The 71,185-nt window shown below is 51.5% G+C and overlaps 1 protein-coding gene across 1 annotated transcript; it reads right to left on the reverse strand.

Moving 5' to 3' along the window:
* Positions 1-14,304: 14,304 nt before the first annotated feature.
* On the reverse strand, positions 14,305-53,552 carry WSCD1 (WSC domain containing 1). Its single transcript, XM_081161882.1, has 9 exons — positions 53,448-53,552; positions 42,723-43,425; positions 37,636-37,750; positions 35,604-35,788; positions 31,489-31,610; positions 18,608-18,767; positions 17,453-17,617; positions 16,779-16,979; positions 14,305-15,413 (listed from the first exon to the last, which is right to left on the reverse strand). The coding sequence occupies exons 2-9, from the start codon at positions 43,147-43,149 to the stop codon at positions 15,061-15,063; spliced, it is 1,728 nt and encodes a 575-aa protein (XP_081018008.1). The 5' UTR covers positions 43,150-43,425; positions 53,448-53,552; the 3' UTR covers positions 14,305-15,060.
* Between the last annotated feature and the right edge of the window lie 17,633 nt (positions 53,553-71,185).

A 71,185-nucleotide genomic window follows, 5' to 3' on the forward strand; every position in this document is an offset into this window, starting at 1 on the left:
AAACCCTCCATAAATGTTAGTTTCTATTATTTCTGTCGATGTTGTCATTGTTACTATTACACTGAGCCCAGTGCCAAGTGGGGGGCTGGAGAAACAGAGGTAAATAGTGCGGCCTCTGTCCTGCAGAAGCTCACTGTCCGGCTGCACAGGCAGAGATGAGAAGCATCGGTGCCAGTTAGAAGCAGCAGAGTGAAAGGGGAACTGGGCATGCCAGGGGAGAGGGCCCTTCGTTCCGCCCCAGGGAATTCCCTTGGAGGAGGCAGGTCCATCCGGGGTGGGCCTTGAAGGATATTTAAGACTTTAATAGAGAGAGGGAAGAAAGGCATTCCCAGAAGGTGAAAGAGCATCATGGGCAAAAGACAGAGTGGCTGAGCCTAAATGGAAGGCGACAGCCATGAAGAGGATGGCTCTGTGGCCAGACTGCAGAGGGCCTTGACTGCCGAGCCAAGTGGGGCATTTGGGTTTTATCCTGTTGGCCATGGGGAGTGATTCCAGCATCTTAAACAAGGGAGCAATGGGATCTGGTCATTGCCAGGGGTACGACTTGCTATTATAAAAATAAATAGGTTTACCCAAGACTCAGAGAAAATTGGCAGGAATAAGCGACCAGATTCTCAATGCTTTGCCTGGGTGAGTTTGCTTCCTGCCACAGGCAAAGGGGCCAAGAATGAGGATGTCATGGGGGCCGTGGGGTGCCTCCTGTCCAGAGCAGGCAGCCCACGTGCTCTTACGAGGACTGCGAGGCAGGGGAAGTGAAGAAGGCATTTCCCCCACGCCGAACTCCCTCCAATCCGTGCAGCCTCAGTGGGCTTCCAGAGAGGTGGGGAAACTAGGGATGAGACACTGAGGCAGGCGGGGCCAATAACAAGGCAAACTGGAGCCCAGCGGACCTGAGCCTGAATCTTCAGTCTACCATTGGACTAGCTCTGTGACCTTGAAGACAAATTGTACAGCTTTTCTGGGCATCAGTTTTCCTCATATGTGTAATGGGTATAGTGGGGCTATTTCACAGGGTTGTGGTGAGGACTCAGGGAGAGAATGATGACTATTTGGGGCATATTGCCAGGTATGCAGTAAGTGCTCACCAGATGGTAGCTGTTAGGAGGGACTTCGGAGGCTTTGAAAAGGCTCAGCACACCCCTTTCCTCCCTCCCACCCACCTCCCTTCCTCAGTCCGTGCCAGTTGCCCTCTGCCCAGGCTGCAATCCATCCCAGGTCTGACTAGAGAAGGGCAGGAATGGAAAGAGCAGCAACCTGCCTTATAGGCTTTAGAGTCAGAGGCAACCAAACCATATCATGCATTTTTTACCACTTCTCTCCCAATAGGGTAAAATACACATCATACATCATTTTTTCCAGGACCTTTGAAATTTTTGCTATAAACGATATAACACCTCAATGAATTTCCCCATGAATATTTATTGAAGCAGCACTTTTAATACAAAGCCATTTGAAAAGTGAAACTCCACGGAATATGCATTTTGTGCAGTCATTCATCTTAAAATATTTACTATGAATATGCTCATCCTAGAAGCCCTGCACACTGCTTCTCATGATTTGTTCTGGGTGAAGTGCAGGGATTTGGCCTGGGTGGCTCTTACGGGCTGAACAGCTTTGGCAAGATGACCTGGACCACATTTCGCTTCCCTTCTCTCCAGCCCTTGATTTGCTGGTTTCTGGCAACTGTCCTATAGATGTCTCTGGGAGTCACAGCAGCTGGTGAAGGAGCCTAAAGACACACCTGTAACAGGTGAGCTCACAAACGAGAATCGCGGACAGGAGCTGGCAGGAGCTTAGGGCCACCTTGCCCACGGCCCTCACTGACATATGAAGGTGCTCTTAGAGGCTGGATGCCACTTCTCAGCCCACCCATTAGATGGGCGAAAGTGGAAGGGTGGTAACTCCCAAGGTCCAGGGAGATGCAGGGTAAAAAGCTCTTCCCTCATTGCTGGTGGGAATATGAATTGTTACAGGCTTGCTGGAGAGCAGGCCACCAATATTGACTGAAATTAACATGTCACATGTCCTCTAAAGCAGCAATTTTGCTTTTGGGACTCTGTCCTAGAAAACGAAGAGCCCCCGTGCACAGATGTACGTGTGGAGCGATGCTTGTTCCAGCACAGTGTGTAGTGGCCTCAGCTGGAAACAGCCCGGGCCTCTGCCAAAAAGGAAATGTGTGACTAAATCGTCCCCTGGTTCCGTAGACTAGCGGTGTTGGAGTTGTTTGTTTTTAATCCCCAGCTGAGGATGTGCTTCTATTGATTTTTAGAGAGAGAGGAAGGGAAGGAGAGAGAGAGAAGCAAACATCAGTGTAAGAGAGAAACATCGATCGGTTGCCTCCTGTATGTGCCCCGGCTGGGGATCAAACCCACAACCTAGGTATATGCCCTGACCGGGAATCGAACCCACAACCTTTCAGCTCATGGGACGACACCTCAACCAACTGAGTCACAGGGCCAGGGCCCTTTCAGTAACTTTGATTTCTTGTTTAATGGTAACGTGCACCTCCAAACGATGGGCATTTATTTGCACCTATGAATATCGTAAGTGTAGGATTAGCAAACACAAAGTAGAAATTTTAAAGATAAAAATCAAAGTTAGGGGGCCCCTGTGAACTCTGGCCTGGAAGACAAGGCCATGAGTCAAACCCCGATGCCAGCCCCCCACCGTCCTTGAGTGACAGAGAGGGTCAGGTCGAGTTTTCCACAGATGCGTGGACAGTTAGTGGCGGTGGCCGCTCTAGAGCCCAGGTCCCCCAGGATCCTGGCTCTGGTGACCTCTCCACTTCTCAGAGTTGTCTCATTCCCCACATCTACACACTGATGACCCTACACAAGACATGCTCAGTGGTTGGTGGGGTTAGGACAGGCAAGGGGTGTCAAAAAGGGGTGCTTCTGTGGGGAAATGGCAGAGCAGCTCACAGAGCGGGATGTGGCTTCTTAAAGGGGTGAGAATAGGTGAGGGTGGCTCTGGATTGTTTTCGTTTGTTGTTCGCCTGCAACAAAAAATCTGCCTGTCCCTGGCCAGTGAGGCTCAGTTGGTTGAGTGTCTCCCAGGCACCAAAAGGTCCCTTGTTCAATTCCTGGTCAGGGCACACACCCAGGTTTCGGGTTTGATCCCTGGTCAGGGTGCACAGGAGAGGCAACCAATCGATGTTTCTCTCTCACATCTATGTTTCTCTCCCTCTCCCTTCCTCTCTCTCCAAAAACCAAAAAAATCATATTTTTAAAAGCCTGCCTAAAACAGTTCACTTGTGGAATTCACTGTCCGGTGCAGCTCTGAGATCTGAAGGCTCGCTGGCGTCCTTGGCAGCAAACACCCTCCTCCTGGCCCAGGGACTTGGCCTCACCCTGAGCAGTGTAACAAAGCTGAGCCCACTGATTGGGGGAGGGGGGCATGTGTCCTGGCAGAGGGTCTTCCTGGGGCCTGGGGACTATGGTTGGGGTGAGCCCTGCTCACTGCTCTGAGGGCAGGAGACAGAACCAGATCCAGGAAACTTTTTGATCAGAGCTCGATGGCGTCAGAGATGGTCCTACTGCCTTGGCTCCTGGGCTATTTGAGGGGAAAATTAAATTATAATCCTAACATCTTTTGTACATCTAGAAATTTCTCATGGTAATTAAATGCTAATAAGGCAAGGGAGAGTAAATGGGTAGTTTCCTTAAAGATTACACTCCAGCACCCAAGGTCAGGTGGAAATTATAAGTAATGTAGTGGTACAGTCAGATCACTCCGGCTGAATAAATGTCACGACGAAAGCAAGGAGTCATTCTGTTCTCTATATTTGAACATCTCATTAGAGTCTGTGTCATTCAGAGATGTATTGGGTGGCAGAAAGGTGACATTTAAGGCCCCTCACGGAAAGCCAAGCCTTTAATTATCTGATGGAGGTTAATGTGCCTATGGAACAAGGGAAGCCTGGGCTAACGGAATAATGCATTATGCCAAGAGCAGGTTTCGGGGGTGAGCCCATGGGGCGGGTCATTGCACCAGGATGTCTGGCCAGAGTTTTCCTGCTTTGTTGTTTCCCTGCCAGGGTGAATGTGGGGAACAGGACAGTTCTTGGTAGAAAAAGTGATGGCCACAGTTGTAAAGGAGAAAACTGCAGAAAATGAGCCCCTACCCTCAACAATAATGTAGGCAGGAGCCCAGCCAGCCTGGGGGGCTGGAGCAGCATTGCTGAGGATGCTGAAGGCTGTGAGGCGGCTCCGTGCAGGGGACAGGCCCAGGGGAAGCGCCCACAGGGTGGATTGTGAGGCCCTCAGCTGGGCTGCCGTAGGCAGCTACAACAATGGCTCCAGGTGATCCCACCTTCTGGTATAACCCCCTCCCCTGGATATGGGCTGGACCCAGTGACTTGTTTCTAACAAATAAAATACAGTAATACGTGACTTCTAAGATTAGATTACAAAAAACTATAACTTCTGTCTTGTTCCCACTTTCTTTAGCTCGTCTCCCTTTCTCACTCTGATGAAGCACACTACCATATTGGGAGATGCCTCATGGAGAGGCCCACATGGCCAAGAACTGAGGTCCTCAGTCCAGCAGCCCACAAGGACCTAGATGCTGTCAATGACAACGGAGTGAGCTTGGATGTGAGTCCTCTCCCAGTTGCACCTTCAGATGAGAATGCAGCCTGGTCAACTTCTTGATTGTAGCCTCATGAGAGTCCTTGAGCTGGGGGACCCAGTTAATCTGTGCCTGGTTTTCTGATGCACATAAATTCTGAGTTAATGAATATTTGGTTTAAATTTTGGCTTTAAGTCATGTCCACGTTTTGGGGTGATTTCTCACACAATGATAGACAACTAATGCAGTGAGCGTTAGATTCTGTGATGATGCTGGGGTGGGCGGCTCTAGGCTGCCCAGCAGGTGGACCCTCTCTTGTCCATCTCTGCATTTCTCACCCTCTCTCCTCCCATGGAGAAAAAAGATCCACTTACACTAACCTCAGGAGTGGGGCTGGGAGAGAAACCTTTATTCTTTCCTGCTGAGTCAGGGTATGAGAGTTGGAAGATATCCTTCAACCTTCCTCTCTTTGCCACGTATCTAAATATACTATCCCTCCTCTTGCTCTCAGGAAAGGAAGGAGTGGAGGTCTCTGTGTTATACTTTGGGACATAAAATAGAAGTTTTTATTTAGAAGAAAACACATTTTCCTATAGTAAGGATTGCCTTTAGGGAATGAGCTGCAGAACTGAGAGGTAGAGAAGGCTCCCTACCCCAAAGCAAACAAGCATGGAGCCCACCCTCATGGAGGCTCCCATGGGAGCAAAGGTGGGGCTTACACCATTATCTTCCTGAACGTTCATGAACAGGGCTTTGGAGGAAAATCCTGCTGATTTATTTCCTGTTCTTCTCCAAGGGTCAGGAACAGATGGTTGACCAGGAACTTGTACAGTAGCTCAGAACAACTCCCCAGGGGCATGTGGTGGCTGCCACAGGTCTTCTCTTTTTCTTTTTCCACCTGTAACACTAAACAGTTACAAATGATCTCAGATCCTAAACTTCTCAGTAAGCAGCTGACGGAAAAGTTCAACCAAGTGTCCTCAGCAACATCCTCTCAGTTCACAGATAAGAAAAGCTAGACATTATTTTTGAGGAGGATGTTATTTTCCTGAAATACTTTAAAAGCCAGGTGATTTAGGATTGTCGTGCAGCCTTCCTTCCTGAGTCTCCTGCATGCCCGTCCTGTGCTAGAAGTGGATGTTGCAAAGATAAATACAAAATACAACATTGTCCCTGCCTCCAATGGTTTAAAATCTAGTGAAGGACATATGTAAATAGTTTTGAAGTTAATGACTGATGTTGGTGAATTGTTTATCAAAATTTTAAAAATGAAGAATGGAAAGAAGAAACAAAAATTATCCTAAGGGCATTTTACTTTTTTCCCAGGGCACTATCCATCTGGGGAAAACCTGGACAAAAATTGGCTTCTCAAGTGAAGTTCAGTCTATTGTGACATATTGGTGAAGGCCTGTGCTTTGAGCAGGGACAGAGATTTTTTTTTTCACCAGGTTGTGTAGATGAGACAAAGAGAATTTTAGAATGTTGAATGACACCTTAAACAACTTTTACTCCAAACTTTTTGTTGTTTTAATGAAGAAATTGAGATTGATTCAGAGAGAGGAAGACACTTGTCCAAAGTCACACAGAGAGTAAACTATGCTTCTAGAATAAAACTCAGGTGTCTCACTCCAAACCAAGATTTTTTTGTGATTCTTTTAAGTCACCAGAAGACATCAAAGATAGAGCTGGTGTTCATGATTAAGTACCTGGTGTTCATGGTCAAGGAGCTGGTGATCATGATCAAGGAGCTGGTGTTCTTCATGATCAAGGGTCCGGTGCTCATGATCAAGGGACTGGTGTTCATGATCAAGGAGCTGGTGTTCATGATCAAGAGGCTGGTGATCATGATCAAGGAGCTGGTGATCATGATCAAGGGGCTGGTGTTCATGATCAAGGGACTGGTGTTCATGATCAAGGAGCTGGTGATCATGATCAAGGGACTGGTGTTCATGATCAAGGAGCTGGTGATCATGATCAAGGGGCTGGTGTTCATGATCAAGGGGCTGGTGTTCATGATCAAGGGGCTGGTGTTCATGATCCAGGGGCTGGTGATCATGATCAAGGGGCTGGTGTTCATGATCAAGGGGCTGGTGATCATGATCAAGGGGCTGGTGTTCATGATCAAGGAGCTGGTGATCATGATCAAGGGGCTGGTGTTCATGATCCAGGGGCTGGTGTTCATGATAAAAGGGCTGGTGTTCATGATCAAGGAGCTGGTGTTCATGATCCAGGGGCTGGTGTTCATGATAAAAGAGCTGGTGTTCATGATCAAGGAGCTGGTGTTCATGATCAAGGGGCTGGTGTTCATGATCAAGGAACTGGTGTTCATGATCAAGGAACTGGTGTTCATGATCTTGGTAGATTAAACAAGCACTTGCTCTGTTGTTTTCTACCCTGAATCAAATGTAGTGATAACCTCGCTAAGCTTAAAAACAAAAAAAGAACGAGAGTGGACCCAAAACTGAACAAACTCTGAAAGACAGAAAACGGAAAGATCAGAAAATCAGCACCCAAGACATTGCTGGGAGCTGTGCCTCAGAAAGGTGGGCTCTCCCCACCAAACACTGGAATTGGAGGGCAGGTGGTGGTCTGGGGTAATTAACAGAGCCAGTAGTTGAAGTATCAAACCTGGGACAGCCAGGATGGCTGACACTTGCACAGCCAGGATGGTTGAATCTTCCCCTTTTGTGATTACAAAGTCACTAAAATTTTGATGAAAACTAAAACCATGAAAAGGACAGCAAAATCAACCAATGGAAAAACGCACACCCAAGGAAACAGAATTAATTGAGCAATCAGTAGAGAACGCTTACATATGTATATTTAATACCTCAGAGATCTATGAAGTGGCATCACCTGTGAAACAAGTTCTAATCACTTAGAGGTCTGGGGAATAAAAAACATAATTATAGAAATCAACAGGTTGGTTGAATAGAAGAAAGTAAACAGTGAAGAGCAAATTATAAATTTTGACTATCCAAGTGAAGAATTGAGGGACAGGAAATATGTAAAAAGAGAGGAGATGTGGAAACTAGACTTTCGAGTTCCAGTGTCAGTGTAAAGGAATGCCAGAATGAGGGCTTAGAGAAGGGAAGAGGTGGCAATATTCAAGTCAGTAATAGCTAATAATGTCCTAAAATTAAAGAAAGAAGTCCAGAAATTGAAAGGCCCACTATGCATTGAGCAAGATGAATAAAAAGTGAGTATAGAGGTGGCTGATATGAACTGGGGACGTTCCTAATGATTGATTCTGTTAATGTCAAGGCAGTGGACTGGGGACATTAGACCTAAACTCATTATAACATGGATATAACCGATCCTCCTGGATGATTCTTCAGAACATCCACTACATCCAATGTAACCCAGTGGTCAGCAGTGCTCTACAGACCATAGGGAATGTACTGATTTCTGGACTTTTTCCATATTGGTGTTGTGATGAATAGACCCAAAGATGGTCCCCAGTGGTCCCCAACTCCTGGCATTCATGTCCTTATATAATCTCCTTGAGTATGGGTAGGGTCTGTGATTTGCTTCTATCCAGAATATAGCAAAGGTGAAGAGATGGCATTCCTGTGACTATATAACATAAGTCAGACTCTCTCACTTTGCAGCCAACCTTGAAGAGGCCAACAACAGTGCTGTGAACTGCCTATGAGAGGCCCACTTATTGAGAACTGTGGGTGGGTTGGAAAGACTGAGAGCCTTGATCCTATAACCACAAGTGACTTAATTTTGCCAATAATCTGAGTGAGTTGGATGTGGACCCTTTTCCAGTCAAACCTTCAGATGAGAACACAACCTGGCTAACACCTAGACTGCAGCCCAGTGAGATCCTGAAGCAGAAGATCCATCTAGCTGTGCCCAGATTCCTTGCCTACAGAAGCGGTGGGTTTAAATATGTGCTGTTTTAAGCTGCTCAGTTTGTGGTAATTTGTTATGCAGCAACAGAAAACTAATCCAGGTGATTCTGGCGAGTTGTGATCTCAACCTTTGGCAATGCCTGGTGGTACAAAAATGTAGATGGCTGAAGGCTGGGTAGAGAGGGAAGCATCTGTGCCTGATGCCACGGCTCAGCATTCCCCGGCATTCTCCCAGACACACTAAGTGTGTGCCCTGCCTTCCAAAATGGGACTGGATTACTGTGTCTTCTGGATGTGGTAGCTCTGCTTGTGGGAAGAAGTTATCCGATTGAGTTGATGCCAAAGACAGGTGACCAGGCTCTTGTCACTTGTAATGCTCAGGTAGACTGGCATGGGATTCAAAGGAGCAGTTGCCTGTCAGCAGCTGGAGCTCACACCTGCATGCACATGTATTCTGAAACACATGCACACTGCTGGGCTCAGGTTCACCAAAGATGCTTGTCTATTAATATATTTAGGGAACAGGGCTTTCCTGCTGCCTGGGATATTTGTGATTCAGGATGAAAACCCTAGACTCCTTTCTTATGGCAAGTTATGGTCCATCTCCCTGACCTCTCTCCTGTGGAAAGACCTGCATCATCTGAGCAAGTTTTCAAGTACTGGGGATGCTTGATAAATGGCTCTTAAAATTGAACTCAGGTGCCCACCAAAAAATACTAGCAGTGAAATTAATGGAGTCACTTCCAAATGAGCTTAATGGCACACTTGCCTTATTTCCAGGAATTTCTTGAAGTTACAGGAATGCAGTACAAGAGTAATCAGGTGGTTTCATGGAAGAGCCCTCTTTCCAGCCCTATCTCCACCACTCATTCTCACAGAATGACCTCGTAGGAAACCCTTTCCCATTCTGAGTCTCATTTTTCTTATCTGTACGATAAAGGATTTGAACTTTCTCATAAACTAACCCCCCCCCCATGGAAATTACAATGTCCACCTCACTGATGGCACATGTGGAATGATGTTTGTAGAGCTTCGTGACTTATAAGAGCACTGTTTACTATTATAGATCATCATTGGCCGCACCAACAAGCCATGTATCTGTCACTGTTGATGTCTGAATTTTAAAAAATTTCTCAAGTACTGAAGACACCTTGGAAAGTTAATTCATTCAGCTCATGCTTATGCTTATAGCACCAACTGGAATTGTTTTTATTTTTGTTTGATATCAAGATTTCTTATTTTATATAAGCAACTGTGCTTGTTACTTAGGATGGACCTGGTTATATTTCCCATGCCAGTGGACCAGATTTCTGCAATGTTTTAGCACATAAGAGTTCTGAGGAGGGACACAAATCTATCTTCAGTAAAAAAAAAAAAAAAAAAAGAGCGCACTGGGGGCAAATATACTCACATGGATTCCTGGGATTCTTGGCTTTCTCTACCCATTGTATAGACCTCCATTCTGGCACACTGTATTAGAGTCAGACATTCCAAGGATAGCTTGAAGGTAGGGGCCCTAACTCCCTCTGTCCCTCTAATTCCTATCACATAGCAGGATTAAAGAGAGGACAGAGGAGGGGAACTCAGTTTCATCACCCAGCCTCTCCTCTAGTGGCAGCGATTCTGCTCTGCCCCTGAGCTTGCATATCCCACTCAGCAAAACAAAAGCTGTAGGAATAACCATACCTACCCTCCTTAGATGGCATCTTACTGCCCATCAACTGTTACTCAAAAATGTCTCTTCAAGGAGGTCTCATTTTCAACCCAAAGAGCTTATCAAAGCATTCCTGTCAAGACCACATCATATTCTTCACGAGAAGAGTTATGGTAAATGCAACAGGGCCATCTTTTACATTAATTAAAGATCAGTGTCCTAGTCCTCTCATCTGTTAAGTGGAGATAATAACAAAGTATCAGTTAAGGATTAAATAAGACAATTGATGGGTTGGGCTGGACAATCAAGGAGTAATTTTCTAAGGATATATAGGTGACTTCACTGTGTACTGACTTAAAAATGCTTCTTGTCCTGCCTAAGCACAGCCTCCTATTGAGTATTTCACAACCAGGCCCATTCTTGTAAAAAGAAACTTTCTAGTTCTACCAGCTCATACAGGTCTGAGTTTTGGTCTTTATCTACATCAGACAGAGACAGAGAATGTGGAGACCTCAGTGCCTTTCAATCCAAGCCCTTTGGACCCTGCTCTGGGCTGTAAGTAACAAAAACCCAACTTAAACAATAAAGGGAATTTATTGGCTCATGGAACAAAACTGTCCAGAGTGGGGCCAGTTGCAGGCGAAGCTTGATCCTGTACTTAAACAATGTCACCAAGGACCTGGCTTCTTTCTACCTCTTGACTTTCCCTTCAGTAGCATCGACTTCAGGCTGAGAGTGGTTCTTCTTCATGGTCCCAAGACGGCCACCATCAAGACTCAAGACTACCTACTTCCTCTTTCACATCCAGCACTGTGGATAAAAAGAGCCTCTACCCAACATTCCCAGAAAAACTCTTGAAATTCCCTCTGGCTGCATTGCCTTAGGGCACATGGCTGTACCTGAACCAATCACTGCAGCCAGGGAGCTGGAATGTGCGGTTGGCTTAGTTTAGGTCATGAGTTCACCCCTGGAAGTGATGACTGAGTCAGCTCAGCCAGATTGTAAAGTCCCCAAACAGAAACCAGGGGCTACTGGGAAAGGAAACGGGGGAATGAACGAACATGGGGATGCAATAACAACATCCATCACATCTTTCATTTTATGGATGGAAAACTGAGATTAGAGAGGGAAAAGGCCTTCCCAAGATCATAGCAGGGCGGAGCTGGGACCACATCCCAGCCCTTCAATCTGTAGACCCTGTATTATTTCTACTTGACTCTACTTCCACTTGCTCAGGCCAACTTGCCCACTACTGGGTGGTGATCAATGTGGGTTCCAACCTGTCGATTTCTCCCTAAGAGAAATGAGTGAACCAAAGGCATCACATTTCAAACGCCTCCAAGTTTCCCGTCAGAAGAACACGAACCTATGCTCCAAGGATTCTTGCGGCCACGAAGATCAACTGCAGCACTTCCATCTCCCCTCTTGGGGCCCCCTAACTACCAAGTAGCTCCTGCTACTTTTAAGGGAAAAATGCATTCTGGTGTGCAAACACTGTTGCATATTCAGGCACTCAAAATCTAATTTTAGCTGCAAGAGACTTCATTGCAAGATGCTCACGTAATTAAGCAGCTTTCTTCCCAGAGTTTGGAAGCCTATCTATTCTTTTCTCTCATTTTCACGTCGCTGGGATTATCAGAATGTGTTTTAGCTTCTTAAAATTATATATTTTGGTTTTTCCAAATTGATCCACAACAGGAGATGAAATCCATGAAAATTACATGTTTTAGCACAGGTTTATGTAACTCTATAGTCTTGCTATTAAAGTTAGAATCTGTAGACAGCCAGAGTTTCACTGTTCAAAGGCTCCCAATACGTTTCCCACACTTCTCCCCCAAATACTCCTTGGCTGGTTGGGACAGTTAACCCTTTATGGAGAAGCCATGAGCTATAGACAAGACCTAACTGGGACACAAACAGACTTTCCCCAAAGGACTGGTGGATCCCCCTTACCGTGCTCTGCTCTCCCACGGAGGCAGGCCTGGGGCTGTGGCTGCTGAGAGCCAGCAGCAGCAGGTGGGGCCTTTACACCTCCTTGCTCACCCAACGTCCAGAAGCACTTGCCAAGTGTCAGGTCCTTACCATGGGCAGCAACTCAGCGTAGCCCGGATGCAACCTGACCCCGTCATCCTACTCATATGCATGCCTGGCCAAGGTGCAAGTAAGCTGCAGGACCCAAGAGGTCTCTGGGGACTTGGTGACAAGGAATGCACCCAGCCAGCTACCAGGAGGAACGGCTGTGCTGCTGCTCCCCTGACTCCTGGTGGGGAGGGGGAGCTCAGGGAGCCGCCTCGGCTGTGGTCCTGGTCAACTCTCCAGCCACACCTCTGCCTTCTCCAGCCCCCACGGCTTCTCGGTTTCCTACCTGAAGATTGCCTGGGTGGCAGGGAGTGAGGGCCATAGCCGTGGAGCCGGCCTCGGGAGGATGCCAGCTTCCCTCTTCTCCACCGGTTTGTGCTGCCGTCTCCTTTGAGACTGTGTTTGCTCTGGGATGCAGGTGTCCCCGGCCCCTTCCAAGACAGTGTGGAAACTCCTAGTGGGTCTCAACTAGAACTCGGGAGACACAGCCTCATCAGAGGCCTTCACAGGCTTGACTGTGGAGCCCATGCTGAACAATAAACATTTAAAAAGAAGCTGGTGTTTCCAGCTTTGAGCTGAGCCAGGTGATGCTGTGGGGTGGTCTAGAACAGCCTCAGCACCAGTGTAGGTTTGGGGGACTCAGCAGGAACTTGGAGGCCGCCAGGAGCACAGATGTTCACCCCACTCACTGGTAAAACTGAAGGCTGGGAAGACTTCCCTCTGAGGAAAGGTGGCTCCACTGAGCCCTCCTGCCCTGCCTGCCTTCACTAGGGGTGGCTCTTGGCTCCCCACCACCAGTCAGGGAGTAGAGGTTCAAGCCATCCCTATGCCCAGCTTTCCCAAACCCCTCACCCCATTTTCTCCTCATGATGTAGCTTGGCTCAGGCTGAGGGGATGTCAGATGAAGGGGCCAGCTGGGGTTACCCCAGGTCTGGACAAGCTGTAGAGGCTCAGGGGCTGGCCCGATTCAGGCCCACTCACCCCACTCTTCGCCCTCCCACAGGACTCAGTATGTAACTAGGCTCTCCACCACCCTCCCTGCATCTCTCACTGTCCTGGGCCATGCTCCCAGGTCATTCCAACCTCTAGACCCAAACCCCCGTCTCCACAGCCTCATTCCTGAGCCCCAGACATGTAGCAAAGGGTGACCCAGGGAGGAAATTAGCATCAGCACCCAGGCCCCTTCCAGGCTAAACACTAAGTGGCCATCAGGACAGAGTCTTTTTCTGTGCCCCCATCTCTGTCCCCACCCACCCACTCCCCTCCTTCTGCTGCAGACTCGGAGAGACACACACGCCCCACACTCCATTCACCTGTTTTGCAAAACACACCAAGGTTTTCCAAGCCTCTAAGCACACGCTGTTCTTTTGCCTTAATTACCCTTCCCCTCTGCTTTGCTGGGATGATTCCTACAGATTTCTCAAGACCAGATCAAAGTTGCTTTGGTGCACTCCCTGAAGACCCCAGGCACGTGGGCCGACCATTGTGAGCCTGCACAGCATTCATGCTCCTGTTACTGGGTTTCTCACTCCGAGGGTGACGACCCCTCCCCTGGGCCCGTGGACTGAGCTAGGGTGGGGAAGGCTGCCTTTCATACGGGTCTTCCCCGTCTCCGGAGGCCAGCACTCGGCAGGTGTCAGCATCTGTGAGCGCCAGCCCCTTTCTGCTGAGGAAATGCATGAACAAGTGGGAAGGATGACAGCGTAGCAGAAATAAAGACAGATGGTGTGGCAAAGAGGCTGGGGACAGGAAGTGGTGAGGTGAGTAACAGAGGGACAGAGAGGGCTCGGCCATGGCCACTGGGGGTCGGCAGAAGCTGCAGCTATGGCCTCTCCCCCAAGGGTGCAGGGTTGTGTTGTTAATGGTCATGACCCAAACGTGAGACCCCTTGGAGAGTGGAGACCTGTCAAGATGGGTAGGGCAACCAGTCACAGTGATCCCTAAGATCACGTCCTTCCTTGGTTTCCCCATGCCCACCCCAAGCCCCTCCTGATGACATATGGGGCCCTCAGGTCCAGGAATACCCTGAGGCCCAGTCCCCTCTCTGCCCCACTGTCCCCTCGCTCTAACACCCTGTATCTGAGGCATAGGGTGAAAGCCCACTCTCCTGGGGACAGTTGGAGAAAGAAGCCAGGCAAGGAAGCCTCACTCCAAGGAGCACTCATGTTAGAAGGGGGTGCACAGAACTTGGGATGGGTCCTGAGGTTGGTGTGAGTTACAGGTGCTCCACTGTCCACGGTGCTGCCAACCCACCTGGGGGGGGGGGGAGGCAGGGCTGCAGAGTTCGTGGTGCCCAGTTGTCACACCACACACATTTATGGGATGTCAGGGCCGCGTGGCCCAGCAGCAACAATCCGTGAGCCCAACTCCATGCTCAAGTCCTTGCTGCTCAGAGCATGATGCCCGCCCCACCCAGCATCCCACAGTCAAGAACCTGGACCAGCAAGTCCATGCCTGGGGCTGAAAACAGGAAACCTGGGGCCTCCAGGAGCCCTGGTGCACGAGTGTGTGTGTGTGTGTGTGTGTGTGTGTGTGTGTGTGTGTGTGTGTGTGTGAGACAGACAGACTGACAGCCTCTGGGAACATGGAACCTGGCATCTGTGTGATTGTGTTTGCAAGTCTGCAAGTGTCTGGCACACCCTGCATGGTGTCAGGCTTGTCAAAACAGGCACTGTGAGCGTGGAGTGGCATGTCTAAGCATGTCTGGCTAGGAGCGTGTTTGTCCTGTGGCATGGTGTCTGCTGGGTGGGCTAAGGGCTTGCGACTAGTCTCCCTGCACAAGAGGGAGGCAGCACTGGGCAGCCTCCCTGCTGGTGGCACAGCAGCCTTGTGTCCCAGCGAGGCCACCCCCTGAGCATCTGAGCGGGCGCAGCAGGGCGGGCAGAGTGGCCGCGCCTATCATCTGGGCACATACTCCCTGGGCAGCCCAGCCCAGTTGTGATCGCGCAGGGCCTTGTCCACCGTCCGGATGTAGCCATTGATCAAGTCCTTCATCTCAGGGGTGAAGGGCTCCGGGTCGTGAGGGCGCCGGCCGTGCCGTCGGAAGCTGCCCTCCTTGTTGTTCTCCACGCACAGCAGCCGCTCCTCGCTCACGGTCACGTTAAGGAAGGCCACCATCTCCCGCAGCGTGGGCACCAGGCTGCGCCGCAGCTCCTCATAGTGCACGACCAGCAGCCGCTTGCCGTATTTGAGCCAGTCCAGGACGTGCGAGGACCACCACGATGCGTAGCTGTTGACGAAGTCAGGCCACTCTGCGGGGGACAAAGGGGTGCCGTGTCAGACCCCGGCCTGGGAGGGCTGCTGCCCCTCTGGATGCCCAGGGAAGCGGCCAGGATTTTCCATCACCCGCTGCCCACGGCCAATCTGCCAGAATCTCCGGCTGAGAAAGACCTTCCTGGTGACTTAGTGCGAATAAAGGTTAGCATCAGGCTGGGCTCTGCAGAGTCCTAAGCTGGGAAGACATGACCATGAGTCTGCCTGCCCCCCAGCAAACACATTGAGTTAAAATACGTGCAAACTGCATGCACCAAGAACTGGTTCTCTCTCTCACGTGCTATGAATTCTTGGACTTGGGCCCTGCACCTGGCCAGGGAGAGCTGGGCTGGGCCACAGTGCATGACACAGCGGTATTAAGGACAGGTGGGAAACCGAGGCAGGGCATCTCTTTGGAGATGACCCTCATTCACCTTGATCTTGTCTCTGGCAACTATGCACATGTGACGTGGGTGACAGGGACTGAGCAGCGTGTGTGTGGGCAGCCGCTGGGCCTCCCAGTAAGGAAGACGCTGCCCAGGACAGGCTTCCTCTCCCGGCCCCTCCTGTACATCTGAGTGAGCACTGCCTGACCGGTGCTCACTGTGTCGGCGGGTGTGAGGCAGCTGGACCTGTGGCACAAGGGGCGGGAAGATGTATGACGAAGCCACGGATGGGCCCAAACTTCTGCAGATGACCTACTTCATGAGATTTCTTTTCTAGCGAATTAAGAAATTAGGTGTTTTGTTTAGGGAGGGGAATGCAAATGTTAAGAATCACCCTAACAAAATAGTTTTCATAACTGGGCTATGGGAAGCATTTGTTTTCTCTCATCCTCAACATAGTCCTCTGAGATGGGGACCACCCTGCTTTTCAGATGAGGAAACTGAGGCTCGGAAGGTATGCAGCTTCCCCCGGTCATTTGGGCTGGTAAGAAGCCCAGGAGGGATCAGAGCTTAGCTGGCTTCCATCCTAAAGGGGGGCAGGGATGGCTGGGTGCTGGTCTAAGACAAGGGTGATGAGGAAAAGGAAGGCCACAGGTCAGCCTCAGCGGATCCAGAGCCACGCAGGGACAGAAGCACAGCCTGCCTGGCCTATAGTCCTACAACTCATCACGCCACCACCCTGAATTTTTTTCTGACGGCTTGATTTGATATCGCTCACCACCCTGACCTGTACCTCCGTAATTCACTGCTAAAAGGCCGACTGTGCATGCCTTGAGGGCAGAGACCATGACCCCTTTCCTGGGCCCCCGGTGCCTTGCCCAGCGCCTGGCACACAGTAGGACTTCAGTAAGTATGTGTCAGCAGGCTGCCTCCATGAGTAAAGTAGCAGTGACCCCCACCTGCCAGCCCCTTCTCTACCTTTGCTCTTCCAGTTGCGGTCAGCTGCGTAGCCCAGGTGGCCCGCACACTTCCTGTTGAATTCGGCCACCAGGGACCGGTACGGGTTCCGGATCAGCAGGATGGCCGAGTCGAACATCTCGATCTCCCTCCTGCCACTCTCGTGGGTCTTCACACAGATGGTGCGCCGGCTCCGCCAGTGGTCCTTCTCACCCTTAAACCCTGCCCGGGACAAAGCGGAGGGCTGCTTTGGAAGAAGGCATGTTGGGGCCCCGACTGCCAGGCAGCAGATAAATCCAAATGCCAGCCTGCATCCCTGAGGGAAAACTGACAATAGGGGCAAAAGAGAGGCCCGTGGATGGCAGAGCAGAGGGCTCTGGGAGGCCTATGGATGGCTGACAGGAGGGGCCTCCATGGGAGGCGACCGATTGATGTTTCTCTCTCATATCTGTTTCTTTCTCTCTTTCCCTTCCTCTCTCTAAGCATGTCCTCAGGAGCCTGTCAGAAACAGCAATTCTAGGCTCACATCGGATCAACTGAGCCGGACTCCGAGGCTCGGCCCAGGCGTCTGCTGAATTGAACACGTCCCTGGGAGGTTGTGACACACATGCATGGGAGAAGCACTGCTCCAGGGCCCCGAGGAGACGGTCTGGCCACGGGAGCTGCCTCCCCCCCTCTCCGCAGCCTTCGCCTACCTTTGTTGTAGAGAGTCCCGTCGAAGTAGTAGCTGCCGGTGTAGAAGCCGGTGGCATGCTCGATGAGGTGCCGAGCCCACGTGTTCCCCGCGCCCGGGAAGCTCGAAAGAGCCACAAACACTTTGGACTTGGTGGGCAGGAACCTCCTGTCTGTGCACCGTGTGTCTGAAAGCCATACGTTGTCTCAGGGTCACTTACCCTCGTGGTGACAGACTCACCGCCGGACCCCCCTAGATAGAAACTGCTGATCCAAGACTCCCGCTTAACACAAGTGTGAACTGAGGCCCCCAAAGGGGGAGGGGTTTACCTCCTGCACATGGCTGGCCAGAGAAAGCGTCAGTGACAACGAGGCCTCGGAAGCCCACTCAAGAGTGTGGTGCATATTGGCGCCCTGAGGACCCTCAGCCTCAGCTTTGTCTCCATGGCCACAGCCAAGCCTTGGCTACGGGCACAGCACAGATAACTGCAGGGGAGGTGGCTGGAGTCATGGCTGGGCTGACCAATGCCACACACCCAGGTACAGCCAACAATGAGCCTGCTGGACTAGTATCAGGTAAGCAACCTCTCTGAGCCTACTCTTCCTTCCCCCAGGGCTGCATGAAATCATCACGTGGAAGCCCCCAAACCCTGGACTGTGCTGGGTCACAGCAGGTGCTCCATGAAGGAGGCAGCATCCCGCCCCCTCTGCTCTTCCTCCACCAGCTCCTAAGGTCAGCCGGGCAGACTGGATGCTCACACATTACAGTCCAAAAGCCCTACTGGTCCCGAGGACCTGGGTTGGCCTGGGGAAGCCTCTGAGGCTCCTGTGGCCACTGAGCTCCCATGGACGCAGCGCCACCACCTTGCCACTGCTATCCCTCTGGCCCTGCCTCTCTGCACTTCCTTCCTTCCTCAAGCCACCCTTATCTCCAGAGAGACTCAGATAAAGGTCAGATGCTCTTCAAACTGACCCTGCGTCCTGTGTCCAGCTTCCATGGATGGTAGAGGCCTCCTCCATCCCGGATACAGGGTTTTTACACAGACGCCCTTCCTACCCCAGGACTGCAGTCAGCCATGGCCAGCATTTACAAACCCCCAGACCAAATGCCACAACCAGAGGCAGGCGCAGGGAAGAGGGCGCTTCACGCCTTGCCCACCTCTGGGGTGGGGGCTCACCTTGCACCGGGGTCTGGTAGACCTGGCAGTACTTGGCCAGCCTCTGTGCCTCAGGCTCCTGGCCACACAGCGAGCTGTTCACAGCATCCCGCAGGTTGAACTGGGGGGTGGGGTAAGCACAGTAGCACTCCCAGCCTCTGAGGATGGCCAAGGGGAACTCCTGCAGGACAAGGAGAGGAAGAGGAGCATCTCGGGTGAATGTGAGGGCCACACCTCCCACAGCTCAGGTGTGGGATGAACACGTGGACGTGCTGCCAGCTACCAGCTGCCAGCTATAGGGGATCAACAGGGATATCTGTCCATCCTTTTAGTGCTGTGCTCTGTGCCCAAGCCCAGGGAGACCAACTCAACGAGACGTGACTTCTGCCCTCCAGTAGCTCACAGCTGGCGGCTGACAAGTCAACAGTTATAGCACAGTGAGAATGGTGCTATGACAAAGGTGAGCCAGGTGTGGAAGGAGGGAGCAGAGCCTGGACCGGACTTTCAAGATGTCTAGGAGGCAGTCAGGGTGGGAATGGACAGTGGGATCCATGGGGGAAAATGAGTGTGGGGGTCAGAATGGGACAGATAAACCCACCCAGGGCAGTTAGGGCTCAATGTATCACAGGTTTAACCAGTAGACCGAGAGCCCCAAGCGACGTCTGGAATTCCTGCTAGCTCTCCCTAGAAAGACACCAACCCAACCCTTATGCCTGAAGTCTGCTGCAGGGTGGGGTGTAGGGCCAAGAACAGTTTCCCCCACACCCATCTCCCCAAGATGGGAGAGGTGAGCAAGAGTAGACTTCTATCCACCAATGTACTGACCCCCATGGGGGCATCCTGAGAGCTGGGGTGGGGTGAGGAGGGGCCCCTGCCAGGGTTCAGCTCCTGGCGGTCTCTTACACGGTTTCTTGTTCCCACTGAGAAAGCTGTACCGTATGATAGACCTGGAATGTTGGCATTGGAAGGCCTGGGTGTGACCTTGGGCAAGGTGCTGAGCCTCTCTGAATTTCACCATTGAATAAAAGTAATAGAAGCTCCCTTGCTCGTTTATTATGAGCACTGGATGAGAAGAGTCTTAATTGCCCAGCACTGGGCCCGGCACAGGCTCGGTGCTCACAGAGGAATGAGTGGTCCTCTGTCTCCTTACCCTCCCGCATCAGCCACAGCTCACTCAAAATTCCTCCACCCACTTCTCTCGCAGGTATTTTTGAGCACCTACTATGTACCGGGCACTAGATAGGACACATAGCTCCATTTCATCTCTGCCCACCCCTGCATCTGGCACGCAGGAGATGCGAGCCTCCCGGAGTGTGCAGAGAGGAGAGGCCTCTAGGAGTGTGCAAGGGAGGGGGCTGTGGGTGGAGAAAACTTCCCACTGCCGAGGGAAGGGCCGCACAAACCTCTTTCTTTTTTACCCACGGCGAAATCTCATAAATAAATAAATAAAAGGAAATCAATAGCGTTTTCTGGGCGCAGCTTGGTAAAGCGGAGGATCTCAGAGAGACAATAGAGGCGGTGTCCCAGCCCAGAGAGACAGTGCAGGGCCTGGGGGAGGGGAGAGACCTTAGGAGGGAGGGGAGCGGATGCTGCTGGATGCTGCCCCCATGCAGGGCTGTTGTTAGGCACTGGCTGAATTCTCTCCTAGATGCCCAGAGGCCCCTGAAAGCCTCTCCCTGCCTCCCTGGTCCGTCTTCGAGGCTGAGGGGCAGCTTCACCTCCGCCAGGACTTTCACCAGGGCCCAGGCCCACGTGTCTCTCAGAGCCAAGCTGCCATGTAGGGATGGGGGGGGGCGGGAGGGGGGGATGCTTTCACTATTCTCACACTACTCACGTACACCTACCCACCTACACACACACACAGACACACAATCTTGCTGCACACTCTGCTTCTAGAGCTCAGAGCTCCCTTTTGCATTGGAAAAACTCTTAAACATTCTATGGGACCATAAGCAAGTCACTCCCCTTTGGAACCTTAGTTTCGCCATCTGTAAAATGGGCATGTCCCATGAATCAGCTTGCCTGGAAGAGCTGGAGGATTTCGTTTCTCTCGGGCCCTCTCACTACTTCCCCTGGCCCACCCCGAGGGTAGTGAGCTAGGACATCTATCCATAGGCCTTTCCTGGGAGAGGCTTAAAACAGGGATGGAGGATGGGGTAGTCAGTTGCTCTGGGTATCCAGGGACTTTTATGTCTGAGAGAGGAAGCACCGCACAGTAGAGAAAGCACCAGGTTTATAATTCAAAAGACCTGGACTCAGGTTCCAGTGCCATATTCAATATCTGTGTGACCTTGGGCAAATACCTGCCCTTTCTGTACCTTGATTTTCTCATCTGTAACATGGGGGCAATAATATCCAATGCAGAGTGCTGGGAGAATGAAGGGAGGGCATGCTTGAGAAGGACCCAGCCCAGTGCCCAGCACACAGTAGGTGCTCCCCTATTTTTATCTCTTAAGGCCTTTAGCTGTACTAGAGGTGGGCCCCAGACCACCTGCCACTCAGAGTACCAAGAGTCTGTTTCCTGAAGTTCCGCACTTTGTCTCTCCCTCCAAGGCCCTGAAAGTTCAGGATCAGGCAAAGGCCAGAAGCCCCTCCCCCCATCATCACTCGTGGTCCTTTAGTCTCTACCAGGCACATACAGAAAAGGGTTGCTTTGAATACTCAGCTGCCACAATGAGGCCCTAACTTTGGAACCAGCCACACCCCCAACCACAGTTGCCCCCAATGTCAGATGCAGTGATCCATCCAGCTCTGGCATCTAGGGCCACTGTCACAGTGCAGGGCCGAGGCGACAGGATCTGGGAGTGAGAGAACAAAGGCTGGCAAACCCAGTAGCACATCCAGCTAGACTCCACCCACCGCTGCCCAGAAAGTGAAATCTGTGTCCAGATCCTCAATCAGAACACCACTGGCTTTCTGCAAGTAAGTTCTGCAGTCGGGAGTTGGTGAAAAGCCGTCGTGGGCATTGCAACCTCCCACTATCACCACCCATCCTCTCCCACAAAGCCCTCCTCCCGTCTCCTCTGGGACCAACACCTTCCCCACAGCGAGGGGAAACAGCAGCCTGGGCATGCATGGCAGCGATGGGGAGGGCACACGGCCCGCCATCTGGCCGCATCCCCTATCTGTTGGGCTGAATTGTGTCCCCTAAATTTCACATGTTGAAATCCTAACCCCCATACCTTAGAAGGTGACTGCATTTGGAGACAGGGTCTTTACAGAGGTAATTATGTTCAAATGGGACCCTGAGGGCAGGCCCCAATCCAATCTGACGGGTGCAGTTATCAGAAGGAGAGATTACAACACAAGCACACACAGGCCAAGCCACCATGTGAAGACAAAGGGACAAGGCGCCATGTGCAAGTCCAGGACAGAAGAAATGAACCCTGCCAACACCTTGATCTCAGACTTCTGGCCTCCAGAAGGACAGGAAATACATTTCCGTTGTTTAAGCCTCCATCATTCGGTAGTACTTGGTGACAGCGGCCCTGGTAAACTAATACACTAGCTTTCCTACTGGCCCGTGGCCCTTATAGTCAGTCACACACCCACCACAGGGCCTTTGCATTTGCTGTTCTCTCTGCCTAGAATGTTCTTCCCCCAGACACTCTTGTGGCTTGCTCCCTTATTTTCTTCAGCTTGCCTTCTCTGTGAGGCCTCTGGCTAACCCATTTCAAGTCGCATCACTCCTCCTGCCACCCCCTCATTCCCCTGCTGTGCTTTCTGATTTTGTTTCATTGACGTATAACAGCGATGAAGTACTCGGACCCTCTGCGTACAGTTCAGTGGTCTTGATGAATGCAGCTGAAGACACACAGCAGTTTCTTCCACCCCCTTCCCATCAGCCACCCTCCCTCAAAGCAACTGCTCTTCTGATTTCTATCACCACAGATTCATTCGGCCTATTCTAGAATGTCCTATAAATAGAGCCATCCAACGTCTATTTTTGTGGGTCTGCTTTCTTCCATTCAGAAATATATTTGTTAAACCACCCCTGTTGTTCTATCTGTTAATAGACTGCTCCTTTTGATCGCTGTTGCTGTGCATGGGAATGTACCAATTTGTTGACTCATCCACTTGTGGACACAGGGGCTGTTTCTGGTCTTTACCTATTAGGAATGAAGTTGCTATGAACGTCCGTGTACAAGACTCTCGGTCAATAAATATTTTCATTTCTCACGGGCTAAGGCTGCATGCTCCTGCTTCATTTTTCTGCACAGAACTCGTCAGCATTCAGCGTGCGCTCGGTTTCACTTCCTGGCCTGTTTACCGCTCGCTTCCTTCCCCGAGCGTGTGAGCAGGGATCCCTGGGCTGCTGGGCTTTGCTGCGTCCTCCAGAGCACGGTGGGTGCTTAACGAATGTCTGACGGACAGGCTAACGAACAAATGAACGAATGAAGAAATGTCCTCTACAGATCCCAACTCCCCCCGAAGTTACTGGCAATGGGTTTGGGCATGAGCCCCCTGTTGGTCATTTTCGCCCTGGGCGTCGGGGACCCGGGGAGGGGGCTCCGTCTCCCTCCCTGGCTGTAACAGTGCTGCCGACGTTGATGCCTCATGGTACTGTCCACCAGTGACCCGAACGTTTTTGCTTCCTTGAGTGGATTAAACTGTCAAGTTTCTGGGTGTTTGCAGAGCTGCGAGGGAGCCACAGACAGTAATGTGGTTTTATTTACAACATAACCACTTCAACGACATCACTGGATTCTGAAAACACAGACCAAATTTTCAGACCCTTGGGGATTTCTAGGACATGATTTCCATAAAAATTAAATATTGATGAATCTTATCTCTCTGCCAACTTCCCCACTCTCCCCACCCCCATTCCAGGCTCCAGAGAGAGGGAGAGAGAGAGAGAGAGAAAGGAGAAAATTATTAGAAAAAGCAAAGTGGAAAGGAGGCACAAACACAGATGTGGGATCGTTTCAATAAACTAGACAAGGGATTGAAGAGGAAGCCACTGAGCCTATGTCGGGGGGCAGGGTGGATATGCATCTTGATCCTGACACATCACCTCCAGCCTAAAGCCAGGCTGTGATGTAGCCAGGGATGGCCTCTCAGGGTGGAGGGATCCACATGCAAAGGCTTGGTGATGGCCAAGGGGTCAAGGAATGGACATTCCAACAGGCAGAGTGAGGCTCCAAGAAGGACCCCTCTATAAAGTGGCCCATGTGGGTCTCATCTTCTCCACCTTCATTCCTCCTTGAGCATGTTTCTTGGGATCTCCATGGTTACACAGAATTACAGACATTTCCAAGATCAGCACTTCAAATTTCAGAAGGTGAAACTGAGGCTTAGAGGCAGGTGGTGAGCAGCCCAAGACCTCAGGCCGTCAGGGAGACTGGAACAGAAGCCAGCTCCGGCCCAGTCCAGGGCCTTGCCACATGCCACACCCAGCTCCTTGGAGGCAAACACATGAGTGCACGGGTGTTTGATGAAATCTGCAAACTAGCACAGAGCTTAGTTCTGACCAGTCTCCCTCCAGGGCAGGTCCCTTCACTCCAGGCAAGTCTGACATTCAAGACACAAAAAAGAAACGAAGACTTCCACAAAGGTGGCTCCGAATATGGGGGGCGAGGGGCCAACTTTTGCTTTTGGTGCTTTCGGGCAAATGTCAAGTTGAATGAAAACCCATCAGCTGTTACAGGGATTGAGCCTGTGTCCTCCGACCTGATGCCTGTGGGATCTGACTGCAGAGTCACGGGTCATGTGGTTTGGAGAGGCAGCTACAGGGAGGTGGCACCGGGCTAAGGCTCAATGTCAGGTACACGGTGTTGACAAGCTACTGAGCATCTCTGAGCCTTGGTTTGATCACCTATGAAACGGGTATAGCTTAATGATTATAGGCTTTGGAGCCAGCAGGTGTGAGATTAAGATAGGATAAACCGAGTCTTGATTTCTGCATCTGTGAGGGAGCTTTGAGGGTGAAATGAAATACTTGTGAGGTGTCTGTCAGAGAGGAGACACCCGAGTCCAAGGGAGGCTACAGGCATGGGGTGGGGCAGGGGCTTCTCCGTAAGAAGAGCTGACTCACAGCCCCCTTGCATGTGTCCAGCCACAAAGGTGCTGCTTCCAGATTGTTTGGGGCAAATGTCAGTGTTTCCAGGGGCCTCTATGGGATGTCCCTTGGGCAATGGCTCTCTGCAGACACTGAGCCTCCAGACGGTAGACCCACTAACCCCTCTCCATGCTACACCCTCCCTGTCACAGCCAAAACATGGCCCAGAAAGAAGAGCTCATGGTACACTGTGTGGCTCAGAACCAATGAACCCAGTGTCTTAAGCATCCCACGCACAGCAAAGGAACCATCACCCCATTGTCTGGAATATTCACTATGCAAGAGACACGCAAACCTCAGAACTCTGTCACGTCCACAAAGTCCCCGAGTCGTCCCCACAGTCTGGCGAGGCATTTCCGCCACCACCAACCCCAGTAAGCACATGACGACACTAAGGCTCAGGGCTACGTGACTGGCCAGGACCACAAAACGAGAAAGGGCAGAGCAGGGCTATGTCCCCAGGTCACTATGACTCTGAAGCTGCCTTCCTACCACCTTCAGAACGATGAGGCCTGGCGACCACAGCCTTCAAGGTACCGAAAGTCTTGAGTGCGCAGAGAAAATGCACATCCCCTTCGCCCCAGCAATCCCATATCTGATAGCTTAGCCCCAGGAAAGAATCATGAACCTGCTCAAAGGTTTGCCCCCAAGGATGTGCATGCACGGCAGTATTGTTTATAACAGCAAAGGAAAAAGAGAAACCGCCTCAATGTCCAGCAGTAGAGGATGGGATGCCTTGTAGCCATGGAGGGCATAGCAGGGCAAAGGGAGCTCATGCAACAGTAGATGAGAGAAGGAAACAGGAGGAAGGAAAGATTCAATTTATTAAAAGCAGATGACATATATATATATATATATATATATATATATATATATATATATATATACACATACACAGACACACACATGCACATATATATGTATACATATATACATATATATATGTGTGTATATGGAATAAAAGACCAAGGTGTGCAGAATGTTTTTAGTTGTTTTCTCTAATGTAGTAAAGTTACAAGTAAGTTTTAATTTTATTTCTGCATTTCCAAAAATTTCTAAATTTTCTAAAATAAAACCTGTGCAATGTCCCCCCCCCCCCAAGAAAACAATAAATATTCTCCAGAGACACACAGCATAGCATCAACAGGTTCACTACAGAACATTTATAATACATCCAAAGCCACAACCTATCAATCACTGAAATGACTATGCAGCATTTTGGCAAAGAAAAAATTCTTAATATCAAGGTAGAAAGTCACAAAACCCAGGCACTTACAGACCCAGCCTGGGGGTGTGTGAAGCTGCGCGCCCCATGGAGGCCGCGGCCCAGCGCACACGCCGAGTCCGCAGGGATCCCAGCGGATCTGAGCCCCAGCGGCCGCCCAGCAGGCTCCCCGTTAGCACGGGCTTTTCCATTTCACAGGCGGCTGGGCTGGCGCCGCCATTAAATGGCCAAAGAAAAAAACCCTAGAAGAAATGTCAATGGGAAAACATCCAGGAGGTTGATATTCTCTATGAAGAACCTGGGCACCCAAAAGAGGCACCTGTCTCCCTCCTGCATCCTGTCCCCTGGTTGCTTTCTCAGTAGAACCACTACCAGCGGCTGGCAGATAAAACCTCAGATCACAAGGCATAATGCTAGTGATGTGTCACAGGTTAGTAACCTATTTACAGATGGTGTTAGATTTCACTCACCAGCCCCACTGTGGGCATGCCCACGCCCACAAATAGTCTGTTTGCACATAAATATCCTGCTTCAAAATTAATCACCCCCAGATCCGGACTGGTAGCAATGCCAATACCTAAGCTCCCCCCACCTCTTCATTCTCACCTCTGTCCAAACGAAGGAGGTGATAGGACTTTGAGTACTGAGAATGAGCAGGTTTCCTTCCATCTCCAAACGATCACAGAAAATTAGACAAGACCATTTTACTGTGTTTAAAAACACATTACACTGGTCAAGTCCCTCTTGCTGGCAGAGAGTCAGATCATTAAGATGCTGATATTCCCCAAAACGTTCTCTTTCTGTCAAACTACACTCTTGGAGCTCCCCAAATTCATTTTAACTAACACACAAAAAACAATAGGGATTTTTATCTGGGGCTACAAATAAACCCCAGATGGTGCTCAAAATTGGGGCGCTGCAAGGAGGGCTCCCCTCTTTTCCTGTTCCCAAGCCCCACCTCTCACATCTGCTGCTGGTCCCACAGCCCAGCCAGCCCTGATTAAGCCCCTAGGCCCCTCCCCCAGATTTAGCTCTGTCCCATTTAACATTCTGCTGTGTGCATTTTCCATCATAAAAGTCCTTGAAAGCATTTTCAGTGGCTGCATTATAGTCCACTCTATGGCTGTGGCTTTAATGTAACCATTCCCGCATCATAGAACATCTGAGCTTGTCTTTCAGCCAAATTAGGATGAGATGAAGCTGCCACTGGGTCAGCCCTGCAGCCTCGGTGCTCCTGGCCTTTCTGGAGAGCAGGTGCTTGGCACTTCAGACAGTAAAGTAAAGCCAGATATCCCTGAGTTCACCTCTCACCCTCCCCTCAGCAACCAGGACAGGAGAGAGGAAACCATTCCTGAAACGTCGCTGGTCACTGCAGGCTGGGTCAGCTGAACTTCCAACCGATCTCACGCCCGCCAGACCTCAACACCAGAGAAATTGGTTTCCTCACCTTCACCAAATAGTTGGAAAAGACAACTGCTCACCAGGATTCAGACGCACAGAGAATGCGGGCCATGCCTGGGCATTGCTGAGCCCACACATTCAAGCTGGCCCTCTAGGGCAGTGGCTCTCGATGGGGCGTGAGGAGACAATTTTGTTCTGCAGGGGACATGTGGCCTTGTTTGGAGACAGTCTGGGTTGTCACAACTGAGGGGGGAGGTGCTGTTGGTATGTTATGGGTAGTGGCTGGGAATGCTGCTAAATATCCTGCAGTGCAGTGACAGATCCTAAAACAAAGGTGACGACCTGGAATGCCAACAGTTGCAAGGCTGAGACACCCGGCTTTACAGTGAAGTCAGAGTCCCTGCAAAACCCTGGCCAGGAAACTGCAGAGCTGAGAGCTGCCGGGGGCAGGGCAAGGGGGCTCCAGAAGGCTGAGTCCCAGTTACACCAACATCCACAGGGTGAAACGAGAAGGGATAGACAGCTTGGGAAGCAAAGGCTCACTCTGTTGGGTAGATGGTAGTTTTCCTTGGATGAGTAACATGTGGGACCTCATCCTTGCCCCACATGGAGTCCCTAACTCCAGAGCCAGGCCACAGGCCAACGTCTACCACAGCTTTGCCAAGGCATCTCCGAAGGTGGTCCTGAGGAGAGCTGCTGCCCAAAGGGATCCACAGAGAACACCTCCACCCCCCTCCAGAGCACCCTACCCACAGCTGTGAAGTGCCATGCTGGGCATACCACCTCTCCCTGCTACACACCAGTAGCTCCCTCTTACCCACCGAAAAACATCTGGACTTTGAGGCTGGCATCCAAGGCCAGTTGTCATTCGTCTCCACCCACCTTTCACACCACACAGTGTAGCCCTCCACTCCAGCAAGCTGGGCTGCTTTCCACCAACCCCCTCCTGCTAAATAGCTGCCTAGTCTTACAATGCACCCCTCACACCCCTCACCCACCTGTTGACACTGCCCACATCCACCTGCATAAGGCACTGACCTCACTCTGCCGGGTCCTGCATCAGCCCCTCCCCAGGGGTGAGCTCCACCTCATGCATGGGGGCTGGGTCTCCCCCACCTCTGAGCTCTGCTGCTCCCCACAACCCTCTACAGTAAGTGTCAGCATAAGTGTTTGGCCACATCTCCCTAAACGTGTCCTGCCAAGACCTCCTTTCAACATTAAAGCTGAAAATGATGACTGTTCCTCACAGCTGCAAACTTCTGGGCATCTAAACAATGGCCTGGAGGAAACAGCCATACTCCCGCCCCATCCGACAATACAGGGAGGCCCCGAAAATAAACTGGCAAAGGCCACTTGAAGAACCCAGAGCCCTCTCCTCTCTGCTCTGACCTGGACAATTCCTACCAACATGAGCCAGAGCTGAGTATGTGACTTGTCCCTGAAACATGTCATGAGGGGAGATGTACAAGGTGCTAAAGTGAGAAACGGCAGAAGAGATCCAGAGCCTACAGGTACCCCTGGCATAAGCTCCAAGGCAAAACTGCAGCAAAGCCGATCTGTGCCAGCAAAAACAAAGAAAGGCTGAAAACTGAAGTTGAAGAGTTTTAAACCATCAAGGTGTATGTCTGTAATCACAGGGCAGAAATCTCTGGGCCCTCGTGGGCTGCTCCAGAGGAGGCGCCCCCAGAATACTGGGATGTCTACTTAGGAGGCTGCTTTGAAGTCGCTGTCCCTAAAAGCAGAGTCACAGGGTGCCTCGTTTCCCTCTCAAACATCCCTGGTGGGGTGTAAAATTAATATAACCTCAGCCGAGGGTGACATGGCAAAGTCTGCCAACATGACAAGGCCACAAAGCCTGTGACCCAGCATCTCCTTGGAATTCTGTCTCAGATCCAATGAAACGAAAGAACCCACTCACAAGAGAGTCGTTGCAGCCTTATTTGTAAAAGCAAAAGACTGGAAACAAGCTAAGTGTGTAACAGCAGGGGATTGGTTAAGTAAATTATAGCACATCATGTAATGGAATAAAAGATTGGGAAAGTGCTCTCCTGACCAATACAGAGCCATCGCTAAGACAAGATTGTCAAGGAAAACAAGAGTCCAGCACTGGGTGGAGTGAGTAGCTCATTACCACCTGTGGGTCTGTAGAGGAATAACATCTTTGAAAGGGACAACTGCTTGAATAGTCATAGACTCTCTGACAGTGGGCGACGGAAGTCACACCACAGGCTACCTCTAAGGAAGGACAGACACTGGGTGGGTGAGACATGGGGTGAGAGGAAGACTCTCCCGTCTGAGCGCTTTTGTGTCTTTTTATTGTGTTCCGTGTGAGCATATCACCTATTAAAAATAATTTAAAATACTGAGGACACAAGGCGGTGATGCTGTCTCCTGTCATGTCCCTTCTCTCCTATTGCCTCCCTTCTGCACTCACCCTCCTGGGTCCCCCTCCTTCAATGTCACACAAAGGGAGCAGCATAAAAGCGCAGGGGAGTGGTGGCAAGTATGGGCGGTAAAGCCAGTCGTTCCAACCTGTGCCAACCTGCACTGGCTCTTACGAGCAGGGATTGGAGTAGCTCCCCTCAAGGAGCTCTGGGAGAATTAAAGCAGATCCCTGGTGGGAAGGTCTCAGCATGGGCCCGGCACACAGCAGGACACCGCCCACGCGGGTGACCCGAGGAGGCTCCCTTCAGCCTGGGCTGGCCCCGCTGAGCTCCTGATTCCAGTGGGGGCTCCCCAGGTTCCTGCTCTGAACTGCAGGTGCGAAGGTGGCCCTGGAAAGCGGACTGTTTCCTTGCGTACACAAGCAGGTGTCCCTGCTGCCTCTCCTCAGGGCTCCGCTCCCACGACTGGGAGAGAGGAAGTTGAGATCCCCAGGCCAGATGTTTGCAAATCAACAAACTGTTCTTGGCTCGCTGCATGTGTCTCGTGATTCCCCGACGCCCAAGACATCCTCAGCGGAGGCTTGGGAAGTGCTGGACATGCAAGAGAGCCACTTCAAAGGCTGTGCGTGCGCAAGAGGAAGGCGCACATGAAAGGCTGTCTCCACCCTCCTCCCAGGGAAGCATCTCAGGAGGGCTGAGAACACAGCACAGGGAGGGTGGCTGCCAGGGAGGGTGGGGGCCGCAGTGGGGGGCAGGCTCCTTCCCTTCCAACCTCATCTGCCCTCACTGAGGCCCACTTCCTGGACCTTCAAACCACCAGCAGGCCATGGAGCTCCACTGAGTTCAAATCCTGGCTTCCCTGTTCCTGGCTGTGTGACCTCTCCCTTCCTCAGTTTCCTCGCCTACAAAACGCTGATAATCATAGAAACTCTCCTATACGGTTGCTACGAAGGATTAAATGGATTAACACGTTTAGGTTTGGAACAGTACCTGGCATGAAATAAATGATCAATACATGTTAGCTACTGTTGATAACTATCATCACCACCATCACCATCATCATCATCATCTCATCATCATCATCGCCAAGGCTCTCCGCGCTCCTAGTCCCATTCTGTTACACTGCCAGGTATCATGGCCCCATGAAGGCTACTGAATCCCCGCACGCAGGAGCAGTCCAAACCCCAGCTTGCTGCCACTGAGGGCCATTCTTAGGACTGCAGTGTCCAGACCAATCTGGAGACTGCTGGACTCCAGCCCCGGATGTCAATGTTCTTTGGACAGCCTGCTGATGTACCAGCCTTGCTTCCCAATCCCCCGGTCCTGCCTTTTGCAAGTCCTATCTGGCCTTGGCCAACTTTCCCACCCCAGAGCTAACACTCGATGCAGGGACAATGGCCTTTGGTGCCTAGTCCAGCCCCTGCAGAGTCACACTCCACTCCTCAGCCCAGGCTGAGCCAAAGGTGCCCCTGAAGTCAGGTTCATGGCCAACACTGTCAGCACACATAACAGAACATCCGTCAGCTCTCCCCAAGTCCTGAGCCAGCATCTTCTTGCTTCCAAACCAAGTCAATATAACATCTCACACTTGTGCCAAGAGCTCATGTCGGGAAAGGCATGATCCTTTCAGCTTTTATAACCTTTGCTGACAATTCCCCACCCAGCATGGAATCGCTGGACTTAGCAACAGGCTCTCTGAGGGCACCCTCAGGGACGTCTGCTGCATGGCCTGCTGCTCCGAGAGCAGGCGGACGTCTGCAGCCCAGCGCCGCACCCGCCCCCTCTCCGAGACCACCACACATGCTGGATGTGATGGAATTATAATTGGTCTTACCTTCTTGGAACAAAACCCCGAACACGTCTCCACTGTCACATTGGCCTGTATCAGGGAGTCGGGGAAGGCATGTGTGACGTTCTCCGGCAGTCTGAAGCACCCGCGGTAAGTGACCGTCCTCCCTGGGGGAAAAAATAGGATTCCAGTGAGAAATGGTGCTCATGGTTGCCGGTGCCTGTCACTAGGGAAACTGGTGGCTGAGATCCTGAAACAGGTGTAACCGTCCTCAGGAGGGCCGATTTCACATCAGAGAAGGAGAACCTGCCTGTGTGGGGTGTGGTCAAGCCAAGCTCCTGAGAGAAACCAGGCACAGAACCTTGGTCACCCAGGGTCACTGACAAGGGATCACTTTTCTGAAACTGTTGACTTCAGGTCTCACTATTCCAGCCAGCTCTCGGGGGACGGTGCCCATTCACTTTTCCTCCCTCCCTCCCTTCCTTCCACAAATCTGATTGTGCATCCGTTATATGCCAGATTCTGCACTAGGGGACCTGGGAGGACGATGTTCTGGAAAAGTCCATGACTCCCCTGTGAATGTGTGGAGAGAACAGGTCTGGAAATCTGAAATCCTGCGCCTTCCCTCTCACTGCGCCACTGAGTCACACCACTGCTATGCTCCCTCCCCGATCCTGAACTCCCACCAAATTCCAGGAATACCCCTTAAGTCTGTGTTCCAAAGGACGCCTCTGGCCACAATGTTCTCCAGACCTTCTGGTGGAAAATTGCAGCTCCCTAGTTGGTTTCCTAGGTGCTGAACAAACCTGAAATGTTCCAGCACCAAATGCTCATATTTCTTCCAGGCTCATCAGAGTGTCTCTAGGTGGCACCCCAATTCTCATCCCAGATCTCCTGGGGCTCAGCACCTCTCCCTGCTCCCTGTCTGCCACAGCACTTTCTAGATGGCATCCCGGTTCTCATCCCAGATCTCCTGGGGCACAACCTCTCTCCCTGCTCCCTGTCTGCCCTGGCTCTGGACCAGCAGCAGGAACTCTCTCACCAGCCAGTACCACGGCGGAGGGCTCTCCGTGCAGAGCTGCAAAGCAGGATCAAACCCCGGGTCTGGAAGCCCATCTGATCAACCGTATCTCCAGTGGTCTGGACACCAGAACACCAACCTACTTGGGCACAACTGAAGGAAAATAGTCCAGGCTGAGCATCCTGATGACCTGATGTGGCTGCCCTGGCCTTTGGTGTAAGAGCCTTGGCTTATGGCTTGTGCTGAGCTCACAGAATTTCTTCCTGTCCTGTGGCATGATTGAGCCCCAAAAGAATAGCTAGATGTTCTGGGCTGTGGTCCTCAGCCAACTGCTCTGGGGTGGGACAGACACCGGGGAGACAGGCTCCGGGGCATGTGACAGGGAGGGTGAGCAGCACAGGCGGGGCACAGGGGGAGTAGGGTTATGGGCATCCCAGCCAGTCCCAGGCCACAGGGAGGTACAAAACAGGGCCCCTGGGGAGGCTGCATCTGGGTTGTCCTTGTACTCCCCAAACCCTGGCTCTGACACATAGCATGTGCCCAATATGGGTCGAGTGGATGAATGAACTGAACACAACAGGGCATGTGGGGGCATGGCATACACTGCAATTTCAGAGCTGCTGGGGACGGCTGCATTGGCTGCCTCTGGGGGTCACCGAGTGACTATCAGGGAAAAGGCTGTCATCTAGTTCAGTCTATCCATACCCTCCTTCCTCACTTCCCAGGTGACAGCCCAGGGCCACTGAGGGCAGAAGGACACCTCCAAAATGAAGGCATTGATGAACTGCTCTGTTCCTACCTCTGATCCCACCCCAGGAGTACATTCGTGGCTCTTACTCCTTGTAAGTGCTCCCCGTTAGTGAGAAGCTGAAATTTAACCTAGATGGTCACCTGGTCACCTCTTGACAGAGATCCTGTTAGCTCATCCCCTTGAGAAGGGAGCAGGCAGGCAAAGGTCAACCGCATGTGCTCCACAGCCTGCCCAGAGGGGCAGTTATTACACTGTTTCCAACATTAACCATGACATCAAGTCTATCCAACTCAAGATCTGAGGCTGGCCTGAATAACTGGGCCATCTCACCCTTGGCCAATGGGCAGCCTGAAGCAAAACTATGATCTCTAAGAGCTAGTGGCTGAGCAGGCAGGAGGAGTTGGCAGGGCAGCCCAGAGCCCACATATAGACCTGCTGGTGGGCAGAGGAGAAGAGTCAGGAGGGCTAATGTTGTTGGAACCCAGGGAAATCAAAGATCTGAGAAGCCAGTCTGGAACATTTTGGTCCTCAGGAAGCCCATTTGGATGCCCAGATGACAGAGCAGAACTTGATAGATCCATGCACCACGACAACCTCTGTGCCAGGACAGGGCCTGGCACAGAGTAGGTGTCAATCATTATCTGTTGAGTTAATGGTCTCATAAAGAATGTGTTGCCAGGGCTACAACCCTGTCCCTGTTCCCCCATCTGGAGCCCTTGTGCCCAGATATATTCTATCTGACTGTAAGCACTCAAGCAGTTTCAGTTGGCTGAGCACTAAGCCACTCTCCCCATCACTCTGACCCCATACACAGTCACCGTGGTTTCCACAGCCAGGCTTCTGCACTGCGTGGCAATCATTCATTGCTAGGAGAGCTCTCCCAGACTCCCCTCTATAGTCCTAGCTTCTGACCTAAGCCCTCTTTCCCTCAGCTCTGCCCATTCTTGAGCTAATTCATCAGCTGTCCTGGAGCCATTACTAGGTGCACAGCCAGAGGTGCTTGTGTTCAGGAGTCAGTGTGTGTGGATGCTGGGCTGTGCCTCTATCATCCAGTCTCACCCTGGTCAGTGGAGGGGGTGTCTCCTGTGCTCTGACTTCTTTCCAGCCCAGCCCCTCCCAATTATGAGAAGGAGAGTCCCTGGACATGCAAATTTGCTCAACCATCTTTATTTTACAAAGGAGACTTTTATAATTAGATTAAGTGGATCTGGGGCTCATGATCTTGCAATCAGGACAAATATGAGCTTCAGACACATCTAGCTGGGCCCCCTCAGTTGTCATCTCTATTTGAAAGCACTTTCCTTTGAAATTCTTGGGGGTTCAGTCTTGCTGCTGCTTTTCCCTCATGACTGATTATTTCCTCCTGAGTTCTGTGCTTAAATTTTAAGCTTAAGTGAGAGCTTATCTATGGGAACTCTTTACACCTGGGTTGGTGGCACAGCTCTTGAGAGGTGTTGCCTTAGCCTCTGCCAGCACCTCCAGGTGGTCCAGAGCCAATTTTTATGTTGGAGCTTTCAGGATCACGCAGATCATATAAATCTGAGCCTCAAACTAGTACAAATGCACATCCGCAATTATAAATTCTTAGGAAGATTCCATTTTCACCTGAAGCTCAGGCCAAAACAACAAGTTTTCTTTCTATTTCCCCGAACTAGTAGGTGATTTTTTTTAAAACTTAAATTTTATTGATTTATACTTCAGTGAAATTGAATCACACTTTATGCAGAGGTTTCCATCTAATTCCCTATCCTGACCAGATCAAAGCCTCCTTCTCTGTCCTATGTGGACACTAAAGCCTCCGCCTGTGGCCACCAAGACCAGTAACTTCCCTCTGCAGAGCCCAGATCTTTGCAGCCTGGTCTCTGACTCTCATGGCCACGGTGATTCTGAGTCCCCTCTGCATTTCTGGAGCAAAGGATTTCCTCGCTATCTTGCTAGTTTGGTTCTGCATGTAAAATAGTGTTTGTTCCATTCTATCCACCATTTCTAGGCGATTTATAGCTAGGAAACTTTCAGATTATCGGGTCCACCCCACTGCTAGAAATCTAGGTCGACCTCTGCACTTTACAAAATGGACTGGAACTCAGAGAGGGAAAGCGAGCTGCCCGAGGCCGCACAGAATGTTTGAGACATGCCTGGGCCTAGGCCCCAGGCCTCCTGATCAGTTTCTCTCTCCTTCAGGGAACAAAGAAAGATGTGCCTCAGTTATGAACTCAAGCAACCTTTGGCACACTTTAAGCCCACTCCCCAAAAGCGACGAGCCTCTCCAGGGAAGGTGACAGGAAAGGGAGGGCAGGATTTCTGTTCCAAGCAATTTGGACTAGGGGCTACAGGCTGGGGGGCAGTTGGAGAGCAGAAGACAGAGCTTAGAAGGCCTGGCACACTCACGCTTCCTGGAGCTCGGCTGCAGCTCCTCCACTCGGTACACAGAGAGCCGGCCGACGCCCCCGCACAGGGAGCCCTTCTCCCCCTTGCACTCCTGTTTACACTCCTCCGGCCCGACGCTCATCGCTGGGAGCCGGTTCCCGCAGTAGCACTCTGTCCCGGCCTCCAAGCCGGCGTAGACATAGGACCTGCAGGGAGAGTGGGGCCTGGGGTAAGCTGACCTTGGCCCAGAGCTAGACCTGCGGTCCTAGCAGCACTGAGGCCTGGATCAAGGAATGACAGCTGGGTCTGGGCCCAGGGGGAGCGCTGGACTTGAAGCTGAGGTTAGGTCCGGGTGAGCAGTCAGGGGCATGGCCATCAGCGTGTGGCTGGCCTCAGGGTTCAGTCTCAGCCAGACTGAGGAGTCATCTGCCTAGGTTTAGGGAACAGTCTTTCCTCTGTGATAAGCTAATTGAGCAAGCCCTACTGGTTCCTCTCGTCAGCCCTGAGTTTGTCCCCCAAGGTTCTAGCCATGGTAACAGGTTACGATGGATCTGTAGCGGAGGTGTGCTGCTAACTGGTTCTCAGGATGGGAGGGAAGGAGCCCAACTGGGTGGCACTTGCCAATTTCTGTAGATGATTTCAAGCTAGTGATGGTTTAGTAATGGGCTTATAACATTTCTAAAAATTTAACTGTTTGCTCTCGTGAGCCATGAGCTGGCTCCAGCTCACCACTGGTCCAAATTGCCCTCCACATTTTGCACATGGGCCCCATTGCAGGCCTCTCTGCCCCAAAGACCGCTCTTACCCGCCTCTACCCATCCATAAGGCAGTAGGGAAAGAAAGATAGCAAATGGAACCGATATCATACCACACAGGATGTTAACTATGAAAAGAGGCCAACATTTTCAAGCTCCCTCCTCAGTGGATCTAGGTATAAAAACCCAAACTGAAAACCCAAGCACCAGCTCCTTACCCTTGTTTGGCCCCTTGCTGGCTGTGTGACCCTGAATGTCCCTTACTACGTCTGAGCCTCTGTTTCCTTAACTGTTAGGAGAATTAAAACGGGATTGTGTGAGCCTCAGTTCTAGTTTCATCTAGACTGCAGAGCACACTCAACAGGGGACCTGTCCTTTCCTTCTCTGGCCTTAGTTTCTCCACCTATAAAATGGGCACGATTAGTTGTTATCTCTCAGAAGGTGGTGAGGACTTATGACACAACAAATACGAAAGAATCTAATGGGACTGAAATAAATGACGGGTACTATCTGCCAATTCTGTTTTAACAGTTTGCTGTGTGTGAGCACGCACAAGCGCGCGCACTCACACACTCTCACACAGACACACACACACACACAGAGTGATGGTAGGGGCCACTCCCTGGCATTTGACTAGTGCCTGGTAACTACTGGGTGAGCTGGCAGTAGCAGAAAGAGCAAATCTTGTTTGAAATACAATCACTTTTCCTACAGAGCTAGAAAGGACCTCAGAGAAATCTGGGTTAAAGTTCTTTATTCTATTTTATTATTTTTTTAAACATATCTTTATGATTCCAGAGAGAGGAAGGGAGAGGGAGAGAGAGAGACAGAAACATCCATGATGAGAGAGTCCTTGATCGGCTGCCTCCTGCATGCCCCCGACTGGGGATCGAGCCCACAACCCGGGCATGTGCCCTGACCGGGAATCGAACCCTGATCCCCTGGATCCTAGGTCAGTGCTCAACCGCTGAGCTGTGCCCAGCCGGGCACTTTATTCTATTTTAAATGTACGAGTAAACCGAGGCCCAGGAAAGAAGGACTCAGAGCCAAGTCACACAGTGAGTCCCTGGCTCGGCTGAACCAGAACCTGGTCTCCCGACACCGAGCCCAGGGCCCCTTCCATAGCCCCTGCCACCTCATCAATAAGCTTTGTTTCTTCTGGACAACTGGGACCCGATCAATCACGCTCTAATTAGTTACACGCTGACAGCCAAGTGGCAGCCAAAGTCTCCCCGCCTTCCGGGGAATGTCTCCTGACCTTACTCCGGTGGCCGCGGGGGTCGGGGCCCCACACCTACCGCTCGGCGCAGGCGTCCTGGCAGTGGGAGACGGTCATCTTTCTCAAGTCGAAAAACACGGTGCCCTTCAGGGTCCGCTCCTGGCCATCGTCACTGAAGCATCCAACGTAGGTGCCTGCAGGCGGAGAAGCACAGCGGAGACTCAGGCCCTGGGGGGGGAGGGGGTCCGACCCATGGCCCACTCTGAGCAAATGCCAAGGCAGTCCCAGCCCTCCCTGTCCAAGGGTACCCCTCAGAGAAGGCAGGGCGTGAGGCTGTGGTCTGACGACCCCTGCAGTGCTTCTGGATACTTCAACCCTGTTCCCTTCTGCCCCTTTTCTTAGTTAATGGCCCACTGTCCCCCTAGACACCCTGCCAGGAACCTGGTGTCAGCCTGAATACCACCTTCTTCCACCGCAGCTCAGCAAGTCAAGTACCTCCCCTGGACCCTCCTCCCCATCCCTACCCTTCCTAGGCTTGGAGAGGCCTTCCTATCTCCACAATGTACCAATGGCCAGGTTCCGTCACCTTGTAATCCAGAGGAAGGAGATTAATTGTGGAAACTGATTTTAGATTATAGAAACAAGATCTTGCAAACAGATAGAGCTATTTCAAGAAAAAAAAATCTGCCGTCCCAGGAGAGAGCAAGCCCCATCGCTGGAGGCGTGTGAGCAGTCTGTTAACACGTAAGAGAGCTGTCCTGGGGGGCACTTAACAGGACCAAGGGACTGCTGGGCCGTCGCCAGTCCGGGCATCTCTGGCACACCCCTGGGGGGAGGGCCTGACTCCACAAAGCACTGGCAGCGCTGAGCCAGCCCTGCCCTGTCACCCTGAGAGGGAAGCATCTCGCCCCTTCCAGGCAGTGAAAGTCTTGGGATTCCATCAGCCAGCAGGTGGCCACACCCAGCGTTTGTCTAGAGGCACATGCTACACCCCTCCACTCAGGACTCCCAGACTCCCAGGCCCTGGAAGCTTCTCTCTCTCTTTATGTAAAGTCTCAGGACTACTGAGACCAGAATGGACCAGTGCAGGAAGACTTCACCCAGGTCAGCGAGAATAAACTGCTCTCCTTAGCCTGCCTGCTTAGTACAAGAAAACGAATATTTCAGAAATTTCTCATGTGTTGCTCAGTGAAGAAGAAATTCTATTACAGCTTTCAATTAAACATCCAAAACACAAGCTCTGGGGTGTTAAACATTTATCACTTTTGGTGAGAAATTAACCCAAAGGCTGTAAAGGTGCCCAGGCTCAAGGCCCTGGGGGCTGAGAATGGCAGGAACATGTTTCTGGGGGACTAGGGAACAGTTTTTGGGAGTGGGCTGACTTAGGTTCAAATCCAGGCTCGACCCTTATCCGGCTGTGTGACCCTGCATGTGCAGTTTCCCCTCACTAAGCCTCAGCTTTCCCATCTGTGAAATGGGGCTATGCTCCCATGGAATCCACAGGGTGCTGGTGAGAATTCCACAGCACACAGGAAGTGTCTAATGCAAGGTGTGGCATGTAGTAGGAGCTCAGTCATGATTGTTTTTACTGTTAGTATATCATTAATAACAAACATTTAAAAATCACTTCCCTGAAACTCAAATTCTTCATAATCAAGATGGTGATAGCACCACGCACATACCAGGCTGTTAGAAATTAAGTGAGATAACAGGTGACAACTACACAGATCAAGGCTTTGCCATTAACAGACACTTGAATGAATAACAGCTATTACTCTGATCCTACTCTCTGACCTGGGACCTGGGTGATGATGCATCAGCAAATATCAGCTGAATAATTAGCACATTCATAAAAGAGAGAAAGAAATGGTTTCCAGCAGTCAGCCTCAGCTTCTTTGGAAAACAAGGAGTGGCTAACCAGTCAGCAGCTGCCCAGCCTGGGGGGCAGCCCTGGCCTGGCTGGCCCAGCTCAGCTTGTAGCAGGGCCTGAGATGCAGATGGCCCACCTCGCTGCCTGGGAGGAGGAGGTGAGCCCTTTCTTCTGGAAAAATAACCAATGGCTTTTCTAACTCCCTGACAGAGGCAGGAATGTGCAGAAAGAAAAGGACTTCCGAGGGATACGCTGGGACACATTCTGAGGCGGATTTATTACTTTCGGCTGAAATGGAGGCAATGCATTATTGTCTGCGACTCCACATCTGTTCATTTGCACATCAAAATGGACATGCCGTGAGGCTATTAATGATGGCTTTGGAGATATTGGAATGTCTTTGGAAATTACTATCAATAAAAAACAAACTGGCTATGGAGAAGTTACTATTTTTCCCCTAGTAAACTTACTGACATTTTATTCCATTATGGATGTTGTCCAAGGTATAATGAAATGCTCAGTGATTGATGGAGCCTCCTGCAGCTTCCTCGGCTTGCAGGATCCCTTTTCAGGAGGATGGCAGGCTGCCCGCGCCTCAAAGAGACTCCCTCTTTGTCTGCAGCCCCGGCAGCTGTCCCGAGGGCTGGGCTGTGGGCTACTCTCCACCAATGAGGCCTGCCTAGCTGTGCAGGGCCCCAGAGCCCCCAGAGGGAAAGGGGGCTCCCAGGGGGTCTTCAGGCCAGTGCCCTGCTTCTCCCCTCTTTCTCTGAAGATTTCCAGCCATGTGATACCACCGCCTCACCCAGAGTACAAATCCTTCCTGAAATCTTGGGGGATATTAAAAATCTTCAGTAACCTATGGGGGTTACTGGCCATTCAGAATCTCCACCATTCAACTCTAGAGCTGGATCCTGAGGTTCCTGTTGTACCAGGCATTATCCCTTCTCTTGCTGGGTTGTGGGGAGGTTTGGAGGTTACTGGGGAGGGCAGCCAGGGTGTATAGGGCACCCCAGGGGCTCAGGGTAGTCACCATTCCAATATATTAACAACTGATAAGGCCATACTTGTGTGTAACGGTTGACCTAACAACAGTCCTTCAGCTTTCCCTGGAGCCCCTTCCATCACTTTTTTAGGTCACTGAAGATGACTTAAAAGGGTATCCACCCAGGGCTATCACTAGGTCACCCTGAGCCCTCCCCTCTGCTGGCCAGTCACCCTGAGGTCAGGTTATAAAGAACTAGCCACTTCTGTCTAATAAGCCCGAAGCCCTTTGCACATACCTCTATCATGCCCCAGTCGTGCTGTACGGTAATTATTTGGGTGCATACCTCATTCTGTCACCAGATCGAGACCCTGAAGTACATGGTAAATAGCATATATGGAGACCCAGGCATGAATCCTCAATAAGTGTAGTTTGAGAGCAATAAAAAGAGGAGTTGTGGCTAATTTGCCCAAGGTCACAGAGCCCAAAACTGGCCATACCAAAAGAGGAACTAAGCTGTTTTCAAAACCTGTGCTCTTTTTATGGTTTCCTCTCAAGAAATCAATGTCGACCATGTCGGTCCTTTACACTTTAGTTTAAATGAGTTGCAATAGTGCAACCTGCATAGGGGCCCAGTTTCTGGGTGTGTTGAGGAGAGTTTACAGAAACCATATCTGCATAAAATGAGCTGCAGAATCAGTTCCTAATTTCTCCCTTATTTCTCCCATGAAAGCCTTGCTGAGGAACCCCACAGTGAGCACTTTGGCTTAGATTATTTTAGAAGAAATTTCCTTCCACACAGACAACAATGCTCAGTCCTCCAGTCTACATTTTACTGAGTTGCTAGGGTCATCCTAAGATGAGGGAAGTTTGGACTCCTTTCTCTTCTCTGGAACCTTCTCATTGTCCTCGGAATAAAGCCAAATTCCTAGGTCTGGCCCTCATGGCCCTCCCTGACCCAGGCGCCAGACCTGAGCCCATAGCCCAAGCTCTAAGATGAGCTTCTCGCCTCTTCTTTTTGTATATCCAGCTCTATTCTCCAACCACACTTTTTATATTTAAGAGAGCAATTTCTCCTGTGACTTAGCATACAGGACCAAGTGGGGTGGTGACAGGTATGCTGAGATGCTGACTGAGCTGTCACCATCCAACACCAGCCATAACACTTTCTGGGTGCTCATCACATGCAGGCTCCATTACTGGGCCCTACAAAGAGTCTGCATAACTCAGAGCAAAGAGCCCCACCTGAAGCCAGGCTGTCCCCATGTTGGAATCTCAGCAGTGTGACTGTGCCTGGCCCAGTCAGTGCCCACCCCGTGTCCCCCAGGCCTCGCTGCTTCCACGCTGTACCCTGAGACGCATGCTCTATCTTTGTTCTGAGTCCCCACCTGCTCCATAACACACCCTGTATTGGCTGTCTTCTCTTCCCTGTCTCACATCTCACTCCTTAACAGTGTTCTGGGATCACACCCTTAATCTACCATGTGCATTGGAATCCTGGTTTCAGGGTTTGCTTCTTGGAAACCAAACTAAGAGAATGACCTTGGGAATTTACTTAACTTCCTTGTGCCTCAGTTTCTTCACCTGTAATACTGGAACATAATAATAGTAGTACCAGTAAATAGCACATTTACAGGAACATAGTAAATGTCATATGAGTTAGCTATTTTTATTAAATAATAATAGCTGCCAGTTACTGAATGCCAAATAACATACTAGGTCCTCTAGCCCAGGAGCCTTCAGCTTAGGTTACATCAGAATCACTGGCAGTGTGGCTGCACGGCCTGCGGGCCCTGCCCCAGAGCTCAGTGTTCAGCAAGTGCAGAGAACCTGGGGATCTGCACTTGGAACAAGCTCCCTGGTGACGCTGAAGCTGCTGGTCTGGGACCACACTTTGAGAACCACTGTGCTACATTATCACATTTAATCCTCACAGTAACCCTGGGGTGGGGATCTCTATCTCCATTTCAGAGGGACCTGGAGAAGGTAAACGACATGTTCAGGGTTACCCAACAAGTCTGTGGCTAAGCCAAGATTCAAGATGAGGACTGTCTGAACCCACAGCCTGAGCTCAAAGTGACCTAATCACATATCCTGTCCTTGAGCCATGTGGAAGTCCAGCTGGTGAGTGAGCAAAACTCCAAAGGGCTTCCATCACAGGCCCTTCCCATATCATGTAGAGAGGGAGGGAAGGAACAGCCTGTGAAGGCCACGGGCCTACAGTGCCTACTCCTCAGGCTGCCTCAAGCACCAGATAAAGGGCTCCTAAGAGCAGCTCCCAAATACGCCAGAGGAACCAGGGCTGAGCACCTACCTCGGCTGCTGGCAGCTGGCCTGGGGGCCTCGGGGCTCAGGGCAGGGAGCCCCTGGGGGTCACCCATGAAGTGGTGGAACCAGTGGCGCCGCAGCTGGCGCAGCTCCGAGTTGCGGCTCCGGAGCCAGCGGGGTCCCGGCCGGGGCCGGGCCAGGGGACTCTGCAGCATGTCCACGCCAAGCAGCAGCTCCGGGCTGACCCGGGGGTCCTGCAGGGCTCTGCTGTCCAGCAGGCCCACGCCCAGTGCCATGGCGGCCACGGGTAAGGCCTGCAGGGAGCCAGGCGCCCGGGGACCCTGCGGCAGGGCCACTCGGGCCCGCTGCAGCAGCAGCAGGCTGCCGGTCATCAAGTAGGCGGCCGTGAGGAAGAACAGCAGGAACTGTGTTCGGCGGAGAAACTTCTGGAGTCGGAAGAAAGGTTTGGCCATGCCCCTGGGCGGCAGGGCTCCTGGCTGGAGCCTGGGCACGGCTCCTAGAACCCGGGCGGGAGGGAGGCCTGGGCCTCCGGAGGCGTCATCTCCGCATTCTGGAGCCAGCCTGTGCTCTCCTGGGGTCACTGTTCCTCCTGCCCCGTCTCCAGCAGGTGGGCGAATGGCACCATCACTTGTCCCCAGTCACTGGGCCCTGCAGCTGCAGCTTCTGCCTAAGCGTCACAGCTGTTGCCATCCCTGAGCTCTATGACCCTCAGCTCTTGGCTCAGAAATCTGTAAAAGTAGAGAAAAGCACTTAGATGCAATAGGAGTGTCCACCTTTGCTCCATGGCCAGGAGCCCCTCACTGCTGGCTCCTTTTACCAAAGGGGCTGGCTGTGTTGCAGGAGCACTGGATAGAGACCTGGGCTCAAGTCTGGCCAGCTGTGTGACATCGGGCAAGTTACATAACTTCCCGAGTCTCAGCTTCCTCACCTACAAAACGGGAATAACAGTGTCCCCTGAGCAGCAGTGAGGATCCAGTCCGACGGCGACATGGAAGAGGGAGCGCAGCAGCAGCTCTGTGCTGAGCCCTTACTAAGTGTCAGGCACTCAGCTACATGCTTTATGTATTATCTCATTTAATCCTCCCGCCAATCCAGCGAGGTGGATGCCGTAATATCCTCACATTACAGAGGAAGAAATGATGGTAAAAGGAGGCAAAAACTTTCCCAAAGTCACACAGCTGGTAAACAGAGGAGCCAAGGTTTGGAGCGGTCTGTACTCGGAGCCTGTGCCCTGAGCTACACAGGTGGCCCGGCCTACAGTGAGATGGCACATACAGGGGCACCCAGCCCAGGGCCTGAGTACACGGCAGGTGTGGAGGCTGTGGCACCTGATGCAGAGAAGGTGGAAGGGCTCCTGGGGCAGCCTTCCAGGGACCCTCCGCTCCCCAGCACTCAGCTCTCCTGCCGAGCTGGATTCCCACTGGCGGGCCCTCTGAAGTGAGGGGCTGAGGGGCTGGCAGAGGGTTCTGCAGCTGCCTGGAGCTGGGCTGCCACATGAGGAAGGCCCTCTGCACAAGGACAGGCTTGTCCCAAGAAGAAAGGCTCTGAGGAGCGTGACTAAGCCTCTGCCCGTAACTAACATGGCCCGGGACCCCCGCCAAGCCTGTGCGGCCCCTCAATGGCCGCTCTGTGCGAGGAAAGACAATGTTTGGGCTCTGCGGCCTGGCTTTCCAGGGGTGAAGACCCAGAGGAGCCCCGACCTGCATGATCCTTTCTGATGAAAACGCTGATAGCTGCCAGGTTCTGAAGCCTCTGGGGGAGGGCAGGGATCTGGGGACACAGGGAGGCTGGGCCTTTAGGCTGGAGCGGGGGTGGCAGGCTGGGTAATCAGCAAATGAAGGTGGAATTAAACTGTTGAGTTGGGAAGCCATTTCAGACTTTTCTTTTTCTCTCTAAGCTGGTGTGTGCCAGGCGCACCCCAGCCCACCTGGTCAGATTTGTAAAACCACAGAGAAAATCCCAAGAAATCCTGACTGATCTCCCTGTCTCCAGCTTTGGCCCCACCGATCCACCCTCCACAGGGCTGCCGGTTGATCTTCCTAACACACAAATCTGATCACAGCACTCCTCTGCTTAAAACCCCTTTCAATAGCTCTCTGTGGCTTTCGGGATAAACTCCAAGCTCCTTAGCACAACACACGAGGCCCCTTCATGATCTGGCCCACCCAGCTCATCTCTTGCCAGGCCCTTTCCTTTGGATTTTTCATCACGCCTTCACGCACGCGTGCACACACCTACACCCCCCCCCCCACGATCATCTGTTTGGTGCCTTTGTGCACACTGCCTTTTGTCTTTCCTCCCTCTTTGCCTACTGACCCCCTGTGCTTCCTCCAGGCTCAGCCCAGGTGTTACTTCCCATGAGCAGCTTTCCCTGACCACCACCCACCCACTGGAATAGAGTCCACAGCCCACCTCGGACCCCTATCCCAGCACTCACATCCTTGGATGATTTCAATTGTCCACCTACTTGTCACTCATCCTGGCAGGGCCGTGACTGACTCAAGGCTGAAGGTCATACCCTATTCATTTGGCTGACTCTGGCCCCCAGCATGAAGCCTGGCAGTGCAGATGCCCAGAAATCTTTGGTTCTGAAGACATTTTTTTAAATGAATGATAAGATAAATTGACAGGCAGATCCTGATGTCAGAAACCTGCTCCTGTGGGCTCTCAGGGCAATGAAACCTCAAGTTCCACTTGTCCAGAGCCGTGGGAGCTTAGCCTGAAGAGCGGAGAGCACGGAGCATGAGCACACTTAGCGAGGGCAGCTTAGCACTGTGAGGTCTTTCAGACCGTGCAAGCTGGCGAGGTGCCTGAGGTTTATGTTATCCGTTCTCTGCTGTAATTCCATGGAGAGGCATCTCCAGGTCTGCTCACAAAAGGCTTCTGGTTACAAGACTACGATTCTACCAAAAAAGTCCTACAAAATTAAAATAAAATGGGAGAAGGAAGGACTCCTGCTATGGAAAGAAAGGTCTCGATAAGATAGAGCAGAAATGTGGGCAATGGGTTAACAGTTCAGAACTTTAAAGATGTGGTGTGGATCCCACACACATTTTATCCGTAAGATGTGGATGGAAGAAATAAGCCGGAGTGGGGTACAGGGGGTGGGGCATTGTCCGGGATACCCTCAGGATTCTACTGACCACACCCACGTTCCCCAAGGCCTTCTGAAGTCCTCTCTGGAGCTCCACCTTCCCCGAGGGGCTGCCCCTGGTCTGGGGATGTCGACACTGGGTGTGAAGGCAGGGGTCAGCCACTTTCAGGCCAGAGCTCAATGACCCAGGCTGCCACTTTAAACTTCTAAAATCAAAGCCAGTTCCCAGCCAGAGCACGTGCCGTGGGCTGCATGGCAGGCCCGCAGGCCCAAGGCAGTAGGCACTTGTCTCCCTGCCCTGAACTTCTGCCACACCTCTCCACCAACCTATTTGCCAATCACCTCCATGCCACTCTCTGCCATGTCCACCTCTTCTTCTGGCTGGCAGCATCTCTAGGGCACAGATCACACACGATTTATCACCACGCCCCCAGATCCCAACCAGCAGGGTTGGCAACTGTTGAGTGACTAGACCTGAGAGACACCTGGGGTGGGCTGTAGGGTGGTCAGTCATATGGTGGACCTCACCAACACCTAGGGGATATCTAGCCACTGCCTGAATGCACTGGGCCCGGGAGCCCATCAGCTGTGCCCACTGTGTCCCAAAGCTGGGGGGCTCTCCATGAAAGCAAATCTACCTCAGAAAAATCGCTGCACAGAGCAGAGCCTCAGGCTCCTCATCTGTTAAATGGGGGCAAATAGGCATTGTTGTGGGGTTGAATCAGGAGTAAAACTCCTATTATCTACCAACCATAGCAAACATTGGTCATGAATGCAGAGACAAGCAAGGAAATGCAGGAGGAGAGGCCTGCAGCGGCTGTGCCATGGGAGAAATCAGTTACCTTCGCCTCTTTTTAGCCCCCACGCCCTGGGGTGGGCCTAGTATACCATTCCTAGTTGAAGCTGGTCCCATACTACGGTGGTCGATAGCAATTGCCTCAGTTTTCCATGCTGCTACTGATTAAGCACCTGCGGTTTAAGCAACAGGCTAGACTGCGTTGAATACTTTCCTGAACCATCTCATTTGCTCCATACATCCCACCGAGGCGGATGCCCTGGTTATACCATTGAGAGCCAAGGTCTCTAAAGCTCAGCTGGGTGAAGTGCATTGCCCAAGGTCAGACAAACCAGGGCCAACACTGAGACCCAGGCCACCAGCTTCAGAGACTGCCCCGTGCCCACTAAGCTTCCAGCTCTCTCCCCTCACCAGCTCCAGCTTCACACAAAAGATTTATCCTGGAAAGGAGTTTAGTGCACCTCCATCAGCACCTTTCTGAAAACATACCGGGCCAAAGCTCCTGGAGAAGGTACTGCACAAGGAGAAGGTCCTCCCCCCAAGCCATACCTCACCGACACTGCCATGTGGGTAGGTGTGCAGGCCTCCTGGGCACCCCCTTCTGGAACTCTGGATCATTCCCCCTAAGCCTTGTTTCCCCTGTGGCACGTCCCTTCCTGGAACCAAGCAAAGTGCTTCAGATGGACCATGGGAGCTCCACCCTGCCTGAGGCTCAGGCCTGGTTGGGAGGGGCTCCAGGGCTGAGTACAGAGCCTCAGGCTGGACAAAGCTGGACACCCTCTGCCATGCCCAGCAGCCTGGGGACAGAGACCTTGAGTTCCCTCTCAGGAACAAGAGGGGAAAATAGGACAGAGGATTTCTGGGGGCTCAGGAAGGGAGCAGGAGTCCAGCTCACGGGGGCACTCAGACAACCTGAGCCCTCTTTTGTTCCTTTGTTGTTATCTGGGTCTCAGGTCGATGCTGAACATGAAGGATAGGGGGTACTGGGCAGATGGCACCTGCCTCTCACCTAGGTTTGGGGGTCTGAGAAACTGAGCAGGTGAGGGGCAGCAACAGGGAGAGGAGAGGGGTGGGGAGAGGGAAGGGGAGGAAGAGGTGAGGGGGAAAGGGGAGGAGGCAGTCCCAGGGGGACAGGGGACTAGAGAGGAGCTCAGAGCTGGCCAAGGCCTGACCAGTGACCACTGGGGTTCAGTCACATGACTCTGCCTCCCCATCACCCCCTGGCCAGAGAAGACAAGCAGTGGCAGGTGAGGAGAGAATTAACTTCAGACACCCTCCGAAGCGTCTCAGCCACTGCGACCCCTGCAGTGAAGGCTGTGAGCCTCTAGGGATTCAGAGCCATGAGCTCTTAGTGAGGTGAGAGCCATAAAGACAAAGGAACAGGGCCCAGCACGTTGTTCTCCTGACAGGGAGATGAGTGCTCCGAGCCCCAGCCTCTGTGACTGGCAGTCGGGGGTCTCAGTCTTAGGACCTCAGCAAAGCCACACCAGGGAGCCTCGAGCTGGGCTCGGCACTCTGAACTACCCCTCTGTCTTCTCCTACCCCACCAAAGCCAGCCTCTGCCCTGCTCGGGCTCAGTGCCTGTCGTCTGGACCCTACCCACCTCCAATAGGCTGGCCACTACCAGTGGCCTAAGAAAGTGATCTTTCTAACACAAGAACTACTGCTACAGCCTGCAATGGCTCCCCAGGACTCAGATGGCCACGTTTAAGCTCCTCAGTCTGGCATTCAATGGCCCTTCTTGGTTCAGTCTCCCAGCCACTTCCTTTTACTATTGGCTCCAGAATGCAGTCTCGCAACCACTGTCCCCTGGCCAGCATGAGGTGCTTTGTGCCCCCTTACGCATGTTCTTCCATCGGCCATGGGTGCCTATGCCCTGTCTCATGGCTCTGAAAAGCATTATGGCCATCAATCAATGTGGCATCAGCTCCAATGCCACCTCTTCCATGATGTCTTCCTGATCCCTGGAATAGAGCCGTTCCCCAGTGCTAGACGGCAAGGTTGGATGCTCTGTGAATGGTGCCTGGTCCCACTTGGAGTCAGGATTCGCTGCTACTCTGCTTATTTCTCCTCCCAGCCCACGAGTCCCTTGCAGACATAGTCAGTGCCTCTGACAACCTCCAAGTGGAACACAGGACAGGCACCCAGGAAATCTGTGCCCACTGGCCACCCTCTAATGCTCCAGGCCATGCCACCCTCATCCCAAGGTCCCACGCCTCTGGGTCTTGGAGACTCAGAAAGAGAGCAAAGGACCCATTAAATATAAATCTGCTGGGCCTTGGGCGGGACACGGTCTGGGAAATGGGAATGGGGTGGGGTTCCCTAACTTTGAAGATGTAAATCTTTGGCATATGTGCTGCCAAAGTAAGCACAAAGAGGCAAATTTTTGATCTTCTGAACTTCAGAAGAAAGGTCCAAAAGTAAGAAATGTTGCTAAAAAGGTATAAAACATAATAGTAAGGTTGAAACTCCATTCAATGAAAAAGAGAGGGGATCCTCCATCAAACTCACCACTGAAGTTCATATAAATAAAAACGAATTTTCCTATGCCACATTAGAGATTGCAAGGCAGTTTCACACACGATCAAGTGTGTTGAATGAACGAACAGATCGGCAAATGAATGGGTGATCACTCCATAAACCTGTGAAGTCAAAATCATTAGCATTCCCATTTTATAGATGCCGAATTTGAGACAGAAAGAGGGCCAGTTAACTTGACCAAAGACAAATACTATTGCTAGACTAACTCCAGTTTTCTGATTTTAAGTTTGTGGTTTCATCTACTGTATCGCACGGCCTTCAGCTGTTCATCACCAGAGGTGTGGGGTCTTCCAGGCATGGTGCTAGGGGCCAGAGCTGTAAAGACAGACAGAATACCACTGTGGGGACTGGTGTTTTCCCTTTTTAGTTAGTTGATCTGGAGCCCAACCCACTCAGGAAACAGCCAACCACAGCCTCTTCTGGGCTATCTCTGGATCACCTCTCCCGTAGAACCCTACTTTGTTCATTTGTTATATGTTTCTCCTACTTGGTGGTGCATTCTTGTGAGTTGCCTAGATCCCACTGAGCGATCTGGACAAATCTGGGCAAGTGAATGGAGTCCCCAACCAAAGTCAGCCGGGCCCTTCTCTGGCGCTTTGCCTGCTGTGCCTGCAGTCACTGGGACAAAGGACTCATGCTATGGGAGGGGACCCAAGATGCCTTTGGCATTGCTATCATCAGAAGCCTCCCTCTTGCCCCCCCATGCCAAGACAGCCACCCTCTAGTTTCTAGCAGCAAGAGAAGACAAGCCACCAATAAGTGCGCTGCATTTTATAGCTTACAAAATTAATCTAGTTCATTCTCACCTCCACCTCTCACATCCACACAGGGAGGCAGAGTTCCTGCCTAACCACATCTTCCCCAAACGGCACATTTCTGATAATTTTGCAGGCAATACATCAACATGGATTATTAAAGCCATGAGCAGAGATTCGAAGAAACTGTGAAAACAAGACATGGAGCCCCAAGCAGGAGGTAGTCAAAGGCCACGTTCATGCACTCACTCCCGAGAGGGGCAGGGCCTGCCTCTAGCCCAGCTCTGCCTCTCTTGGTGGGTCTGATTATCACGCACATCTTACAGGTAAAGACCCTGAAAGCCTAAACACTGAGCTGCCCCAAGTGCTGACCTCAGTGTACCTCGAAAGGGAGAGTGAGGGATTCTGGTCTCACCAAGACTGACAGGGATCTGAGCGAGTCGGGAGCACAAGCCAGGAGTGCCTACAAAGTGAAGCACCCATTCCCTAGAGGCTCTGCTCAGACATGATTCAATCTGGCCTGGAGGCTCTCTGCTGCCTGAAAGGTGATGCTACAGGGAACCAGTTCTGTGACCTACTCCCCAGTGCTGGCCCTTAACTGACTCAGCTGGGGGCTTAGGCTTTAGCAGCCGACCAACTGGTGGCCCAGAATATCCACTTCCGCCTGGTTAGGCAGACAGGAGGGAAGGAGGGGGGGGTCTGGCCTTCTGCCTAATCCGGGCTTCTCTTCACTTCCAGCTAGATATGCTGCAGGCCAGAGAGAACAGCACTCCACAGGGCTCCAATGCCCACTAAAACCCCCAAATAAGGCTTTCTTCCTTCCAGAGGGGCGGTGGAAATGGTCCTGCTGAGGCCAGAAGGATGCAGCAGCAGGTGAGGACCAGGGGCATCCTCCTGGGGAAGATGAAGCTGCCAGGCTCAGCCCACCAGCCCAGCTGCCCAGCTTACCAAGCTCCTTGGGAGACCAACACACCCTCCTGCAAACCAGCACGGCTGCTCCTCCCTGTAGAACCCCTGGGCTCTGGTGGCACCTTCTCCACGGGACTTCTGAAGGCCAAGCTCAGCGTGTGTGAGGTAGTGGGAGACATAACTGAGAGACATCTTCCCCTAGCCCTCTCTCCAGCACCTGCAAGCATCAGGTAGGGACAGCCGCAGACAGGGCAGGACCAGCCAGCTTTCCGCCTCCTCTGCTCCACTCCGCATGGCCAGCCCTCACTTTCTGTACCTAATAACCTAGGCGATTCAGAGGAGAAAGGAAAAGGCTCCCATCTCCTCATCGCAACCGTGGCATGGCGTCCCAACCTGGGACAACCCATGTGCCTCCATACACCGAAGCATGCTGTTTCAGCAACAAGAGGGAGGACACGAAGGACCACGACATCTAATGTTAGAAAAGTACAGTGGAGTTCCGAGTCCGTGTGTCTTGGGAGCAGCTGGGGACCCAGCGAGTGTGGGCGGCATCTGGATCCCAGGGAAGGGCGGTGGGGGCTGGAACCCTTACACTCATCCTTCCCACGGCTCAGCAAAGCGACAGAGGTCCCCTCTCTATCCCCACCTCCTCAGGGGTGAGCCAGCACCGCGCGGGCAGCATCCGAGGGCAGATTGCTCCGGAGAAGCCCGAGCTTACCCAGAAGCAGGGTATTCCCGGAGGCGTTTGGTATAAAACAAAAACGCAATTAGCAGCCACCGGTCATGAGTTTCCGTCCCCACCTGCAAAGATGCAAAGCTCTACTTGGGGTCGATTTCGGGACAAAATATATACATTTCGCCGTAGCCTCTGCCTCTGCCCAAGTTCACCGAGAGCTGGAGAAAACCCTCCGCTGACCGGAAGCCTGGGTTGGGAGCGGAACGAGAGGGAGCTGCTGCTGGGTAAACGCCTCCTCCTAGGAGAGGCGGCGCGCACCCCAAGTCGTGTCCTCGCCCCCTCCCCGGCCCCAGATCGCGGCTCATCCGGGGAAACGGAGTCTCCCCGTATTCGAGGAGGGGGAACCAGCTTCGGCAACTGCCTCGCGCCCCCGCCCCAGCCCGACCTAGCGGAGCGCTCCCGCCCCGCGCACACACTCGCACTCTCTGCGCCCCCCCCCCGAGGCGCCCCCCGCCAGCCCGCCCGCAACCGCGGCAGGTGCAGTCCCACCGCGTCCCCGGCCGCGTCTGCACAAACTTGTTCGCGCGGCCGGCCAGAAACCCTGCCCGCAGCCTGCGCGCGTCCCGGCGGGGCGCCCGGGAGACAGGACTCACCAGCGCCGCGGCCGGCTGGGGCGCCCGCTCCGGCGGCCACGCGCCCGCCTCCCCGGGGCGGCGAGCCCGCAGCCCGCAGTGCCCGGAGCCGAACGCCCCAGGCGCCCGCACGCCCCCGGCGGCCCCGGCGGACGGCCTGACGCGGCGGGGCACGGGGCGCTGCGGCGGGGCGCGGCGGCTGCGGGCTTCTGGGCTGAGCCGCGGCGGCGGCGCCAGCGGGCTCCGGGCGCGCGGCGGGCGGGCGGCGGGCGGCGGGCGGCGGGCGGCGGGCGGCGGGCGGGCGGCGGGCTAGCGGGCACCGGCTCTGCACATGCTCACTCGCGCGGCCGGGGGACAGCGGCCGGCCGCCGCCGGGTCCTAGAGGCGCCCGCGCCGCCACCTTCTCGCCCGTCCGTGGGAGGGGTGTCGGCGAGCGGGGCGGGGGCGCACCACCTGCCCGGGCCGCCGCCCCAGCCCCCCGCGCCGCCCCGTGCCAGCAACGACGCCGACACCCAGGGTCACGCACACACAGGCATGCACACCAGGAGGATGCACTGGCCCTCACACCCAGACACGCTCAGATGCAGACACACTGGGCACTGCCACACCGGGGAGCACTCGCCACGCTCACTCAGACACGAGCACACTGGGGCCGGGATGGACGCGCACTGTCTGATGCAAATACACGGAATCGCTGTTTCACAGACTCTCGCATACACACACAGACACACACACGTGTGCGGCACGCTCACGCTGAGCTCTGTCCCACTCACTGAGAAACAACCTGGGTCACTGTGACAGGCACACATATACACACTGCCACACGGTGTGTAGCACTCTGATACCAACACGCAGCCAGACGCAGTTGGATCACTGTCCCATGCAGAGCTAGACACTGACACCCACGTCTTAGACACACACGCGGTCTGAAATAGTCAGAGGCGGAATCACTATCCCCCAGACAAATGTGCTGACACTATCTCCTTGCTACACACTCTGGTCTGTGCCACCAGCTGTCTGCTGCTCCACACCAACACAGTGACAGACCCAGGCCTGATACTGTCGTCCACGAAGCAGTGCCACACACAAGTCCACTAACAAGCACTCAGAGAGTCATACAGGGCCTGGCCCACAGGTGCGCACACACACACACACACACACTGAGACAGGTGCTGGTACAGGCACACAAGTATACAACCACATGGCTATACGCAATCTCCTTCTTTAAATAAGGGTTGGCTCCAACCCTAAGGATTTCCCCTCCATGCCTCACCCCTGCTCCGCAGAAATCCCAAGCCACAAGGCCCCCCCTGCCCTGCCAGGGGCATCAGCGAGCCCCGTCCTCACCCACGGCTGACTGTGAAGATGCTCCCGGGGGCTGAGGATCCCTAGAGGCTGTGGGAGCAGGTGGCGTGGTGTAACCCGGCTTCCTGAAAGCAAGTTTCATGCCTCGGACTCCCGCTAGGGGCAGAGCTGGTTGGCCAGGCTCAGAGGAGCCTTTCAACAGGTGCTGGGCGGCAGGGAGAGGATTAGCTTGGGGACAGTCAGAGCCCCGCTTTCCTGTAGGTCAGTCAAGTGGCACCCAGAGAGAAAAGGGACTTACCTAAGTTCACACAGCTGGTCAGGCCAAACACCAAAGTTAGAACAGTGAGCTCCCTCAAGGTGAAGGTTGGGACTAGTGAGGGCACAGGGGATAAGAGACGTAGCTTGTGCTGCCCGAGCATCCCTGGCTTGCAGAAAAGGGATCCTTTACAGAATGTGAATGTGTGTATTGCTATTATTGTCAACAACTATAACCAAATTCTACAGTGCATTTGGATTTCAAAGCCCTCTCCAAGACCTGCTGCATAATTTGCAGGGCTCAATGCAAAATGAAAACGCTAGCCCCTTGTTCAAGAATTATTAAGATTTTAAGAGATAAGAGCAGAACATTAAAGCAAGTGTGGAGCCCTTCTGAGCAGGGGTCCCGTACCCTACACGGGTCTCACGCCTGTGAAGCTGGCCCTGGCTCTCTCATTCCCATTGCCTCAGTTCAGACTCACAATAGGTGGTGGGTGCCTTCATGGGCCCATTTTACAGATGAAGCTGCTGAGGCTCAAAGATGAGTGAATGCTTCAGGCTCACAGCAAGTAAACCCCAGGGGAACCCAAGCCCAGCTCCTCTGGGAGGCCCAGCATTGCCCTGCAGTTACCATTTGGGATAAAAGATTCAAGCTGAGGAGCGATGTGGCTGCCACAAGGGAGGAGGGTTGTCTCAAGGAAAGAAAAGAAAAGGCTACAGGGCATCTGTGCCATTTCTGTGGGCAATGCCACACTGCACCTGCTTTGCAAAGCCCTCCAGGGGTGCACCACACGGCCTCTGAGTGGGAGACAGGTAGGAAGGAGCACCTGCTGACTCTGGGGAGAGATGTTGAGAAAGGTGGAGCATAAAAGCATCCAGGAAGCAGTGAGAAGGGCTTGGGCATACAGCTCGGGCCACCGACAGTGTTTAAATGGCCAGGAGTATTTCAGAGTTGGGACGAGGCCCTCCTCTGTAGCAATGGTGACAGATAAGAGGGAACAAGGAGGCCAATTGGACTACACCTGGTAACAGACTCACTCCCAGCCCCAGTCCAACTCTGCCACAGCTCTTCTTTCTGCATAGCTGGGACTGTCGATATGAGTTTGCATATAGACTCTGTCTATATTTCAGAAACAATTGTGGAAAGATCTCTTAATATTACAGGGGCTTCTATGATGGTCCCATGATGGTGCTGACATATGCTCAGTTACTGCAGAGTTATGCACTCTCCTATCTCCTCTGCAAGTCTGGGATTAGGGATCAGAACAGTCTGATCCCACTTCAGTTCCAGCTCCCTATGTTTGGCTCTTGAGTCCATCTGTTCCTCTCTTGTGGTTCCCAATGCCTGGATCCCAAATATTTACACTGCCTCCTAGCTTCATGTCATATGCTGGCTTTTCCTTCCATCCATCCATCCACCCATCTATTCACACTTTCATTGAGCAAGGCACCCATAAATTTCATGTTCAACATTGAAGACCCCTTGAAAAGAAGAACCAGTCTTCTCAGTGATTTTCCAGTGTGGAGAACTGGATCAAGAAACAGGCCCAAAGCGGAAGCTCTGCTATATCAGTTAGGATGTTTGCAGCTTCAGGCACATGACAACTTGCTCAAATTGTTCCTCAGTTTGCAAAGAAGAGTGTGATGGCTGTTGGGAAGGCAAGTAGCTGTGTGTGCCATATATGTGCATGGTGCATTAGAAATCAAAGGATCTGCAACATTCTTTTGGAAAAATTCAGGGAAGGCTTCACAGAGGAGGTGACATTTCAGCTGGCTCTTGAAAAAGAACTAGGCATCATCTGGGTCATAGGGAGCAGGGGCCATTCCAGAGCAGGCAAGTATCCTATGTGAAAGTAGGAAAGCATGAAACACACAGTGCATTAGGGGAATTGCCACTAACTTGACATAGCTGGTTCAAGGCCAGGGTGGTTGGAGAAGAAACTGGACCGTCACAGACCACCTGAGCCCTCATTCAGATCATTGACACCAGTGGACATGGCAGGGCTGCAGATCAAGCCTGTGCCTCCAGCACAGTGATTTCCCTCCACAGAGCACTCACTTGGTCATCATTCTTTGAAAATAGTCACTTAACAAGTTACTAACTGTCAACCTCACATTTCTTCATGGTGTTGTCAAAGGCAGCTGAGTTGTCCTGGGCTTTGAAATGACAAGCCTAGCCAGGGGCTCGAACCCAGCTCCATACCTCTCTTTCACCTTGAGCAAGTCATAATCTCTCTGAGCCTCAATGTCTTCATCTGTAAATTAGAGCAAATGCACCCATTATTGGGTTCCTGAGAAGCTCAAATAAAAGGCCTCTTGAATTCGTAGCACACTGTCGCAGAATTTACACATAACACATTCTAGTAAATAATACATGAAGAGCTTTCTCCCAAGGCTTTGCTACAATTTAGAAATGTCACGGGAGCGATGCTCTCTTGATCTGCCAGGCTGTGGTGACTTCTTGTCCTCCAAATGCCACCTCCCAAGAGAGGCCTGTCCTGACATCCACCCTCCCACCCCGCTTCAGTTCCCAGGCTGCAGAGAACACGTCACCCGGTCATTACCTTGTGTGTTTATTAGTTTCCTCTGTCTTCTCCCCTCCCTTCGACCCCTCACAGCCCCTCACAGCTAGAATTTCAGCCCCTACACAGCCAGGGACCTTTCTGTCCTATTTACAACTATATCCGTAGCGTCAGGCTTAATTCTTGGTCATGGTCATGCTCATGCTCACTAAATATTTATTAAATAAATAATTAATTGATGTTTAAGAAATGCAATGTGTCTAGTGTGATACATTTAAATGAACCCAAGCAGGCTTCCAACCGTAGCCTTGTTTCTTCCCAAGAATTCAGAGACTGCTCCCTCCTGCTCAGGCCACAGGCAGGTCCCTGTCTGCATCCAGCCAGCTTACAGTAATCGTCCGTCGAATCCCGCTGGCCCCCGGGGACACCCGAGGGAGAGTGTGTGGGGCTCACTGCACTGCGGCCCCTTCCAGGGGCCTGTGTTGGGGTGAGGAAGCCTGTGTCCCACCAACGCTCGGGAGCACCTGGATCCAAGCACCTGGACCTGAGCACCCTCCTTCTTTGACCACGTAGCTCTTAGCTGCTGCTCCACCAGCACCCTGGCCTGAAGGGTGACCAGGCTCAACCATTCCTTCAGAGTGGCCTCCAAAGGTGGCCTTGCTTTCCCCTGGAGGACCGCATCACTGCATCCCTGGAGAAAGCATTGTTCAGAGACCCAAAACCTTTGGCAACATCTCAAAAGGGTTGGAAGAAGGTGCAGTTTTTTTTTCTTCCATTGCTTTTCCGTAGTGCCTTGAAGTATTTGGTGCCCTCTCTGTGCCCGCAGTTCCAAGGCTGGGTTCAACAATTTGCTGGGCGCCTCTGATGCCACAGAAGGAGATGGTAATTGTACCCCCTGCTGAGCTGCGCCTGCAGGTGGGAGGGGAGGGGAGGGGCGGGATCTGCCCGGGAAGCCCCTCTGATCACTGGTCTGGTCTGGGAGTAGCTAGACTTCCCTGGCCTGGGCCAGAGGTGCCCTGAAAGTTTTGGGAATTCTGAGGCAGCGGAGAGAGCATGGGGCTGAAAAACAGGAGGAAGCCTGAGCCCATCTTGGCTGGGCCTAAGCAGGCTGTGCAGCCTCATGCAAACCTCCCCTTTCTGTCCTGGTCTGCCTTTCTGTGCGGTGGGTGATTGTCTGGTTGAAGTGAAGGTCTTTCTCTAAGTGAGGCAGGGGAGTGAAATGACAGTGCTTTGGGATCTGTTCTGCTTCTCTAGTTGGGCAAATTAAATCATTTCTTCCAGTCAATTTTTAATGTGCACAATGGGGAAAGTGCTTCCTTTCCAGTGCACAGTCCCTGGCACAGGGTATATATTTAATATGATGGGTCTTCCAACTGGCGGTAGTTCTGATGCTAACTCTCACCGGGCCTGGCCTGGGGTCTGATTGGCAGGTGTTAGAATCAGGTCTGTTGGATGGGCTTATAACTGCCTGACCCACCACTCATCCCACCTGCACAGAAGCAGCAACATGGTGGGGCCAAGTGCAGGTGTCGGTTGGTTGGGTTGGATGCAGAGCTTATGGGAGCAGCTGTCAGCTGGAAGGTGAAAGGGCGCTGGGGTGGCAAGTAGGCTCTGATGCAAGAGACAGGCAGACGGGACACCCTGCTCTGTTCCTCCTGCTGCCTGGTGGCACCAGCAGGCACACGATGTGCTTAGCAGAGGAAGCACCTCATCTCTTGCTTAGCAGAGGAAGCACCTCATCTCTGTTCCATTTTTATGAACATCCCTGTAAGTCACTCATCAAAAACCTTGGACTTATAAGTCATCTTCTGAATTAAGCTGCTGGTGCACCTCAAGCTCATAGCATTGATAAAGAGGAGGTGGGTTCACTTTAATACACTGATTTTGTAATAATCTTAGATTTACAGTAAGGTTGCAAAGATAGCAGAGTTCTCGTGGACCCCTCGCTCAGTTTTCCCCACTGTGAACATTTCATATTATAGGGCGTCTGTGCCAAAGCTGAGAAACTCACATGGCGATTAACCAATCTCCAGACTTCACTGGGATTTCAGCAGCTTTTTCATCAATGTGTCCTTTCTATTCCAGGATCCAATCCAGGGCACCACATTGCATTTCTTTGTCACTTCTCTCCAGTCTCTTTTGCTCTGCGGCACTTCCTCAGTCTTTCCTTGTCTTTTGTAACCTTCCCAGTTTTGAGAAGTACTGGCCAAGTATCCTGTAAAATTCCAATGGGCTCATTTCAAATAAGTAGTTGTCTCAGATTAGAGAAGTTTGGAAGCTAGAGGCGTCATGTGACTGTGAATGTCATCCCTGTGCATGAGGCAGAGGCCATGCTCAAGTTCATGAACACTGACTGCTCCCCAGAACCAAAGAGAGTGCCTGTCGCAGAGCAGGGCTCTGAAAGATGTGTGCGACGAATGGTGCTCAAGCTCCCTTGTGCTTTGCACACCTCCACCTGGGGTTGCGTGTGAGGCAGAGATGTGCACCTGGTGCCTGGGAGGGCGGAAAACTGGAGGACAGAGGGTGAGGAGGGCTGGGAGCAGGCGGGGGCCTGGGACATGGAGGTGTCTGTATAATTCAGACAGGCGCTGCAGACCCTGTTTCCTCCAGTTGTGGCAGCTCAGAAGAGCAAGGAATTAGTTTTGGAGGGATAGAGGTAGAAATTGGAGTGGGTGGGTGGAGGAGAAGCATATTCCAGGACCAAGAGGGGGCGATGCAAGTCTGTCAACACTAAGGCAGCAGACACTTGGAATGCTCAGGGAAGGTGAGAAAATCTCCACGCTGGGCAAGCGGGTGGGGGCACAAGGCTAGAAGTGTATTAGGAAAACTTAGGGGATTGGGCTTTCATCCTGGAGCTAGGTGCTGGAGAGCCACTGAAAGTTTTTCAGCAATAGGTGGAAGCAGTGATATGCGGAAGGGAGAGGGATGGTGGGTCCAGACCATCCCGACCACCGTTTCCAGGCCTGCTGCTACCATGGCAACCAGAAGCAGGGAGAGCGGAGCTGGATCTTTTTATTTCTTTATGTATGAGTTTGACCCTCAGAATTCTGGCCTGAGTTTAAGACAAATAGCTGGGGATACCTATTCCCCTTGGAGTCCCCTGGTGAATAAGCAGCTTTAGCACTGTCCCAGCAAAATCAAGGCCTGGTTTGTGGGCCCAGCACCCCTCCTGGTCCCTCTACCTGAGATATGACAGAAGTCAGGTGTGTGTCAGGCTCTCTGACCAGACTCCACTCAGTTCTGCCCAAGCTCCCAGGAATGGGGAAATGGGAAGGGACAGCCAGTGCCAGCAGTCACTAAGTGTCTGTCACCTGGATTTCTAGGCAGGTGGAGCTGGCTGCGAGTGAATGTGGCACTTCAGAGACACCCTTGCCTCTGTAGGAGCCACTGAGAGGCTAAGGCCTCGCCCCAAGTTGCACTTCCCCTCCCTCGGCCTGCCCCCCTCCTCCCAGGTCAGGCTCCCGGGACCCTGCTTCCAGTTGCAGCCTGGCCCCTGCCTCTCAGAACCAACCTTTATAAAGACAGGTCTCGCTCCTCCACACTCAGCCACAAGCACCTCTTTACCCATCAGTGTGACCGTCTCCTAAAAAGAAATAATAACCTTCAGTGCTTTTTAAAGATAACATTTTAAAAGTTTGCTTACAGTAATGCCCAACAGTTCTGGGGTCAGTCTCCCAAGAATAATTAATCATTCCACTTGTGATCAATTTATCTCCTTTTATTTCTACTGACAGATCAAGGGGGTTCAGGCTACCATGCCTTTCCCCAAACAGTCCTGCTCTTCAAAACAATCTAGACAGTGTCCTGTTGGTTACATGAGAGACTTTGGAAGAAATCTTTTCTGGGGGGAAAATTTATATGTTGGCATTTACAGTTTCTAAAATGTAATCTGCCCTGGCCAGTGTGGCTCAGTTGGCTGAGCATCGCCCTGTGCACCGAGAGGTCGCCTGTTCCCTTCCTGGTCAGGACACATGCCCAGGCTGTGGGTTTTATCCCCAGTAGGGGTGTGCAGGAGGCAGCCTCTTGACATTCCTCTCTCTAATCAATGTTTCTCTCTCTCCCTCTCCCTTCCTCTCTCTCTCAAGTCAATAAAAACATATTTTTTAAAAATGCAAATCTGGCCAAGTCACACCCCTCTTTATGATCCCTCAAGGTCCTACAAGGTAAGGTACAAACTCCTGAAACACCCCAGCCTGATGCAGCCAAGCTCATCACCCACGTTTTGCCAGCCTTGCCCAAGGCTTGCCCCTCAGCTCCTGGATAAATGATCTGACTCCCCCAGGCTGGGTTAGGCGCCCCCAACCTCAATATAGACACATACACACACACGAGTGTGTGCACGAACACATGTATGCACACATATGCAAACACATACATGTACAAGGTGTGCATGCACAAACATATGTACTGCAACACATGCACACATGTACACCCAAATACATGCAATTACACATACATGTATGTATGCACACACACATGCCTTTTGTTATGTGTTTGTTTTCATCATAACACTGGTACTTCCTTCCTACCAGAGTGTCTTGGAGCCTCACACTGCCCTGTCCCTCCTCCACACTGCCCTCTCCTGGCCCTCAGCAGAGCACAGTCCCAGCACCGGTGAGAGATTAATGGGCACACTGAGCAGTCAGGTGGCAGAGCTCCGGTACTGGCTCTGCCACTGCCCTTTTGTGGGACCATGGATGGGTCCCTGCCCTTCCCACAAGGACGCTGGGTGTGGACTGGCTCAGTGGGGCCTATGTGGGGCCTACAGGGCCCAGGTTGGAGCAGGCCCCATGCTTGGAGAGGAGACAGTAGGACTCTCCAGTGCAGTCGGCACAGCCACCCATTCCAGCTTATTGACAATGCTTTTAGTTCCGAGAGGACCCATTTCCGAACTCCTCTCCAAGATATAAATTATCTTAAAGGGCTGATTTGTACCATGGTGGTTGGACAGTGCCTGACCAGAAAGCACTCCTGCCTTGCAGCAAGAGCAATGCAAGGAGAGCTATAGGTTTTTTCCACCCTAATTGAGCACTTCAGAAAGGGGGGGTGGAAACCTTCAATAGATTTCATTTTTAGGGAAAGCAATTTTGACTTATTAGGTGCTATTGGCTTCATAAATATGCTCACTAATGACTTCTATTTAAATATTTTCATCCAGCTGAGACTTTTAAAAGAAATACTGTGTTCACGGAGTCAGCATCCCCTAAATGAGTATTTCCCACCTTGGCCTCTGAACTTTCTTGGCCAGATCCTCTCAAGAATTCAAGAGTTCCCATGCAGGCAGCGTTAAGAGAGCCCCTGCTGGAGCCACCTATGGAAATGGCAACTTCCCCTGTCCTCTACACAGCACGTACAGCGATCTGCTGTGTGCAAAACACAAACTGAGGTGGAATCACTGGTTTCTCAAAATCTCTCACTGGCTCCCCAGCCCCTTACAGGATGAAATTCAAACCCTCTAGTCTTACAGAAGGGCTCCCCCTGCCCTCACCTGGGACCACAATGCCTGCTGCGCTCCCTCTTGAACCCCCAGAGTGGTGGTGGTTGCTCAAACTCCAGGCCGGTTTCCTGTGTGAGTGACCTACACGGGCGCACAGGGCTCGGCATCGCTGCCTTGAAATTCTTCATCATCTGTGAACAAAGGACCCCCACATTCTCATTTTGCTCCGGGCCCTGCAAATTATGTAGCTGATCACCATGCTCTCCTATGCCTCTCTACTTTTCATTGCATGTACTGTTTCCTCTGCACGAGGCATCAGCCCTCAACCCAGCCCTGCCTGGTCTTTGTCCATGTGGAAAATCCAGGGAGGGGTCGGTGGGCAGGGGAGCAGTGCCGCCCAGCGGCTGAGCAAAGCAGGGGGCAAGGGGCAGGGGGCAGATCTCAGCTCTGAGTTACACGACCTTAGTCAAGAGATTTAGCCTCTCCAAGCCTTAGTTTTCCCATCTGAAAAATAGAATCACCCTCATCCCTACATTGCTCCCTCTGTCCCTCTCTCCCCATCTCTCTCTCTCTTTTCTTCCCCTCTCCCCCCCAAGACCAGCATCTTCCTCAGCTCAGCCACAAGGCAGCAATGCATTACCTCTCAGTAACTTTTCCTGATGGCTCTAGCCACTGGAATGTTGAGCAGTTTCTGATTCAGTTTCAAAGTTCCGCAGACAGAGGCCTTTTGGCTCCCCAGGGACAGGGGATCATCGCCAGAGCCCAAATTATGAAATAACCTTACACTCCAGGGTAGCTAAATCCCTTTGTATCTGTCTAGCAGACATGTTTGTCTTTCCCTAAAGGGCCATAAAGGACCCCTAAGGACTACATGTTTCCATACCTGGAACATAAATTGTTGTCGAATAAAGGGAGGCATGAACGATGAAGGAGGGGTTTGCACTTCTAACCTGAAGCACCATGCAACCTCACAGCTATTCTGTTCCCTGCGGGCACCCAGTGAAGTAGCCTTTCCTGGCACCATAACCCTCCTGGGAAGCCACTCATCTGGGGCATGCTGAGAGCCCACCCCCACCCCCACACATCTAGGCAGGACTTGGCCTGCTTCCCCAGCCTCCACTTGGAGCAGCTCCTGCTTACCTGTCCTGCTTGCACCCAAAACAAATCAGGGCTCAGCCTTCTTGAATATGCAGCATGCGGCCTTCAGGATTTAAGTTGATTTCTGCAGGAGGGAACCTGCTCACTCAACATAATCTCCACTCCCAGAAATTATTAAAGGAGCCGAATTAAATTTGCTAAGGTCAGAGGTCAGGGAACACTGGAAACAAGGCAATCCCAGCAGAACCTCAGCTAATTGCCGCAGTCGAACATGCTGCAGGAGCAGAAATGCTGCTGAATTATTTACTTGGGTCCTAAAATCAAAGCAAGTAACAGAGAATCTGCTCCTCGGCAGGTGACCCTGTGAACTCAGGGCATTGTGGGGGTCAGGGAGCCTCAGTCTGCGTGTGCAGAACTGGCCCCCGCTGACCCCTGCCAGGTGAGATGTGCAGGAAAGAAAAGGGCACCTGGTTAGGACTCTCTGGGCTAAGCAGACCCAACACACCAACTGCTGAATGTACAGCTTTCACCAAGTGCTATATGTGGGCTCCCTCAGTGAAGCCGGCTCAGTGCTCCTGTTCCTGGGCCCCCACCTTGAATGGTGTCAGAAGGAATGCCTTCTCCCCTAGCCTGGTTTCCATGAGGAAGTCGATTCCAAAACTCCCTTCTGGTCTCTCCTTGTTTCTCCATCCTCTTGGGAGTGAGCTGGCCACAGGGAGCTGGACGGTGCTGCTCTGCCCCTGCAGGGAGGTGACCTGCCTTGGTCCAGCCTACAGACCTAGAGTCGTGCCCATCAGCCTGGCTTGATGCAGTGTGAAAAAATTGTGACTCTTTGTTTGCTCAACTTGTTCAAAACCCAGGTGGGTTTTTTTACTGGAGGGTGCTCGGAGGCCCCCATTTTGGCTACATGCATCAAAATTCACCCACCAGCCCTGGCTGGTGTGACTCAGTTGGTTGGATGTCTCCCTGTGTACCCAAGGGGTCCTGTGTACCCAAGGGTTTCCTGTTCCATTCCCTGTCAGCCCGCATGCCAAGGTGCAGGCTCAATTCCCAGTAGGGAGCGTGCAAGAGGCAGCCGATCAATGTTTTGCTCTTTGATGTTTCTCCCTCTCCCTCTCCCTTCCTCTCTCTCTAAAAAGCAATAAAAATATTTATTGAAAAAATTCACCCACCCTGGTCAATATCCCATTTGGCCTAGGGCACAACCTTCTCGCCCACCGGAACTATTGACAACCACGCAATTGTAAACAAACAAAAACCACCATGAAGCCTCACCCAGACTTCTAGAAACCACCAGGATCAAAACGCCCAGCCCAAACACAGGAGCCCGAGTCACGGCCACAGCCTAGGCAGGCTTCCTGAATTCCAGTCTTTTATTATTATTTTTTTTTTAATTCGCCAATGTACCGAGTGACAAGGATCTTTGAGGAAACCCCTAATAGTTGGTACCCTTCCTGGGTTTTGAACAAGTTGTGAAATAAATAAAAAAATAAAGCTAGAGGCCAAAATATCAGGTTTATTACTGCTAGAGGTCGGGTGGGAAATGTGGCTTTGGGCCGATTAGGCAAGTGGCCTGCTCAGACTAACTGCTGGATGTACCCGCCCAGTCTCAAGGAGCACCAGCCCGGCACAGCTTCCCACAAGGAGGGTCCTACCCAAGTGGGGCTTATGTCTTGGAGTAGCAGAGACCTTTTAAAAAAAACAGACTTTCTTTTTTAGAGTTTTAGGGTCACAGCAAAATTGAGCAAAAGGTGCAGAATCCCCATATGCCCCCTGCCCCCGTCCGCATGCCCAGTCTCCCCATTATCCGCACCCCCATCAGAGTGGAGCGTTTGCTACAGTCAATGAACCTATATTGTCACGTCATTACCCAGAGCCCATAGTGTACACTGGGGCTCGCTCTCGGTGTTGTGCATTCTATGGGTTTGGACAAATGTATCCACCATGATAGCATCATACAGAAGAGTTTCACTGCCCTAAAATCCTCTCTGCTCCCCCTAGTCATCCCGCCTCCCCCAACCCCTGGGAACCACTGGTCCTTTTTATTGTCTCCCTAGTTTTGCCTTTTCTGGAATGTCACATAGGTGAAATCGAACAGTACGTAGCCTTTTCAGGTTGATTTCTCTCACTTAGCTTTACTTAGGGACATACATTTAAGGTTCTCCTGTGTCTTTTCATGGCTTGATAATGCAGTGATTTTTAGCACTAAATAACACTCGATTGTCTGGCTGCACCGCGGCTCATTTATCCATTCCCCCCTGAAGGACATCTTGCTTACTTCCAAGTTTGGGCCATTATGAATAAAGCTGCGGTAAACATCTGGGTGCAGGTTTTTGTGTGCACACAAGTCTTTAACTGCTTTGGGTAAATACCAAGAAACACACTTGCTGGACCGTATGTCAAGAGTATGTTTAGTTTTGTAAGAAACCACTGAACTTCTTCCAAAGTGGCTGGACGTTTTGCACTCCCGCCAGCAACAAATGAGAGGCCCTGTCACTCCACATCCTCGCCAGTGTTTGGCATCGTATATGTCCTGAATTTTGGCCATTCTGATCGGTGAAGAACATCTGCTCTTTGACGTTAGATTTGAACCCAAAAGGAAGGACAAAGCTGACACGCTGCAGAGTTGTGCTTCCCAAGTTCGCCGGTCAGAGGAGCCAGCCCGTGAGAAGTCGGGAAAGACCACGTGCGCTCCCGGAAACCAGGCCTGAGGGGAAAGGGGTTCCCCCAACAAATGGCAACCCTGTTCGCTCGGTCGCCCAGAAACTAGGGCATTGCTCTTTCGTCCTACCAGCCTTTTACTACCTACATACAACCGTCACCAAGTCCTGTGGATTCAATTTTTCTTTCTAAATAAATTTCACTTCTGCCCACTTCTCTCCATCACTGCTGCTGACGTATGGGTCCAAGCCGCCTCTCTCCCAGGCAACAGCCACAGCTTGTTTTCCCTACTTGTTTTCTTGCCCCTCTAACCTCACACCCCCCCCAAGTCCATTCTGTGAGTCAGAACAGTCCTTATATAGTGCGAGTCTGGCCAAATGGGCTCAAGCCAGAGGCAGCCAATCGATGTGTCTCTCTCACATCAATGTTTCTCTCTCTCTCTCCCCCCTCCCCCTTCCACTCTCTCTGAAAAGTAATGGAAAAAATATCCTCAGGTGAGGATTACAAAAAAAAAAAAAAAGACTCTAAATTTGTATGTAGGTGTATAGTGTCTAGGGAATGTCCAGGATACTTCAGATAAAGATGAGCCAGGAGAACTGATTTGTCCAACCAAATGCCAAGACTTACTGTAATGTTAGTGTAACTAAGTCAGTGATGGAACTTGTGCAAGGAGAGACAAATGAACTAATGGAGGCCAGAAGGAAACTCAACACAAATAGACAACAGACTTACATAGTAACACAATAGGACGAAGAAGGGCTTTTGTTTTTTCAATAGATGGTGTTGATTCAGTTGGAGAACCATATAAGAGGAAACACATCTTGGTATCTATACATCATTCCATATCCAATAAGGCAATTTACAGCGGGAAGAAGATATAATACACACAAGGATTAGTGTCTGGAATATGTAGAGACCCTACAACTGTAACTCAGGGTAACCAAATAATTGATAATTAATTAAGTTGGGTAGTGCATGGATCAAAGATGAAAGTGTATTTATTATCAACTATGTGAGTCTCCTCGAGCTGCTGTAACAGAATACAAGAGACTGGGTGGCTTAAACAGCACAAATTTATTTTCTCACAGTTCTGGAGGCTGGAAGTCCAAGATCAAGGTGCCAGCAGGGTTGGCCTCTGGTGAGGCCTCTCTTACTGGTTTGTAGACAACCATCCTTCTGTGTCCTCACATGGCCTATGTGCACACACTCCTGGGGCCTCTCTCTCTTCTTTTTTTAACCCTCACCCAAGGAAATGTTTTTATTCATTTTTTTAGGGTGAGAGAGAAAGAAAGAAACATTGATGTGAGAGAGAAACATAGATTGGGGATCAAACCTGCAACCTAGGTATGTGCCCTGACTGGGAATTTTACCAGCAACCTTTTAGTGTACAGGACGATATTCCAACCAACTGAGCCACCCAGCCAGGGCTCTCCCTCTCCTTATAGGGACAAAAATCTCATCGGATTAGGATCTTACCCTCATGACCTTATTTGACCTTAATTACTTCCTTAAAGGCCCTATCTTCAAATATAGTCACACAGGGACTGTGCTTAACACTATTCTATACATCCCATGTTAAAAACTAAAATAAAAGACCATATACAGGGTGGGGCAAAAGGAGGTTTACAGTTGTAATACAAATAAATTATACAATAGTTAATAAATACTAACATAAGAATAAACTCTGTTTCGAGTACTCACAACTGTAAACCCACTTTTGCCCCACCCTGTATATGCAAAATATTTGAAAACAGGGACTCAGAGAGATTTGTTGTACATGAATGTTCACAGCAATATTATTCACAGTAGCCAAAAGATGGATACAACTCAAGCGTCCATTAACAGATGAATGGATAAACAAAATTTGGTATATCAATATAACAGGATATTATTCAACTATAAAAAGAAAAGAAGCTCTGATACGTGCTACAACCTGGATGAACCTTGAAAATACACTAGGTGAAATAAACTGGACACAAAAGAACACATTTTGTATGATTCCACTTATATAAGGTGTTTAGAACAAGCAAATATACAGAGACAGAAATTACATTGGAGGTTACCAGGGGCTTGGGTAGGGGAAGGGGAGGGAAAGTTATTACTTAATAGGTACAGAGTTTCAATTTGGGAAGATGAAAAGGTTTTGGAAATAAATATTGGTGATGGTTGTACAATGCTGTGAATGTCATTAATGTTATAGAATTGTATACTTAAAAATGGTTAAAATAGCTATATACATGTGTGTGTATGTATATATGTATAAATATCCACAATAAAAATAAATAACTAAAAAGCCCAGGGTAGGTCCTTGTCATAGGCGGCTGTAGCACCAGCACATCTTCATAGCACTTATCCCAGGGGTCCCTCCTCGTTTGTCTGACCTCATGTCTGGCCTGCATATGTTAGATGCTCAATAAATTAATGAATAACCATTACACGATTGAATGAATGATTGAATGAATGAATGGTAGGAACCACATCGGTCTTGTCTTCTGCTGCACCTGCAACTTCTAGCAGGGTGATTTACATAAATATTTGTTGAAGCGATGAATTAACAAAGTCATGCGTGAGTGTATCGGTAAAGGGGGTGTGGGGGTCGTGTCTACTGTTGGGCTCATCACTGTATTCTTGTTCCGAGGCAAGTGCCTTATGCCTGGTAGGGATGCAACACAGTATGAGCTAAGTGAACACATGTGTGAATAAATGAGTGAATGAATGAAGAGGGGTCGAAGGTGCAGAATGAGAGAGGTGAGAGTTCTGTCTGCCCAAGGTGGTGGGAGCTGACTCAATAGTCAGTCCACATGTTAAGAGCGAGTCCAGAGGAAGTGATCATTAAGTGAAAGATTTCTGTAAATGTTGAAGAAGCTGGAGCTGCGGCACTCCGTCTCCAAATGCCTTTAAACATCTGCCCGCCTGTCACGGGGAGGAGGCAGCAGACATATTCTGGCATCCCCAAGGAACCAGCAGAGGAAGCTTCAATAAGGCAGATTTTGGTACAGCTTAAAAATGGAAAGAACCTATATGCTCTGTGCACCAACTGTGTGCAGGGCATTCTGCAGGTTGTTTCGCATACATTCGATTACAGTTCACACCTGCCTGGAGCAGGCATGACTGCTGCATGCTTTATGCTCAAGAGATGACGCAGCTTGCCCCAAATCCTGCTGTTGTAACAGAATAAGCCAGGAGCAAACTCAAGGCCAGCTGATCTCATAGCCTACACTCTTCAGAGCTGATACACAAAAAGATGTGTAAGCTGCCTCGTAAGGTAGTGAGTTCCCCATCACGGGAGCTGGAGAAGTAGAGGTTTGGTCCATCACTTGGTTAAGCTAAGAGAGAAGATACAGCTGGAAGAGCTGCTGGCAGAAGTAGGGTTCTTCCACAGAGTCACGAGAAAAGCATTTCAGGGATGGGGTGTTGTGGCAAGATTTATTGGCATAAAAAGAAAGGACTGCCCCCAGATGCCCAGTGTCTCATCTAAGACCTGATAGCTCAGCTCCGTCCTGCTATGAAAGAAGCCCAGCCTCTGGGGCCTCAAGCCTGCACCCATGACAGTCAGGCCCAGGAGGGCCAGGACCCAGAGATGCAGAATTCCTCGGTGTCTCATTTCCCCATCTGCACATCCGCCTCCAGTGTTGAGCTTGGGACACAACTGGTGCTGCACTAGGGCTGTGCTTGGAGCCACGCAGCTGGGCCCTCAAGGCGCAGGCCTGCACGGCTGCTATGGAGACAGAACATGAACAAACGGCCGATGAATGAAGGACTGTGTGCCGCCCAGACGGGGCCTTGTTAAGCTTTGATTATATTACCTTGGGCTTGGGAAAGAGGGGACTTTCTTTCAAATTAACCAGTCTTCCTCCTAATCTTTCCTGGGCTTGTGCTGGACTCTCCCCCTATCCAATCTCTTGCCTGAATCTCCCAGGGTTTTATGTCCCTTCTCCAATCCAGTCCTTTGCCCAGGCTAGACACCTCCCCCTTAGGTCGCCACGTTGGCTCCTACTGTGCACACCTCCAAGTTTTGCCTCCTCATTTGGTTTCTACTGCACATGTGCCCAGCAAAGGAATCTCCCCTACTGTTCTGTTTCCGCCCCCCCCCCAAAAAAACCCACTAGGGCTGGTTGTTTCCTGGGGAGGCTCTTCCTGCTCGCTTGGCGATTGGTCAGGGATTAAGTCCCCTAGGTGCAGGATGCCGACGTCCCCTCGGGAGCTGTGAACACTCTAGCTTCCTAGTAAGTCAGGCTTAATGTCTGACTCAGCTCCCTAGCTTATTAGGCTTAATACCTGATTCCTTTTGCTCCCTTCCTTTATTAATACCAACTGGCAACCTACACTAACAGAAGGACTGACCGACTGGAGTCTCTGGCTCCCCGGCTGTGGGTTCCCCCACTCTTGGACTGGGCCTACCCTAGCATCATAATGGTTTTTTAGGCAGTGGATTTGGTCTAGCGAGCTTCCTTTAAATAAGAGTTACCTGTCCTCTGACCCACACCTAAGAGGCTGACAGAGCACACCTGACATTAAGTGTAAGGATGGCTGCCTGGATTCCAAAGCTCCGTTTAGCCTCCCCGGGGAAGGGTCTTTGGCTGATTAGCGCTGCCTGTCATGGGTATGGGGTAGTAGCTGGCAGACATGTGCCACATATTTACATATTTGCCATCCTTGCTCCAGGATGGGCATTTTAGCTCTGAGAGCCCAATTAGATAATAGTGGAAAAGCCACATTCATCTAAAAAATACCAAAGCACATCGTCTTAGAGCCAGAAAGAGGATTACTTTTTCAGCATGGAGATTTGCAGCAGTCCACATTCCAGCTCCTAAACATCACTTGACTTGCTTCCTGGCAGGCCTGTCCTTTAATTAGGAAGCTCAGCAAACACTTCAAAGCTGAGCAGCCCAGGGCCATCCCAGCCCAGTGGCTGTCCCTGCTAGCTCCCAAGCCACCCCTCCCCCCCAAACTCCCAGAGCCCCAGATTGGGTTTTGATCAGACAAATAGGAATGGACGCTTCTTACTGTGCAGTAAATAGCCTGGTCCCCTGCTCAACCCCAGCTTTATCCCTGAAGCCAGCTACAGGTACCTGCCCATGCAGAACTGGGGGAGCAACTCTCTGTTCCGGGAGGGAAGTGGGCAAAATAGGGGCCTCTTGGGAACAAAAGTCCAAGAGCTCAACTTCTTCCTCACACCTGAGGTTCAATGACACAGTTTGAGATTGTCCCGATTCAGTGTACAGGCGGGAAAGGACACCAGAGTCCCAGAGAAACCATATGGAGGGAAGGTAGTGAGTTGGGTTCAACCCTGGGCATGGGCTGTGTGTTTGTCTGGCTCAGAGTGGCTGTGGCTTGAAGTCTCGTCTTTCTAAGGATGAGCTCTGGGACAGTCCTGGAGCAGGAGACGTGACCTAGGGAGAGCATCCTCAGGAGCTGCAGCGATACAGACGTAACCTTCGTGACCCAGGGGACCCTCACAACTCCTCGCCAGCCCTCCCTCTCCATTTCCACCCTTCTGATTGTCCAAGGGCTCTGGACACTGCCTGGTGCTCACTGATGGGGCGGCTGTGCCCTCTGCTGTTCCTGCGCCAGGGCCCCGAGGAAGAATCACTGCGGTCTGCTAGCCTGTGGATCTGCTCTGCTCAGTAGAGTCGCCGTTAGCCACATGTGACTACTTAAGATTAAAGTTAAGTTAATGAAAATGAAATAAAATGGAAACTAGTTCCTCAGCCACAACTAGACACATTTCAGGAGCTCGATTGCCACCCGCGGGTCAGTGATTGCATCAGACTGTGCGGAATTACAGACCGTTTCCTTCATGCAGA

The sequence above is a fragment of the Miniopterus schreibersii genome (genome assembly GCF_964146895.1).
Source record: "Miniopterus schreibersii genome assembly, chromosome: 16".
Lineage (NCBI taxonomy): Eukaryota > Metazoa > Chordata > Mammalia > Chiroptera > Miniopteridae > Miniopterus > Miniopterus schreibersii.

Excerpts from the sequence above, each read along its gene's own strand:
- WSCD1 (XM_081161882.1), bottom strand. The coding sequence starts at position 43,149 with ATGGCCAAACCTTTCTTCCGACTCCAGAAGTTTCTCCGCCGAACACAG. Across the intron at positions 37,751-42,722 it reads GCCAGCTGCCAGCAGCCGAG|GCACCTACGTTGGATGCTTC; the intron begins GTAGGTGCTCAG and ends CTCCGCCTGCAG. Across the intron at positions 18,768-31,488 it reads CGGGGTTTTGTTCCAAGAAG|GAGTTCCCCTTGGCCATCCT; the intron begins GTAAGACCAATT and ends CTTGTCCTGCAG.